This window comes from Vanellus vanellus (genome assembly GCF_965231255.1).
Source record: "Vanellus vanellus genome assembly, chromosome: 5".
Taxonomy (NCBI): Eukaryota; Metazoa; Chordata; class Aves; order Charadriiformes; family Charadriidae; genus Vanellus; species Vanellus vanellus.
In genome coordinates this window covers 60,840,758-60,912,846 of record NC_138910.1, presented here as the reverse complement: position 1 = coordinate 60,912,846, position 72,089 = coordinate 60,840,758, and the positions used below count along the sequence as shown (strand labels likewise).

General features: G+C 38.8%; 2 protein-coding genes across 2 annotated transcripts in view; one reads left to right on the top strand and one right to left on the bottom strand.

Annotated features, from left to right (window-relative positions):
* The first annotated feature begins 27,280 nt into the window (after positions 1-27,280).
* On the top strand, positions 27,281-56,986 carry PALMD (palmdelphin). The gene is made up of 8 exons (XM_082484214.1): positions 27,281-27,555; positions 32,875-32,955; positions 38,348-38,478; positions 47,870-47,984; positions 48,872-48,905; positions 49,006-49,116; positions 49,859-50,953; positions 55,165-56,986. The coding sequence occupies exons 1-8, from the start codon at positions 27,511-27,513 to the stop codon at positions 55,206-55,208; spliced, it is 1,656 nt and encodes a 551-aa protein (XP_082340340.1). The 5' UTR covers positions 27,281-27,510; the 3' UTR covers positions 55,209-56,986.
* A 2,566-nt stretch (positions 56,987-59,552) lies between these two features.
* Positions 59,553-72,089, bottom strand: part of FRRS1 (ferric chelate reductase 1) — a gene marked incomplete at its 5' end in the record, with an annotated part of 14,770 nt that continues 2,233 nt past the window's right edge. Inside the window, 13 exons of the mRNA XM_082484049.1 lie at positions 59,553-62,325; positions 62,431-62,492; positions 63,657-63,800; positions 64,474-64,532; positions 64,697-64,794; positions 65,764-65,850; positions 66,140-66,255; positions 67,108-67,224; positions 67,766-67,913; positions 68,471-68,569; positions 69,497-69,676; positions 70,497-70,647; positions 71,345-71,439. Of these exons, the coding sequence (XP_082340175.1) occupies positions 62,233-62,325; positions 62,431-62,492; positions 63,657-63,800; positions 64,474-64,532; positions 64,697-64,794; positions 65,764-65,850; positions 66,140-66,255; positions 67,108-67,224; positions 67,766-67,913; positions 68,471-68,569; positions 69,497-69,676; positions 70,497-70,647; positions 71,345-71,439 (1,449 nt within the window). The 3' untranslated portion in view covers positions 59,553-62,232. The remainder of the gene's footprint in view (positions 62,326-62,430; positions 62,493-63,656; positions 63,801-64,473; positions 64,533-64,696; positions 64,795-65,763; positions 65,851-66,139; positions 66,256-67,107; positions 67,225-67,765; positions 67,914-68,470; positions 68,570-69,496; positions 69,677-70,496; positions 70,648-71,344; positions 71,440-72,089) is intronic.

Here is a 72,089-nt window from a genome sequence, read left to right as displayed (position 1 = left end):
TGCTAGATGACAACCCTGGACATCCAGAGTTTTGTATTTGTTTTGGTAGAGATATTTGTCTGTTTTAGAGAAATAAGCAGATGAATTAGGAACTGGTTTAGAAATTACCAAATTTCTCCCATACTTTTTTCTTTCTCACTCACTTAACGATAGCTGTTAGTGCTCATTATTTCATTTACGAAATACACTGTTTTAAATAACACATGTTATAATGACAAATATAGGGGTTTTTTTCCTTAATATGCTTAGTTACAAATTAAATTAAAGTTTTCCCATGCAGATTACCATGGGTTATTATTTCTACCTAGGAATACAGAATCTCAGTTCCACTAGCAATCAACACAGCATGCACATCAAAATAAAAATTGAAATTATTACACAAAGAGCTCCAAGCATACTGGGTGAATGGACACAAAGATAAGAAAGGAAAATCAAAGCTGATAAATGTGGTGTGAATTACTAGGACACTTTGCTGAACTCTGAATTAGCTGTAGGTATGTTCACATGGCAATATTTGGTCAAGAAATAGACATCAGCATTGTCATAGGCAACTGAAGATGTAACTGTGTACACAGCCGTAGCCAAAAATGCAGAGAAGATATATAAAGGTTGAAACTGTGATTAACAGAATGTTAGAATGTGTTTATATAAATCATTAGCACAAATTTGTCTAGAATATTATATGCACTCTGATCTCTGCATTATGGAAAGGATTTTGGAGAATTAGAACAGACTTGGGGAAGGGTAAAAAAAAAAGACCTTACCCCTTGAGAGACAGAGAATATTATTTTAGAAACAATGCAGAAAAGAGCAGACAAAGTAAGGAAGATGAAAAACTCCTAATCTGTGTATTTCTCTCTTCAAAAACAAGGTGGCATTTCATAAAAGTAAAAGGTAAAAATTAAAATAATACTTTTACACTCACTATCTAATCAAACGGTGGAACCTGTTGACACAGAAGGCTGTTGAAACCTATGATTCAATATTAAGAAAGGGATTAAGGCGTTATTTCCAGAGTTTTAATGTACAATTAGGAAATCAGCTTTGCAGAAATATTACTTAATGTTTCCAAATTCAAGCCAATCTTTAGTTGCTACAGATCAGGTAAGACCCATGAGAGAAGAGCAGGTTATTCCTTATCTGCCTCCTGTGAGGACGGCAGGCCTTTCTCAGAAGTGTCAGTGCTGGGCTGTGCAGCGTTGGCAAAGGGGATGATAGACATAGATACAGCTTGGTTCCCTTGCTGCGATGCCATTTTGGTTTTCCTACATTTGACAGTGGTCAACAGTCCAATAGAGTTAACACTGCTGAATGCTTATATTAGGGAGGATACAGGACATGCATTAATGTGAAAATGCAATGTAAATGCTTCTGTTCATGTTAAACTGTTGATTTAATATATTTTCAAAGTCTGTGGGCGTTCATTTGCCCACACATTAGATTTGTTCTAGCCTGCATTGTTTGTTTTTTTTTTATATATAAAGAATTAAGAATATTGTTTTGTCAACAAGAAAACTAGCACAGCAGAAAGAGGCTCTGTAGTCAGCAGAGGGAGTCAGTCACTTCCAGAAAGCAACTCATCTATTTTAGTATTTTAGGAATGGCCAAAGTGCTCTCTAGAGATGCCCATCTCCACTGACTGCAAGAGGGAATCTAAAGTCTATCCTACATTTATAGTGAAACTTGTACGTGGAATTGGTGGAATGACACTCTCCCACAAACTTCAAAACAATATTGGTGTGTAATTAGTTTAATCTCAGGATGTCTATCTCAACAAAGAACTGCCCCGCTAACTTCCTGTGAGAGGTATTAAGCAGATGCAGGTTAATACATAGTAAAGATTTTCACTGACTTTGCTTTCAAAAACATCACTCATTTTAAAAATGAAAATAAATCCAATCTCAGGCATAGAGAAGGCTGAAATCAAATTCTGGCCGCTTCAGTCCAAAAAAACAGCCATTGATTTCTATAGCCTTTTTTCTGAAGAAAGGACATATAAAATTGTCCCAGTATTTGCATGCTCTCGTTGGCTGAAGTGTCATGGTAAATTCCTCTCAGAAATCCAGGAACTAGATGAACATGAAGGTTTTCCAATTTTTCAGCAGTACTCTTGTGCCATCCCTCTTACAATTTGCAACAGAAAAAAAAGTTTTTTTAAAAAATTCCTGGTGGGACTGTGTCAGAATTGCACAGAACGTGACTATACAGAGCAAAAGGCAGACAGCAAACAGCAGCGCTGTGATTGCCTGGCACTATCCATATCACCTTCAGGCTGGGACTTGTATAAATCAGTCGCAACCAGCTATGCAACTGATAGCAAAGTTTATCTGCACACAGAGCAATGGGAGCCTGTATTATTTCACTAATTTAAGTACTTGGAAGCAGCAAAGAAAAGGCATAATAGGTCATGTCATGAAAGTCTGAAAGTAGAAGGGTTCAGGGGAGGGTAGGAAGGCTGGGTGTTGAGGGGAAGTCTGGACTGACTCAGAGTGACAGCAGTAATAGCCTGTTTGACTACAGTCTATCAGTGTGCACAATTTCCAGCAGTGCTACATAGCAAAACTCAGTGGTAGTAATCATAACTCAACACCTACCCAGCTGTTTACAGGTGGTACTTTCTGTAACAAAACAAGGTAACTTTACGGAGGCATTTGAATCAGAGTAAACTGGTATACATAGAATGTGCCAATGACTTTAAGACTCAAGAGAGTTGCTTGTATTTGTTTAAAGACACTTCAAGTTTTAGAATTCCAGGGGGAATTCACTATCCACTATGGAAATACAGTGTCAAATTCTCCACTACTCTATATTTCCATACATGCCAGTGGACAATGTGATTCCTAGCAAACACTATGAAGGTGTAGTTACAGGGTTTTTTTCTACCTACAGCAAACCTTCACTTTACTATGATTTTGGAAAGGTTCCCTTTGCTTATGCTAGAGCCAGCACAGTTCTCTTATTGTATTTAATTCCCACACACCTTGAAGTACCTTTGTCCATACTGATTACTAAAGAGATTAGAAGAATCAAGTTTCCCAAAGGCTAGATGGCAAGCAGTTAGTATGAAAGGGAAACCTCATACGAGCAGCACTTAGCTATTAGCCATTAGCATGGGAGATTCCCACTCCTGTTGACTGAGAGATATTTCAACAGGAAGGTTACCCAGATCTGATTAGGAATATTCCCAGCATAGGAAGGTCTCATGGTTAATAGATGGTGATAATAAAGTGTGTTGAGCAGTTCAAACAGGTTCAAAAATACTTGATTATGGATTCATTGCAGTGCAACTGAACTAAAACTCAGTGGTCCTATGCTGATAGCTTAATTCTCAAATTCATATATCATTTTCTACTTTGGACAAGCCATGCATTAAATGAAAAAAGTCAAAATAGACCTCTGGACAAATTAAATCATGGGAGAAGAGGTGAATTTTTTCCTGGTTTACTTTATAACACTGTTCTTACCTTTGGCCTGTAATAAAATCCCTGAAATGAGCATGCCATAGCCATTTTCAGGCAATTATCAAATATAAGAAAGACTTTGGAGAGATCACTGACGCAGCAAGCACTTGACAGGCCTGCTATTGAATTTTCTTATGAAAACAAACACATAGAAGCTGCTGCACAGTTCCTTGACTTCTCAAAATGTCTGCTGGGGGACCAGATACCAAGTGATCGATGACTTGACACATTTTATTCCTGCAAAGCAACCGTTTCTAGCAATTACATAGTCTATATCAATATGCAAATAAAGTTCTATAAACCAGTACTTTTTGCTGGTTTCTTTACTTGTTCTTTTCTGGCAATTACCACATGGAAGTTACAGAAAAGCATGGCTCCCTCTGCGATATATATCCATAAACAGAATGACAAATGATTAATTCAGTTAATAATCCATTTTCAGTTCCTAATCTGGTTTTAAGACAGAGAGATTACAATATCTTAATTTTTAACTACAAAATCTAGTCTGTTTAAAGCTTGTTACAGAAAGTTGGAATATTTTTACAAGTCCATTTACTTGTAGCTTCATTTCTGCAGTTCTGTCTATTTTCTAATTCAGGTGTTTCTGAATGTGCAAAACTGCCTTAACTATAAAGTTATTCCATACACTATATAAATCTGAGGAATGACTCAAGACATCAGCACTTAAAGCCTGAACAAAATACCATGCAACTTTCTGGCTGCAGACTGCAGAAAAAGAATGAAAACAGGAGACGTGCTCTTTTGGGAGCCTGAAAATGCTCACTAGAGAACAAAAACGGCCAGATTTGTAGGATCATGATTAAAATTGCAGAAGACCTCTCTTAGATAGGTTACAGACATCTTTGTCACTGTGGTTGCACCCATAATACCTGACCACTCCCATTTATAGAACAGGATCAGCCAACTAAAAGTACATCAGGACACAGGCTCGGAGATCCTTGCACTTTAACAGCTGCACATGGAGGTGGACACGTGGCCCCTGAGCCCAGTTCTAAAGTTTCTGCTGATGACTGCAGTGGAATTTGGGTGTGAATCCATTCATCTTTCATTCCTCTATCTAAAATGTGATAAGGCCAAGCCAACAATTCAGGCTACAGTTGTGTTTCTTCCTTAAATGCTTTATTTTCCTGTTAGCCACATTTCCATTTTCAAAAGGCCATCTCCTGTGGGAGTAAAGAGCTCAAGGAGGAAAATAAAATAATAACTTTTTGCATTTCATGATGAGATGGTTTAGAGCACTCATTTTCCTTCACATTCCCAAACGTTTTTCCAGCTCACGGCTATTTCAAAAATGTATTTGAGATCTGGGCACAAACAGTGCTTTGCTTCTATATTTATGGTAAGATCCTATTTCTTTGTATGTAAAGATTACAAATGTTTTCCATCTTCAAATAGATAGCAGTACAACTTTATTCATTCAGAAGAAAGTTTCCATTAGTCTAGAAACAGCTAACGTTGTCCATGCTAGCTGAGGAAACGGCAAGCTGGAAAATCCAGCAGCTGTTATGTGAAAGAGAATAAAGTGGGAAAACTAACGAACCTGTGTCTCCAAGCCTGGGTTTGTCCATCAGTTAGAGTTTCGTTGTGATGGCCTACCAAAAGCAAGTACTTGAAGGTTAAGTATTTGTCTGCTACATAGACTGGATGCCAAGTATTTGCAACTTGCTCTAAGTTGCAAGTGATGTGAGTCAGTCCTGTTGAAATCATAGTGTGATGCTAAAGTCAGAGCATTGGGGAATATCTACCACGAGGATTACCAAGTGCAGAAAAACCAATTTAATTCTTCAAGGAAAAAGCTACCACAAGGAATATGAAGCAGCCAGTGGAAAAAAACCTGAATATGGGTTATACTCACGGGATCATGCAAACATTTGTGCAAAGAACTTCTACTACTTTTTGTATCAGCTTAAAAGACAGATAAAATCAGTCCCTACATTAAGAGTGCAGGGAAAGTAGAACAGACATTTTTCCCTGCTAGTGACCCTGGCTGTAACCTAGGTCAAAGACCGCAAAGACACCAGGCCTGTCATGACTTTTTACACACAGCAGAGAGGATGAGGCAAAGAGACTGCACTGTAATAGCAAAAGGAACTCTATGAAGTCTTTTGGGCATCAAGAGTCCTTTAAATGCAGTAATGGAAACAAAAAATTGTCACTGAAATGACCTTTACCCTAGCTGACCTATCTCCTCATTAACCCACACCATACTGATGGGCCTAAGCACGATTCTGAATTGCTTTCACGAGATTTTTTTTTCATCTTTACTGAAAACTGAGAAAAGGCAAAAATACTTCTTTGCAAATGCAGCTTTTGGACAGGTAGCAGAGTGACTCATGATGAATAATGAAAAGCCACGCTAAACACTGCATTCCGTTGGAGAAAACTCCCAAAAGGGGATAGCCCTGCAAGATTCAGCACAGCCTTTATATTAAGAAGCTTGGGACTTAGTACAACTATAACTCCTCTGACTTCAAAGATACCCAAAGAATGAATTTGGCCCTGTTTATTTTGGTAATGGCTGACTAACCAAAAATGAAAGCTAAAAGAGCCTGGAAATGCCAGGATAATTTTATTTCCTTTTCCCCTAATGCAGCGAGTGCAGAGCTCCCAGCTGACTGCAGACTATCCAGAATGATGTGTATCTTGACTGTCATTTGTCCACATGCTGCTGCTAGAAATCAAAGATTTATCTTCATCAAAAAACTTCTTGGCAGATACTCCTCATTGCACTGCACAGTAATTCAATGTACTGAAGCACATTAATGCAGCTTGTCTTGTATTTGTGCAAAGGGCAAATATATTCTTCTATAGACTTAATCCTTAGCTGCCATTTTCCCTAAAGATTCTCTGTCTCGAGGCAACAAGCTTGACCTTGAATCTACCCAGACAGAGCTTGTAATTATATGTTTTGAACTACAAATACTTAATTTCTAGGTGCTCTTTTCCTCCTCAGCCCTGCACAGTAGAGATCATCATGCCCTGAGATTGCTCAGTGGAGTCCAAAAAGAGTCAGCAAATTCCATCAAAGAAATTCCTTACAATGAGATGAGAAATTTTTCTAACCAATCCTTATATTTCAACACCCTCTTTTACATAGTGAAAAACTGAGCATAAAGATGGATACAATCTGTCCCCTAAGTGGGATTTTTGGTTGAAGTTCAAGAATTTTTGTTTCAAAATAAACATGTTCCTTCCAAGAGGTTCACAGGGTACATAGAAATGACCTTTTTCTGAGGTGAGAATTGAACTGCAGTAAGAAGTGGTATTTCCCATCTACATGGAGCTTTTCAAGGGCTCCCAGGTAGACAATAGATCCAGGTTGTTTATTATTCCTAGTATATCTCTTCAATGTCTATCAAAATAACAGACAATGATACTCAATCTTCCTTACAAAGTCGATGCTAGGGGGATAAAGATTGTATGTGTGTCTTTAGAAAGATACCCACAAGAAATATATAAAATTTATGAATTTATAAGACTACCCCCAGGACTGAGTGAGCCAAATCCTAACTTATACACGCCACTGGAAAATTACTTCTAGCTTTCCAGTCAATTTTGAGCATTACAAGAGTAATGTTCTTTTGGCTGTCTCCCTCAGTGCAGATGAGATACTAAGCTGTTTGGCCGGCCTCTCCTTTAGCCCAAACTTGCAATATCCCAGCAGACGCTATAAAGAAATTACATTGCACAGGCAGAACCTTCTTTAACAAATTTGGTCTCTACAAATAATTAAAGCTAGTTCCCCCCTACCTCATGCCCCAGAGCAAACTTTGTGCTGTAACTCAGGGGACTAAAGCTCTTTGGAACCTCATGTTAGTCAACAGTGCCCAGAGCTGATCTCGAATAGCAAGCCTGATTCTGTGCGTTGTTGACAGAAACCTAAAGTAACTCTGTCAAGGTTACACATCAGATTTGGGGGACTTAGGCTAGATCTGAACTGGTGAACAGACATAGAAGATCAGGCTCTATAATCGAGGATCAGGTTCCACATAGTTAAGTCCTAGCCCCATTGAATTGTTAGTACTAATTAATCTATGCTGCAGGCTGGATGGATCACAATTGATAACTATGAAGTGTGTGCTAGTACTTATGGCTCTCGGAGCCATGGTATACAAGCACCTACGGACACTTCTTCGGCAACATTAGTTTCATTCACTACAAAACATGCAGAGGGAATTGCTGATACCCTCAGAAAGAACCATTATCATGTCAGGACTTCAGAAGAGGGAGAACTCTCTCTTGCATTAAAATCCCAGCTCAAGCAGTGTCTTTCTGCTCTCGCTGAGTTTCACGCAGTCTGAGACTGTGTCATTGTGTTGTTTCCACACTTAAACTACTGTGTCATCCCATATTTACCTGCCAGAACACAACCCAGCCCTCTTCATAGGCAATGCAGACCCTGCCAGGATCTGGCAAAACATGTATAGAATCTACCCACCCACTACAGACAGCTGACATCTACAAGCCCTAGCAGGTTCATCCCTGGAGTAAGGCCAGTTTCTGTACTTCCTTTTTTGAAAGTGCTTCCTTTACTCCAGCTGAACAAGTAATACTATATGTGCTGTGGGTTAACCTTTCAATGCTCTGACTTCTACAAACAGCGGTAGGTAGAGGTTTACTCTATTACTCTATTACAGATGCCACAGCAACTCCTGCTGTATATCCATCCTGTAGCTCAAATTATTTGTCAGAATGAGGTATCAGCTGAGCAAGCCCTGCCTCACTCCTAGCGTGGGAGCTGAACTGCTGACCAAAGAGCTTTCAAGCTTTGTTATTATATACCTGCTGATGGCCAGACAAAAGACCAAACTACAGATCATGAATACTGCCTCCTCAGCAACTTACTTTCTCATGTATCAGTTCACATTTTCCTAGTATTTGTCATGATCTCTGATCCTCATGATCTCTTCCCTGGTTTATGTGTTCTTGAGGTTACCTTTACAATGAAATCTCTTCCTGAAGTTCAAGCAATATCTATCTGAATGTTTCCAGAGGTGCTAAGCCACATCTAAAAGTTAGTCATTGATACGAAATAGTACCAAAACTGAAATGAAATCAGTCTAATCAGAAGAAAGTAGTGGGTTTCCTGTATGTTTTTTCTAATTTTTTTCCTGGTCTTATATACCCCTTCTAGGGTTAGTTTTCCTCTCATCTCACTCATTGTCAGTACCAAAGCCCAGAGAAATCTCCCACTATCAGATGAGGTTTTTCTGCCAATCCCCTATGACTGCTCAAGAGAAACATCAGTTTATTCACATATTGTGAGTGTTCAGGACCATGACCCACTATGCCCTACCTTTCCCATTGAGTTTTGTAACCTTTCAGGCAGTGAAATGTTCTGTGTCTTTCCCAAACTGGAAGGCATTGTTAGAAAAAACAGCACTATAAATACCATAAAACAGGCTATTGTCTAGAATAAATACAGGGAGCTGAGTTAAAAAATGAGTTCTCTAATTACAGCCAAAGTTAAGGGAGCAGAAGGCTATGTAAGCCCAGCTAACTTTAGATGATCTTTGGTCACAATAAGTATTGAATCATGTTATGTTATTTAAAGTACATTAAAATACATGTTTTCTAGCAGCACACTTTGCCCAGTATAGATAAGGTCTCTAACGTTATCAGAAAAGGTAGCACATACAAAGCATCACAGATTCAAAGCCAAGCCTTTTATGAAAGCCCCTTTTATTTTCTTAGTTTATAAGCTCACTGGTGGCACCATTGCTTGCCCAAACGTTTGTAAAACATCTAGTATCACTGAAGCACAACATGCACAGATTGTGTTCTGTCAGTGGTCAGTTCTCTGAATGAAACAGGGGTTATTTAGAGAGATACCTGCATAAGAGGAATATTTGGATTTGTGGATTTTGCATTCAGATACACACTTTGCTGATATGTGCAGGCAGCTAGAGAGAGGTGTTATTATCTCTTCTGCCCAATATTGTGGTTTGTGCTGTATATACACCACACACTAAACTATCGCCAACAACTACCACTTATCAAGGCAGAAGGAATGCAATACTGACTAGAAGCTCAGTTATTGACAGGTCACATTTTTCTTTTCAAAAGCCAATAAACAGCCCCTCTGAAAACAAGAAAACTTGTAGTCCCTCCTTGCATGAATGGATGTTTGCTGCACGCAGAAACAGGCTTCCTGCACTTCTGAGAGATGCAGAGTTTCTACAGTTCTTCTCTGTTCAGAGGTCACTGTCCTGGGTCTTCAGAAAACTGCCTGTAAGCGTCACGAGCCAACTGAGTCCTCTTGAAAACCTGCCCCAGTGTGCTGAGCCTGTCACACAAGCAATGCATTTGTAAAGAGCAGTGGTGCCTGCTGCAGCAAACATCCTTGTCACAAAGATTAAACTGAGGCAGTGACACCACTGCAATATAAAGGAGATGGTGCTTCTGCCAAGTGGGAGTAGTACTATTCCTCGCAGGTAGTTCATCTTCATGCCATCAGGCTGACCCCTGAGGAAACTCTGAATGCAAGGAGACGCAGGATTTACCAGAAGCCCTGCTTACTGGTTGCATTTTCTGATGAGCATCAAAACAGCCAGGGACTCCTGCACAAGCTGTGAGCGAGGAGAAATTCAATGGCAGCCCCTGGCTCAGCCTCAAGTCTCCCAGGGTGAAAAATGCCACTCCTCACCACCAAACCAAGCGCTGTCATCTGCTAACGCATAACATCAGTCTGGTTGCTGATTTAGAAAGGGCACTAAGATGAGATCTGAACCATAGCCCTCTGTGAAGATAGTCAACCTGCTATATTCAAACAGTGTCAGCATGCAAAGAATTGAGAAGTCAGCCAAGCCACACAGAGACGTTTTTTGAGAGGTACCAAATCACATGACAGGACCTTCCCTTGGCAAATCGACAGGGGCAGGTTGCTTTTAGCAAATACAGCTACTCCTGAAAAAGAATGGTGATAGCATAAAATGATTAGCAGAAGAGACTGTTCAAGGGCAAATCACATTTGCTAATAATGACTATAGTATATTAGCCTGCTGCTGGGTCTGCTCCATCCAAAATAATTCATTAAAAGATAAAGTTATGGAGATTAGTAAGGCACAGCAGCCTATTGCAACAGAAATAAAACAGAACAGAAACACTCTTTGAAACACAGGCAGCTCATACTTCATGGTGAGCACTTGCTTATGACTTCCAGGGTTTTCAACAGGAATCATGCAGCTGTTTCAGTTCTCTTCTGGGCTGGGCTGCCCTGCATTTTGGTAGCACAATTTCGGCAATATTCCATTATTGCTATGGCTGGTTGCAATCATTATTTTGCATGGACATCTGTAGGTCAAAATGGCTGTTTAAAGTGACTTTTCTCCAATGCTTATTTTACCAAATGGACAATCATCATTTTAGCTAAAAGATTCTGAATTCAGATCTCATCTAAACAGCTGTGCAAGGAGTAGTCCATGCTCAATAAAGGCACTCCTCCCCCGTGAGCTAGGAAAGTACTGTTCTAGCCATCTGTCAGATGGGAAGCGGGAAATACACAGTGGACCAGGGCTGATTTTGCTGATTTACACAAACTCATTCACACTTCATCTAGGCTTGTGATAAGACAGTGAGGAGACACAGTCCTTATACTTACGTTTCATGACTTAGACCACCAAACAACTGGCAAATTCAATCCCCATTTGAAAATCACTGGTTCTGGATCATAAAAGACAGATTAAAGTGTATAAAGTTCCAAAAGAAAGGTTGCAAGCAAGCGGATTCAGCAACTGTCACAACAAACATGTTCTGTAAATATGTTCTGTAACCAGTACAGTAGGACCATAGATATTATTATAATACTGACAGCTAACTGCCAAAACCACCACCTACCTGTGACAAATAGCAAATTCTGATGCGTTAGATTTTTAAAAAACTTCTTCCAGTAATGTGAAAAGTCAGAAGAAATTTTAAAAACTACCAATAAGAAATCTTTTTAAACTGTCCTGTAAGCAGTGTTTTCAACTATTCAGTAAGACATTTGTTTCTAAATAACTTGAGTAACTTTACTTGTCTTCATTCAGCTAATACTAATTACAAAAAAGTGGTAGACAAGGAGTTGAATATAAGTATATTGGTTCGGTATAAATCTTAAATAAAAATAGTTTAAGGGAAGAGTCTTACTACCGCCTGCACTCTTATTTGTGTCTGTCAACCACGAGGAAACTTTATCTTCAGAGAAAAACACGGAAAAGTTTCATTAAAACTAGAAAGCTTTGTCCGAGATTGTAGGGAAAGCTCAGGTGTTCTCACAACCTGAAAACAGCTCCAGAGAAACTGTGGAAGAGCAAAGAGTGTTTCCAATGGCTGGGGTGGCAGAACGGCTGGGGGAAATGGAATACCAGCCCTATGTCAGGGATTTTTATTACTCTCATTTCAGTAAATGCCCCAAAACTGTACTAACAACTTGGCTGACCCTTGATTAAGCCATTTTGTACCATCTAATTTGTCACTTTCCTGAGCGTGATAAGAAATTTGTCAGGTTTTGTCATAGGTTTCATCATTTTGCTTTTGCCGCTCCCCCAGCATTACTGTTCATTGATTATAAGGCTAAAGGAATCTGCTTTTTTTAAGTCTGCAGCAATGGACACTACACTCAGACATTTTTGCATTAACAGCTTAATATCCCTGTTAAAAATGTCTTCTAGCATGCAAAAATTTCAACTTTCAACATCCAGTCACTGAATTTCGTTACCATTTTGCTAAAGTAAGAGGCTCTTTATTGTCAAATTTCTGTTTCTTACAGAGTGTCCCTGAAGAACCACTTAGCTTTCTATTTAAATAAGTTGAGCTCCTTTTGCAGAATATAGTTTCTATTAAATCCTTCTATTGTTCTTCTCATAACATTCCAGTCAGATTTTAGCATCCCTCTTGAAACACTGCCAGCAAAATTGGACAAATTATTCCCCACAACAGTTGCACTCATTCCCAAATACAGAGGAACTTTAAATCTCCTTAGAACATTAGACATTTTAGCTACTGGTTTGCTATCAGAGTTAACATTCATCTGATTATCCAGTGTGACTCCCAAGATCTCCTCAGAATCATGAGTTTTCAGGGCAATACCTTGATCTGAGGCATTTCATCCTTCCTGAACACATGACCCTGCTTTTGACAGTATTGAAATGAATGTCAGTTATGAGCACACAGTCTGCTAGTGTTCCAGATCAGCTTGTGCCAGTGAACTGTTACCTTTACTTTTTAGCTCCCACAATCTCTATGTTCTTGAATTGACTTTACGTAAATTTCATTCCTAATGAAGGTATCAATGAAAATAATTTATCTACTCTATTACCTTTCCCATAAGTAACATCAAATTAGAGAGAATTTATTTCCCATGTGTTGGTACTCACTGTATCACTTCCCTTTAATGCAGTATTAGATCTCGTATCAGCCTACCCAACACTTTGCCTGGAACTGATGATGCTAGACTGACAAGCCAAAAATTATCCGGTCATACTATCTACCTCTTTGAACAGCAATGCACATTTTTCTCACGATTTTTAAACTGCTTCAGATTATATAAATAACTTTGAAAACTACACTATTACTTATTGTACTAAAGAATGGTTAAGGAAAAAAAATATTCCTCTCCATTCAAGAGAAAATGGTGTCTGCAAAGGAGAGAAACCACAGCCAAGCTTTTCTGAAAACAGCTATTGCTGTCTTCAAATATCACAGAAGTTTGGTTGGCAAGTGACATAGTTTGTTAGAAGTCACTAGAAACTCCGTCAAGCTTTAATATGATGTGGTAGATGGATAAACAGTTTCTTGACTGTGTAGCATTACTCATTTCTCATTTAATGCAGGCCTTTGAACACTAATTCTGATCCCTCATAGTGTTGAGGGTGCAGAGACACCACCAAAAAATAATTTTGCTGTTCACTCAACTTTTCTTCAAAATGCTGACAATTTATTCTCTCTTCTATATCACAAGTTTCTCTTGCAAAGAGTCTTTATATGGCAATAAGTTGTAAGTTGCTAGCATTTTTTTATTCTTGTTTAAAGGAACAAAGAAGAATTTTTAACGATTACATTATTTTCCCAACCAATATATTAATCCTCAAGCAAGAATTGTCTGATCAAGTTACCTAACAGTAAGCCATTAACAGTGCAGTCAGATGGGTTTAGATTCGGTTGCTTTCAATCAGTTTCTGTTTCTTGAAAAAGTGCCACAAATTAAAACAGTGAAGAGTACAAAAGGCCACTTACAGTTTGATTTCACAAGCATAGTCTTCCTACCGCACAATGGTACATCAAAATTTCAACCACTGTGAATACTATAGTGGTGTTTTAGCTCTAAGCAGTACTGGGTTTGAACTATAATAGTTGTAAACTAGTACTGTCATTTACAGTATGACTCTCATACATGTGAGCCTTAAGAAAAAAAATAAGATTCACTTTCTTAGAACTACAAAACACATATGGAGCAGATTGTCATTTCTGAATTGCAGAGGGTCACTGCAAAGGTCTATTTGCCACCTGTAGGCACTATTGTCAGAGAAAAAATATGGAACACGGCTAATGAAGAATTCTGATGATATGCAGAAGTCCAAAGGGAAATAATATTGTTTTTTTATTGATATGAGCCTTGCAGACTAGAGTTTGAAAGCAAAAAAACCAAAAGCCTGATTAGGCAAATCTAACTGGTTTGTAATTAAGCAGATTGGAGGCAGATGCCATCAGAGATTCTGTAAACTCCTAAAGTGCTGAGATTAACCCAGGCAGACTACTAATTTAGCCTACAGATAAGTGAGAATGCATGACAGATCTCAAACTGTTTATTAATCATCCCACCTCTACATGGAATGAGATGGCACATTGTTCATGAATTGTTGTAAACCTTTTCATTACTCAGGAGTATCCAATTATTTAGAATGATTAAGTGACAAAATAATTGAATAACCAAAGATATACAAACCAAAGAATTAAAATAATTCTTATCCCACTTTCATGTCTGAAACCGAGGGTACCTAGATACTAGATGTAACTGTAAATTAGATAGATTAGTCATTGTCTCACCAGCTAGGAGTGTTCTTGTAAATCAGACCAAAGTTTGTTCGCTAATCACTCAAAAGGTCAAATAAGTAAATGAAAGGCAAAACTAGGTTAAAAAAATACAACTAAGAGGTTAATCTAGGATAATAGATTGTAGGGCCTAATAATTGTAGGATTTATTCACAGCACACAAATAGAAGTATGGGGGGGGGGAACAGAATGGAAAGTGAATCTGAAAGCATTGATTTAGCACTGGAGGATTTGAGGCAATCTCTAGGATATTTGCCTTTCATACCAAATGTTTTTGACAAGCTGTACTACAGATAGCTTTTACCTACAGGAATTAGAAAATCACAAGCAAATCAATACTTCCAAGGAAAGGTTAATTAAAGAGTTTAAAGTAATTTTCTAAAGAGAAACAAGAAGAATCAAGTCAAGGTGTTTTGTTGATTCACATTTCTCTTTGAAAGCTCTGTGTAATCAGAATAAAATCCTGATTACTTCAGTCATGCCCATGATCTTTCAAAGTCTACCCTATCTATCTATTCTTGTATTATTCATATTGTTCTCAAAACTGGCATTTAATTTCACTCAAAGACAGTACTACACCACAAGCATTATACACAACAAAATCTAAGGGACCAGTATGTAAGGAATATTTTCAGAATGTCCTATGAGCACTTAAAGCCTTTCTGAGGGTTTCATAACTGCTTAGGTTAGGGACAGTTAGACCCAGCGATTCAAACGGTGGTCAGTTTTGACTGCCGCCTGTCAGTGCAGACTGTGCACGCTGAGAGCTGTCACCCTGGAAAACAGGACCTTCCTCACCAAACACTGACAGAGGTAGACAGATTTGCTCAGGGTTTATAGGATTAATATAGGATAGGAGAAAGACTGCGGATTAGGATAATGTCTAGCAGAAGTGGGAGGACAAGATGGAAGAGGCTGCAGCTCACACAAGGTTTTTTTGGAAACCAGATGTTATCAGTTTGGAGAAAATATCAGCCAGCAGCTCAGGTGCTGCTGTCAGTTTTGCTGAAGCAGTCGTAGTGACAAGGCAATTAAGACAAAAGGCTGCAGTCAAAGGAACGAGGGCTTAGAAGAAGAGTTCTCTTTAACCTCCCAGCAGGAGCCACTGAACAAACCCATTCCAGTACCTGCATCTTCAGTTCTAACTGCTAATACACATACGATTGCACACAACTGGCAGTGTTAGCTCAGCTCTGGACAACCCAGTTAGTGCAAGTATGGGACATTCACACAGCTCTGAAAATCCCCTACACACACTCTCACCCACTTTTCAGGACAGGTCCCAACATTCCTATCTGAACATAGACAAACTAAGCTAAAAATAACCAAGATTTGTGGTTGTAATGTGTAGAAACTGCTCCTTTTCTGATCTATATTGCACTTCTTGAGAATTCGTGCACATACCTTAAAAAATTGTTTTAACCTAGCTTCAGAAAGCCGGTGGCCAGCTCTCCCCATAAGGGGAACTTGTTTCTGAAGTTCTCTGAAGCCAAATGATTACTACAAAAGCCATTTTTCTGCCTCTGTTAAGAACAGGTTAACCCTCAAGACATATCTTAATTGCAGAAGTTGTTAAATTCATGGTGGTGGTGGCAGACTACTCTTAAAAAATGCAAATTCATTTTTATTTAATTTAATTTACTATGCTACAACCAGTATTCAAATTAGGAACCTGAAATACCACCTATTAGTATTTTTAACTGATAAATTTACAGAATTAGGAAATTAATGAGGAGCTAGGAGATGATATGATAAATATGCCTACATGATTAAAAGGCTTGAAGTTGTCTAGATATGAGCAACACACACGAAATTAAACTGTGTCAACCACGAGATAAATTCCATACTGGTAAAAAGAATCAGTTCAGAATAGTACAACCTTGCTGTAGGACAATTCTTAAGACTAAAGAGAGCTAAGGTCCCTCAGCTGTGTTTAAGCCAATGTTTCCTTCAGATAGATCATTAGGTCACCAAAAGCACCTTCTTCTGCTAGCTGGAGGTCCAAATTGATGTTATTGAAGTTGTTTGACCTTTCTAACTTCAGCTCTTCAGTTTCTGAGCTATATAACATTAAAAAACTCAACAATAAATCAGTGCAACAGTTACTGAGATTTATGGTATAAATTCCAAGCAATACTTATATAGGTGGCTGTCCCCTAAGAGAATCAAGCGTTAATGTGAACCTACATGAACATATCACAGTATCACAGTATGCTAGGGATTGGAAGAGACCTCAAAAGATCATCTAGTCCAATCCCCCTGTCGGAGCAGGAACACCTAGATGAGGTTGCACAGGAAGGCGTCCAGGCGAGTTTTGAATGTCTCCAGAGAAGGAGACTCCACAACCTCCCTGGGCAGCCTGTTCCAGTGCTCTGTCACCCTCACTGAGAAGAGGTTTCTTCTCAAATTTAAGTGGAACCTCTTATGTTCCAGCTTGAATCCATTACCCCTTGTCCTATCATTGGTTGCTACTGAGAAGAGCCTGGCTCCATCCTCATGACATTCCCCCTTTATATATTTATAAACGCTAATAAGATCACCCCTCAGTCTCCTCTTCTCCAAACTAAAGAGACCCAGCTCCCTCAGTCTTTCCTCATAAGGGAGATGCTCCACTCCCTTAATCATCTTAGTTGCCCTACGCTGGACTCTCTCCAGCAGCTCTCTGTCCTTCTTGAACTGAGGGGCCCAGAACTGGACACAATATTCCAGATGCGGTCTCACCAGGGCAGAGTAGAGGGGAAGGAGGACCTCTCTCGATCTGCTAACCACCCCCCTTCTAATACAGCCCAGGATGCCATTGGCCTTTGTGGCCACAAGGGCACAGTGCTGGCTCATGGTCATCCTGCTGTCCACCAGGACCCCCAGGTCCCTTTCCTCTACACTGCTCTCTAACAGGTAGCTCCCCATCCTATACTGGAACCTGGAGTTGTTTCTGCCCAGATGTAGGACCCTACACTTTCCCTTGTTGTATTTCATTAAGTTATTCCCTGCCCAAATCTCCAGCCTGTCCAAGTCTCTCTGGATGGCAGCACAGCCCTCTGGCGTGTCAGCCACTCCTCCCAGCTTAGTGTCATCAGCAAACTTGCTGATAGTACACTCAATTCCCTCATCTAAATCATTAATGAATATATTGAATAATATGGGCCCCAGTACCGACCCTTGAGGCACTCCACTGGTTACCGGCCTCCAACTGGACTCTGCCCCATTGACTACGACTCTCTGGCTTCTCTCATTCAGCCAGTTCGCAGTCCACCTAATTATCCGATCATCCAGTCCACACTTCCTCAGTTTAGCCATGAGGATGCTGTGGGAAATATATATACTTCATACAAATGGATAAAGGGTATTTACATACCCTTGAATCTCAGCAGAAAAAAAAAAAAATACATAAATTGAAAATTAACTTTTTACTGGTGTTTGAAGTGTAGGTTATGTGAAAAGATTTTGACACTGACGTGGTATTCCTTCAGGGAAAGGACAAATAACTGTGTGTGCTACTCATTCCTTGGTTCTTCTCCCATTGCTGACGATCCACTGGAAACTGAGAATATAAAACTTGCCATACAAGCAGTGAGCAGCCATGAGACAATGACAATTTTTTATTAATATCTTGAGCTGCATTAGCCAAAATAAGTAAGAGAACAGAGCAACTAAATTAAAGGATCATAGCAGTTAACTACAACTGCTCGAGTGTTCTTGATATTTCCTTCAAACACCAAAATTAATTGTGTCCAATCCAGTGATGATTACAAGCAAGAAATGTGGATTAAGTTTCTAATCCAAACCCTAAGAACTGGCTTTTTGAAATCTCCTAACTCCATTGGCTAGAAGTCTGACAATATAGCTACATTGCCGTTACAGGAAGCTATTATAATACTTTCTGAAATAAGAAATCACCTGACAAGTCCCTTTTCCAGATTAACACTATGCATCAAAACCGTTTTTGAAAAGTCATTTCACCTAGAGGCTAAATGCAACACTGATATTTTCAAATGTAAAAGTGTTTTGCTAAAATAGATGATTAAAATAGTATCTGACTCCAGCCTTTGCAGGCCATCACTCTTCAGGTGTATTTGGACAGTGAGAAATCTGTACAAAGTCTAAAATGGATCTTCCAACCCACCAAAGATCCTGCTGGCTAGGCTGAAGAGAAATTTGCAAAGACACTTTTCAGAAATTACATCTAATTAAGCAGTACCATGAGCTGCAGATTAGCTTGGCTTTCCTGATTTCACTGGGTAAAGAACTTGTTCACAGCTGAGAAAGTTATATTCCCCCAAAAAATCTTTCATATAACTTGTAGCTAGATTATTTTTTGGATTATTCATGGATGATAATAAAATATTAACCTTTGACCTGCCAACAGTGTTTAAAAGGTCTATCCAGCCTTCAGGGAGAAGGAAAAAAAATAAACAAATAAAAAGGTTTCCCCACGTTGTGTCTGTAAAGGTAAATTTGCATATAACAGCTTAGTTTATCTAACAGTTTACCACCACTCCCCTTTCTTCCTGCTCCTGCCCTCCTCCTCTTCCCCTGCTCTTTCCCCCTCCTTTGCATTTTACAGTAGCCACAGTTCTGCCCTCTGCCCTCTTCCTTTACCGTGTTTTGGCATTCATCAGACTTCTCTGGGCATGATTTGACTCACTAGCTCAGCAACAGCCACCTTTTTGCTTGGTTAGTTCCCTGCCAGTTTAGCAAGCAGATTCAGTGAGCAGCCAGGCAAGTAAGCTGTGGGAATACATATCCAGGACCATGAGAGAGAGAAGCAGGATGCCTCTTCTCAGCACCACACAGCCATTATATCAGTTCAAACTTCTCAAGTAATTTCACCCTAAGTGAATTCCAAGCGGACAGTATAATATCGCTCAGAGGATCTACTTCAGACTCAGGTGAAAAGAAGGAAGATAATATTACCTTTTCAGTAAGAAAATACAGCTATGAAACAGGTCTGAAATCTTGACGATCAAAACAAATCTTACAAGAAAAATAAAGGAAACCATATTAGACCAAGTTTTCTTTGCTCCTAGTTAATAATCACCACTCCAAGGTAAGGGGTTAAGTAAATACACAGTGCTATGAGAAGCAGAAGTGAAATTATTGAATCTGTTGAAAAACGTAAGTTGGTGACATACTCTCACAGGCATGCAGATGACTATCCAGCTTCAGCTGCTTGCGCTGCATGGCTCGGAGCTCCACGCAGCAGGCGTCAGCCGTTCAGAGTCCCTGTGTTATTCAAATGACCTACCCAGCACTGCAAACGAACAGGGGGCAGCTGAAGTTAACAGTTTGAATGACTGATAGGGTGAGAGTTTTTCCTCAGCCACTGCTTCCAAATAACAAACTCCTCCTCAGAGAGAAAAAAAAAAAAAAAAAAAAAAAAAAGTCTTCTTCACTGAAGAAAATAGGCCTGTATTTGCAAAAAGTGTTGTCGGCCATAAATATTCTTATCATCTCTGCTAACAATAAAGTTTTGCATTATCTTATCACGTATTTTTTTCCATTAATACTTGGAAAGACTTACGCAAAACAAATTGTATGTGGGATATTTTTTGCCCACCCACGGTGCAGGATACTGAATATCTGGAAGCACAGGAAGGGTTGCCAGAGACTGAAGTCATCATGTTTTCACAACAGTTTCAAGTTTCAGGTGAACAGCTAAGCATGCATGCTTATTATACGCATCAGTATAAGGTCTCTCGTGGTCCCTGGACCACTGTGGTAAGGTAAGCCCGAGGCCTGCAAGGTGGCTGTGTTCATCTAGCAACTCACTGCTGCCAGAGAGCTTTGTTTCCTTCATCTTCTCTCACCGCTTGTATCTCAGCCAGAATCCCATTTCTTCTTACTCCGTAATGCTGCTGCTCCTCTCATCTCCCACTGAGCCTGTTCAGCTCACTGGCATAGCAGATACTCATGGATTTGGGGGTTTAGGTTTGTTTTGGGTTTGTTATGCTTTTACTTCCTTTCCTGAGAGATTAGCAAATTCAATTGGTTCACAGAGTAGTCAGAGGAAGGAAAGTGGCTGGAAAACGTGGCTGGAAGCGTGGGTGGAGAAAGCAGTAATTCCTCTTTGCTCTGCTGAGAGTTATCAGATAAGGCTCATCCCATCTTGCAGAACACCTGAGCTCCAGTGCTCAGGGTAGACAGTGCTACAGGCACATGCTAGTTAAGCAGCTTCCCAGAGGAGCAGGGAGAGTGCTCTGCCCATGCCTCAGGAGATGGGAATCAACTGATGTAACCGACACATTTTCCATTCCTGCAAACAAGGTTGGTCATTAGAGGAACTTGCTGTATGGTTTCACCACCTCCAGTCTTGTCCCTGCCCCGAGCTCCAGAAGAAAAAGATTTTCTCCTAAGGAATTCCTACCTCAGCTCTGGCTTCCAGACCAAATTATCTATACTTTCAAGGCTTCCACCAACACTTGTGCTCAGGGGAATGACACCTGCCACTAAGTGTTCACAAAAATACGTCTCCAAGGCCCTAATGTTGCTCTGTGGTCTATACTGAGAACTAAACACCACTATTGTTCTCTTCGTGTTCTCTGAGAGCATCAAAAAAGAAGAATCAGAAGAATATGTCATGCAGTTTATCTTACTATGGACAGCACAGTACCCATGTGGGTTTTGTTACTTTCCCCAGGATTTGGCCCTGGTTATGGGGTATTTGGTTTCGCTTAATGAAACATAACCAAACTACACAACAACTAAAGCTGGTTCTAAGAGCCCTGCTAAAAATTCCCCACACAGTTGGCTGGGTAGGATTTAAAACTCTGCACTATTCTTAGAAGTGTCTGCAGCAGTTGGAAAATGCTGGGTTGCAAGTAATGCATTCCACAACATGTTTAAGGCTCTGATCCTGAGTATTTCAGACTCTCTGTGGTTTATTTATTTCAGTTTACATTTAAATAAAAACAAACACACACACACACAATCCTATCACTTATCTAGGCACCTGAACATATTCTGTTAAGAATCTCACATTTAATATCATCACAGTAATTACACTTAAACTATTCACTGAAGTGTGATTTTTAAATGAGAGACGGAGTTTGTTAAAGCTGCTTTGGAAAAATTCCGATGTTCAGAGTTTCATAAAATATTTCCGAAATACACGAGGCCAAGAATCGACAAGTGTCTGGGAACATAAAAAAGGCTACAAAAAACATCTTTAACTGATTACAAAATAATCAATAGAAATTGATAAAGTTCACTGTGCTATTTTAGAAAACAGGGGCAAGATGATCTGTATTTAGCACAATGGCATTTATAGCGAGGCTCCACCACGGGTATAATATACACACCTACCATTGAAGAGACAGTGGAGCTTGTGCTGTACTCTAAAACTTTTCCATAATATGGAAAGATATCTGACAAGCAAATTTATTCTAAAGTATGATTAAAATAATCAGTTTTAAACCAATTGAAGGCAACGACTAACAGCTGTTTCTTTAGTTTGATTTTAAAGGCTTAATATACACATAGTTATGAATAGCAACAGGAAGGGAGTTGTACCAACAGAAACATAATAGTTCAAGGCTTTTCCTCGCAGAGATTCAGGGCGTGTGTCTACTCAAACAAGTAAAGAAGGTAGAATTTAGTTTCATAAAGCTGTTTAAAACTGAGATACTCAGATATTGTTTTGCTTCAGTGAGAGGACCCAAGAAATTCATTATGTTAAAAGAACTGCCTCGTAGGGAATTAATTCTCAAAAATTGACCTTCAGGGCAAAATTTTAATGCCTCCTGAGAGCTGGCAGAGGTTTTGTTACGAACTTCCACCAAGATCCTAAAAATGTACACATTTTTTAATAATTTTTAATATTCTATAATTTGATGGGGAGACATGAGGCTTTTTTCCTCCTCCCCCCCACCCCAATTTATCACATATTTTTACACATACCGGCTAATATAATCTGGACTCTGGCTAAAGTATAAAAGAAAGTAGTGGAGAGCAGATGTTGCCTACCTCAAATTTGGCAAGGCTTTTAACACTGTCTCCCATAACATCCTCACAGGTAAGCTTAGGAAGCACGGGTTAGATGAGTGGACAGTGAGGCAGACTGAGAACTGGCTGAATGGCAGAGTTCAGAGACTCCTTTCAGTGGTGCCCAGCGACGGGACAAGGGGCAACAGGCACAAACTGGAACACAGGAAATTCCATCTCAACATGAAGAAAAACTTCTTTACTTTGAGGGTGGCAGAGCACTGGAACAGGCTGCCCAGAGAGGCTGTGGAGTCTCCTCTGGAGATACTCAAAACCCGCCTGGACACGATCCTGTCCAACCTGGGTGACCCAGGTGAACCTGTTTGGTGGGGGGGGGGTTGGACTAGATGGTCTTGGAAGGTCCCTTCCAACCCGGACCATTCTGTGATCTTAAATTTCATTCACCTGATAAGGGTCAGGCAATCCCACATGCTAAACAAATCATTAGATTAAAGATTGAGTGACCAACAGAAACTGAGAGGCTAGAAAGCTGTAGACATGAGAGCCACGGAAGGAAAACAAGCAGTGAGAGTGTCTCCCATAGAAGTGCTACACACAACTAGTCTGATAGTTATACATACCCCTAGATGCAATATTTAAACATGTACAAGTACTCATAAAGATACCTACTATATTTACTAATGACTAATAATTATTTTACATTAAAAAATATATACACATATTTATGTATATTAAATTATATTCTGGGGATAGTTTTTAACTTCATCTCTCCAGGTTGTCCTCACTTTAAAGCTTTTTCCCCCCCCCATTACTAACACACACATTTTTCATGAAACACCTTACAGTTTAGCTTGGAATTTATGACTTGATGCGTACATGAAAATATGTTATTTATACTATGAAAGAAATTAGGCTAAAGTAAAACAAATTTAATGTGATAGGTGCTGCTTCTGGCTAGTACTCTTTCCCTGGAGTTTAAGCCTTTTATCTACTGAGGGCTAAGTTTTCCATCACTGAGAAGTGTAACTGTCTTAAGCTTTTTAGCCAAAAAAAAAAAAAAAAAAAAAAAAAAAATATAGCACCATGATGAAACCCAGAAGAGTTCTTTAGCTGGATGTATCCTAGACAAAAGCTGTTTGCTGCTTATTGTGCAACATTAATGCACAGTTGACTGAAACAGCTGGAAGTACTTGGCAGACTAATGGTGGAAATGGCCTTCAAAACCAACTTTTGAGCGTGATAAACAAACCTTGTTTCTTTTGGGAAATAACATACAACTAAAGAGAGAGTCTGTTAAAAAAAAAGTTTTGGGAACAACTGCCCAAAGGCTTTGGTTGTCTATTTGTATGTATTTCATCTGGAATAAGTGAAAGTTTTTAGGGCTTCAAATTTCTGTTTCTTGTTGGCTTATCTTTTACCTTTAAAATGCAAAATCTTGGTTCTAGCTGGAGAAGAGACCATTTCTCAAACAGCTGAGGCATCCTAGACACCAGACCTTTGGGTCAATTGACAGGACACTGCAGTAAACATTTTCAATGAGGGACCTTCAATAAAATTTATCTCCTCTCCATTTCTCTGCTGTCAGAGATTCAAGGCTACACGCAGACAGATGCATAGTGGCAGTACTTTTGCTCACTGTAAGAATATAAAATTCAGTTTTGATACCAAGCTCAAAATGCCCTTTTCCTGTTTCACAGCTACAGAAGGCAGCTCATCACGAAGCAAAATAATCAGACTAGTTAAAATGCACAAAATGGGGATTCATGAACTCTAATCACTCTTTCCAGAAAGTATAGGCTATGTTTTCAACTGATAACAATCTGATCAACTCCATTCACTTCAAACTCACTGTTTCAAAAAGTGAAACCTTCTTGCTCCTTACCTTTAATGAGATGTTTCTTCTCAGAAGCAATTGTTTGCCATTACAATAATCTATAACGCACTGTACATGTATTACCTTAGGTTAATGATTTGTTTCAAAAGATATCCCAGTGCAATGAGTAAGAGTAGAACTGAGGACGGTTTTGTTGCTAGAGTATGGCCAGGGACAGCCGCTACAGTTCTGCAGTGACAGGATTTCTCTATTCCAGTACTCAGCCTTTGCTCCAGAAATGGACAACAAAACTTGCATTTCCAGTTGCAAAAGTGCTTCTGTGGTCCCACATCTAGATTCTGGTTCAGGATATTGCATTCTTCTACATTCCCACCCATTTTTCTTTAAGGCTTCATAATGCAACTGTTTCACCTTGTGCTTTAGATTATTATTATTGCTCCTACATTAGGCATCCAGTGCAAAATGGAAATGAACAAAGGAAGAAGTGAAGCAAAAAAAAATCCAACCTGTATGACTCATCATGTGATGCAACAAACATTTTCTGCATAACTCAGAATCTGTTCTACCAAAAGAAAAATACACAGTTGCCAGTTATAGAAACAATAGAAACACAGGCAAACAAATTATTCTTGCAAGTTACTTTTTTTTTTTTTTTTTTTTTTTTTTTTTTTTTTTTTTGCTTAAACTTGCAGAATACGTAGTTTGCTCTGGATATATTTTTGGCGGACAAGTTCTGAAAAACCTTATTCCAAGAATCCCACAGACTGAAAACACAGCTGTTCAGATTCACTGATCTAACCTATAACACTGTGGATACTCCTATTGGCAAAGCAGGCTTAAGGGGCAGACAAAATGACAGCTGGTCCATTTCTTCTCTTGCACATAAATCCCATTTAGAATAGGATTAAGATAAATGGAAAACAACCTATTGACTGAACAACAAATCCTGCCTAGCAAGGGGATATATGTGATTTAAACAATTTAAAATGTTTAACGTGGACTTTAAGTACTTTCTTAATAATGGTCACTTAAAAAGGGAAGCAACATTTTAGAAACTATCTTCAGGTTACTTCAAAACCTGCGGGTTTAGATTAGAGAAAGACATGTTATACTTTTCTGATCTGTAAATACATATCATCCATAAGTAACTTTTTAAAAAATATTTAAATAACTTTTGAGCATTAGGAAAATATAGATCATAAAAATTCAAAGCAATGCAATTCCACTGATTCTAATTTGAACTTGAAATATTGATCTCATTTCTCCACCCACTGAGAACGGAGTCCCATTTATATCAGGGTACAGATTCTGGCCCAAAACAGGCTTCCTTATTTTTGATGTAATCATTTGCTGCTTTAAATATTTTTTAAACATTTTGAAGTTCGCATATGCACTTAAATTTTAAGATGAACTTTGCAGAAGACAAAGATTAAATAAGTTTGGGGTTTTTTTCAAAATATAATAAGGCAAGCTATCCTAACTTATGAAATATTAAACAGAAAGACTGTCTCTCTATTGGTTTCTCCAGCAAGAATATATTTAATTCAGTGAGGTGGTTGAATTTATTCTCAAATCCATAAACTGAACGCATTTAAATTCCCATGTAATCTGTGTCTTGATATACCTCGGCACACTTGCCTTTGAACTTCACCTTTGCTTTTATGTGGTAATTTTTTTAATTTCGGGTGCTGACCAAATGAGGCATACATTAATATTTAAAAAAAATAAATCTTCACTGGAGAATAAAACACAGGGTCTTTGCAAGTTTGAACAAAACCTCAGGGTGGATCACAGTGTAAACAAAACATTAATGCATCCTTAATCCCAGTATGGAGGGGGATAGTCTGCTTCTGTATATGGATGAGTGATGATGTACTAGAAAGGTGGAAACTGAAATTAAATATTGATTCATATTGAATTATGAGGGTGTAAATTCACCATCAGGTGTTCAATTCTGTAAACATATTAGAATATGCTAGCCATGAGCCTGGTATACCACCAAGATTCAGGTCACTGTACTGACACGTAAAGTAAAACCCCTCACCAAATCATGCTGAGTTTAGTCATCTCAATGAATTAGCAGGAAAAAAACCCAAACATGCTGACTGCCTCTCCTGTTGGTGTCCTTACAAAGACTTCAGTTACATGATACTGAGGGTAACAAAGGGATTCTAAATTCATATTACAACTTTATGCGGTTTGAATTCCACTTTATCTCACTTAGAATTTTTTTCACAACTGGATTTTACAAGAGGCAGTTCCACTTGTTTTGCAAGTTTCCTAGACTGATTTTGGAAGACCGACTCCCACTCATGTAATTGGAAAGGTCAAAACGTACACCATCTCTTAAGGAGCATAATGCTGTTTTCAGCAGAAGTCCACAGCAAAAAAGCCCTTCGAGTCAGCTGAATGGAAATGCAGTGTGAGAGCCACTGGCATTTTAGACTCATCTTGGTAACACTGAAATGATGATCCTGAAATCCTTACTTAGACAAAGCTTCCCTTGAGTCCTAGATAGCTGACCAGTAATTGCACAGATTAACCCTTGCATTCAATGACAGACCTGATTATTAAAGTCTATTTTACCTTAGGTTAGTAGTTCTAAAACATTATTCCAGCTATGAATACAGCTTCTCTAAAAATTTCATCTAGGAAATGAAATTAAAACTGCCATCTCAAAAAACCCCATACCATCCACAGTACTAGCATTACAACAGGTTAAAACACACAGGTGAAATAAGTTTCATAAGAAATAAGAATACTTAATAAGTTTAAAATATCTGTTTATCACCAGAAGCATACACAAAGGGAAGAAAGAGAAATAGGAATATAATAAAATTTACTTCTACCCTGGTCCTGGAAGATTCTGTTTTGGGCATTTAACAGTTAAAGAAGCAGTGGCACGCTAACTGAGCACATTAAAACAAAGAGTTGGCAGCTTCTGAAGGAAAAGGGCTTGTGCTCCACTGTTCCAACTTGTCAGTCAACTCATGCCAGCACTCTCCACGTCTGCCTCTTCTACACACCCTCATTACATGTGTCTGTCTGGACTGATCTGCTCATCTGTTCAGGGACTCTCCTGACAAGTCAAAAATTTTGCCTTCTCTCTGCTCTGGAATTGGATCAAATCACCTCAGCTTTTTTTGTAGCCCCACCAGGCGGCTTTTTGCTTATGGTCTCATTCTGTTTTCCTTCACTACTTGTCTGTTTTTGATTTCTAGAATGGAGGAAGCCGAGTTGCTGAAAGAAAGATTCCAGGCCATAACAGTAAGTGCTTATAGTTATAACTTGCTATTAAAAAAAAAAAAGCTTAAAAGCAGTATTGTGTTAATGAGCTACTGTGTGTTTTCTGAAAAATGATTTGTCCCAGGACAGAAAAAGAGAAAAAGACTTATGTCTGCCTGAAATTGTTACTTTTTAATTCTGGTTTATAAGCTATTGCTTTAAGACAGCAAAGTTGCCTGTACTGACTTTATTATGGGTGGTATTTCACTTTCAAATTAAATTCAAAGCAGTGAAAGTATATGTGCAAATCACTCCTGGACAGTCTAAAATACATATTGCTATCATCACAACTGAATGTTTGCCTGAAGGACAGCAGGTCAAAAGGCAGCTAGAGAATTCCAGAACAGATCAATTCTTCCATTTCACAACAAAACCGAGAGATGAAAGATTTGGGGGTTTGCATTGTGGAATGAAATACAATTTCTGAATTATTGATGATCTATCATAAGTATTGCTGTCTGAAAAGTGAAAACGGACAAGATTGGATTAAGCAAGTTCCTACCTGTCGGTTTTGAGGGGGGGACGGGCGGGGGGGAAGAGGACTCAGTGAAGTTTATGCTGAAGACGTTAGAAAACATTTTTGGTTTCTCTTCTAAAGGAAATCTGATTCAAAAGATTTATGTTTTAAAGGAACTACTGAGTTATTTTTTAAAGGAACATGATCTGATGTAACAAAAATGGTTGAATCCAAATTCTCCTCTGATTTGATCTCCACTGAAACCTATTCAGTTACAAAATAATTAAACTTTGGGATGAAAGGAAAACTGCAGAAGAATCACCCACTCTCACAGGCAATCTTTAAAAGCAAATAACAGGAACAAATCTATTTTTCACACTTAGCATGATAGATTAGTTGTGTAACACTACTGGCTGAATAAGTGGTAAGCAGAGTTAAAGAGTACCTTATTGGAACCAAAATAAATGTGAGAAGGCATAACTGGAAATATACAGGATTTGAATTGGTTGGGGTTTAATTTGGTTGGGTTTTAATTATGACACTTGATAAAAGCCAACAGGCTCATTTACCATATTTGCTTGAGAGCTGATCAAGCCCACAATAAGGTAATTTGAAAAGTTTTAGAGGGTTTAGAAGTACGTTTAACTGTGATGGTGTTTGAACCAGACTCATAACCTGGACTTTGTCTCTAGCATATGGGGTCAAAAGATAAGAAATGTTTTGGTGCTCCAGAGAAGTTCGGGCCTTGTGATGTTTTATACTTCCTGGTATCTGGCAGGAGGAAAGGGGCAGCACGCTTGCCTGATGAGGACTCCTATCAGCGTACTAAGGTTAGCGTCCCCTGGCTGCACTTCACCTCCAGACAAATACTGGAGAGGTATTTTTTTAAGAAACTGTGACAGCTTGCAGTGTCATACATTACAGGAAATAGGAAATCATATTTGGGTTCTGGCCATGACTTCATTTACTACACTTGCTGCATAAAGTAACTATTTGCTCTCTTCTTCCATCAGTGGAGAGCGTTTAATTGAAACGGTTTATTTGTTGTAATGCACTGCAGAAACAAAGGAGTCCAAATAAGATGAAGTTATCATCAGGTTTAAGAGTCTGCAACACGAGTTGTCTAAGAAAACCACATGTTACAATTACAATTGTGAGTTACTCAGTGGCTCTGGGAAGGTTTGTCACATGCAACATACCTGGGAATATTAAGTGCTACCTACAAGATGTACGTTGCAAAGGCTCTAACAGAGGATAGCAAGGGGCAGTCAGAGCAGTGAACAACTACACTTGCACTAAAACCTGATTGGTTTCTGTTGTTAAATGCCTGGCTCCTTTACAGCATCTGGCTCTCACAGAGCCACTCTGGGTTATCAAATTCTTTTTCATATCTTCTCTATGTAGCAAAGCAAAAAGGAAAACCCTATTATTTTAATATTTCAATGCTCCCACAGCTCTGAAAAGGAACTCTTTTTCTCTGTTATGTAGTGTCCACCTGCTGCTGGTGTACGTAGAATATAACTGGTAAAAAATAAAATGTATCCATTTTGTTAGACTGTCATATCTTAAAATACAAAAGCTTTAGTGTTTGTTGTGGCAAAGATATTGAGACAAAGCAGTCAAAGAGGAACCTTAGACTTAAACCTTCTCACCAAATCCTCCATTCTATGGGAAATCTAAAATGATAGAAGATTAGAATTATGATTAAAGACTTGAATTATGACACTTCTACGGTTTCATGCCATCAGATTAAAGTGTCCGTACCTCCAGATAAGACCCCCCAATAACCAAGCATTAAGTCTGGAAAATGATATGAAAACAAAAATACATTAGCTAAAGCATTAGCTACTCCATTGGCCTTGACACTACATGGCATCTGCTGTGGGACCAAGCAGACCAACACTGGCACCACTGTGGAACAATGACATAAACTAATGGACCTGGCCCACAAGATACCTAGCAAGACACCGATCCATAGTTGCGTTTCCCTTCCTTTCAGATAGATCAAGTTTAGAACACAATTCTTTTTTTATGCTCAAGAATCCGAAAACATTCCTACATGTTTCAGTCGGAGTGAAAATTAGGACCAAGCCTCAAGTCTCCCCTTGCATTGATGCACAACACAGAGGGAGGGGTGAAGGTGCTCTTTCATAAAAAGCAAGTCTTGTCTGCATTAACAAGATCATAGTAAGACAGGATTAGAGGACTCCTGCCAGCAACCTGCTTACCTACAGGGGCAGAGTGTGAAGTTTAGAAGCATGGATCTCTTAGCTATCTAGGAATAAACATTTATTCCATTACATGTATAGTCAAAGCTTTGTACAGCGAGAGATGATTTGCAGACAAAGCATAGCAGAATACACTGTAGGAAGAGTCCTAACAGGTTTTACAAATTATTCAGGTTCAAAAAAGTTCCTCATTCTCTTTCCTTGAATTTAGCTTCTGGCATTAGACCTTCAGCTTTCTTTGACTAGATATATAAAAGAAAATCTATTTCAACCTATTTAATCTGGATAATTGTATAATGGATGTTTATTACCAGCCAGTGAAATTAAAACATGCTGGAACACTAAAGGATACAAGTAGAAAACTTTAAGAGAAAAAAATACTGGTTGCAAAAGAAACAGACCTCTAACAAAAGAAGCAGGCAAAAGTTTCATTACTGAATAGGTTCCTTATTACACAGTTAAAATGCAGTTACTTGTGCCTTTACAGTCTGATTTCTTTCTGCACAGTAATTTTGATTACCACTTCTCATTTCAGCCTGCCCAGACTCTTAGTGCACATCTCCACTGGTATAAAAACAATATTAAAATTGACTTAGAATATTTTTAATATTATAAACCAAGTAAAAGTTCATTCTCTGACAAAGAGCTTAACCAGAACTTTAGTAACCAGAAAAAGCAGTTTCCTTAAGAATTGTAACAATCTGTAAACACAAGCTCTTGTCACACCTTGCTCATCTAATGCTGGGTTATGCAAAGGCTATTTATATAATGAAATCAGGAATATTTCCTAATTAAGGAAAGGTGTGAAGGTCAAAGACCAGATGCTATGTCTCCAAAATCAGGACTGGATGAGTAAAATCTAACATAGCAGCTCTTGGATAGTGTCTAAAAAGGGACATTGCAGAAAAATTACATATTGTAGCGATCCTAAATCAGTAGCTTTAACTGTATTAAAGAGCATTGGCAAAATCAGAACCACTGCAGAGATGAAGGTAGCACATATCTTGAGGCAAGATCTCTACCTGCTCTGTTTGGTGTACTAAAGGGACAGACTAACACCATCAAGGGAAAATTGTAAAGTACAGATGGTGTTTATAGATGGCTACTGCACTTTACAGACTGCAAGAGAGAAAAGATCACTGACGCTCATTCACCTACTAAACTCCAGCGTGCCATCAGTCATGCTTGGCCAGCCTGTAGTCCTGCCCTTGATCTCCACGAGGCTGGGTGGTTTCTTCTACCTCCTATCCTTCAACAAAGTGTCCCTATAGCCCGTAGCCCCACTGCTAATTTCTAATTTTCAGTAACAGTGAAGTGATTCAGCCAAGTACATTACAGCTCTTCCTGTTTCCAAATCCCAGATCCTAGGGAAACAGTGGAGAGCAACTCCCAGCCTTACACCCAGCACTTCCTTACTGACTTTATACACTCCTTATGCACAGCTGGTTCCTCAGGTGAGCTGAAAGGGTCTCTTGGTATGTTTGTGAAGAACTTAACTCCTTCCTAAACCATACTTGTCTAAAAACAGACTCCGTTAAAAAAGCCTATCAGTAATCTGTTCTAACTGAAAGGAAAGGAGGATTGGCCACCGGTCAGCAAATGTTTCAGCACAGGACAAGTGATTTAATTTACTTCCCTAAAACATACCAAGAAACAAGTACAAAAGTTGCCATGTCTAATAACACGATTTTATAGCATTAAGGCTGACCAAGAGAATAGCCTATTAATACCGCTTGTAAGAGTAAAGGTTAATTTCCTTTGGCATGATTGCTTTGCCACTGGCTGCTGAGGACACAAAGTACTAAATCGGTGTTTGGCCTCACATAGAGGAGCCACAAGGATACTTTGCATGACAGCAGCTATCCAAATACACAAGAGACTCAAGTGTTGCCAGCATTCAGAGACTGATCACCCATTTCCTTTTTTCTATAATCTGGAGCAAAAATGATGAAAGTGGCACTATGATAGATCAGTACTACTTGTGGTTTTTCCTTCTACAGTTCAGCCACCATGAAAACTGCCTTTGCACAGACAATTTTTTTTTTTTTTTGAGAGGTAACAACAACATACTACCTTTCTCCATGTTCATCTTTACCACTATTCAAGTAATGAAATAAATTTCTAAGTCTTCTAAGTCTTCTAAATTTCTAAGTTCATTCCCATTTATTTCAGCTACTAGCCACAAGGCACATAAGCTGGATTTACCCAACAGCCCATTTAGTGATGCACAGACTCTTTCCTCTCCTAAATGATGTGTGGGCTGCCTTAGGAATTTCAGTCAGGGCCCATTTCTAACCTCATTTTGCATGTACGATTGTGCTCAAATGTTATTTCTTCCTGTTTTCTTCCCCTACCCTTCCCAACAGTAAATTACTTTTAATGTCGATTATCCCTGCCTTGTGGTCATCAACATGTTTAAATGTACTTCAGAGAAAGAGTAATGGAAATCATACCTGCACAGGACCCACGAGCCATTTCATGCTGAGCATCATATAAGCTTTAAAATAAGGCTTTATTTGCAGGGATGGATTTCACCCTACTGAACAACACTTAAACAATTTGCTTTAGCAAGAAGTAAATGCTCTAAAAAAGTTTTATTGTTCTCTTAATTTGTAGGACAAAAGAAAACTGCAAGAAGAAATTACACAGAAACGTCTAAAAGTGGAAGAGGAAAAAATGAAACACCAACATTTAAAGGTAAGTGTTGGATTTATGTAACTAAAGATAGCCTGAAGTCATTCAGCATTAATAAAGGTTTTGGATTTTGGAATGCAAATCTTCATGCATTTAAGTTGTGCTTTTACTGTCAAATTTTCACAGCTCTTTGGAATCTTGCCAGGACTCCATTTAACTTTAATAAGCATCACCCTTTGAAAAAAATTACACTCAGGAGCTAATGTTATTTGATCACTTTCATGGCATAAAATGAGATCATAACCAGGAATAACTCACAGCTGAAAATTAAGCCTCACATTTCAGACTGGGTGTGTTCACTCCTTAATTCCACTACTGCAACTTCACTTGGTACAGGGTGCAGCACAATCATGAGGTCTAATTGCGCTTTTTTCTGGAAAAAAGCAGCCTATATTCATCTGGCTATAGCCTTTTTTCAGCTTGTTTAATGACTCTTCGATAGAATAATGCTGTTTCTTTGGATATTAAAAAACCAAAACATAAATGCTGCAAATATTGTCCTGAAACGTGGCCTGGTAAACTCAAGATTACAAAGCCCAAATTACTAAGAAACCAAAATATCTACTGCTGTAGACACTTAAATCGCAGTGATTTCTAACCAACACCAGCATTCTGTACATGTCTATCGCGATTTGGCAGTACACATCATTTGGGGAGATGAGACAAAATCTATGCCTCTAGAAATATGCAAGACTTGGTATTTTACATACCCTTTTACTTATGTGAGTGCATAAACAGTTTCAAGAAAGGTATGCTGAATACAATACCAGGAGCATGGTGCGTCTCCTTGAGCAAATGTGGGAGAAGCACATTTAAAACCGACTCCTCTTCAAAACAGACACCTGATCCTGTGTTTCCTCCACCCTCTTCTTTTGTGTCAAGCCAAAAAAATGAAGTTATGATAAACTAGTTCACTGGGCCAGACAAGCCAATGCAAAAGTCACCTGTGCTTAGGTTTTATTGGAAGGCAGTAACCATAAGGACAGACTTGACCAATTGTATAACATCTTGCCTAAAAGAAAGGAGAATATCTTTTCCACGTCCTGTAATTAATGAGCAGCAAACCTGTGACTGTCTTCCTCTATCTTAGTACACTGTTACATGGAGTACTGCAATTTATGTTTCAAGTTTCCATGTCTATAAATTCAGAATGACTCTTTTGCCCTTCTTTTAATAAGGATAAACTGATCTGTTCTAGACAACCAGCTAATCCTCACTACTGCTGTGTGCAGAGTCCTAGGGCAATTTCCTTACAGATTTAGTACATGCCTTCAGCTAACATTAATAGATACAAGTTAAAAAGTTAAAAAAAAAAAAAACCACAAACAAAAAACAACACAAAAAGCCACCTTGCGCTTATTATGAAGAGGTTTTGTAGAATTTTACAGAAGCTAAAACACTCCTGGAAAAATATTACTGAAGTGCTCGTCCCGACAAAGAGGACAGAGGATGTTATTTGTTTGCTTATTCTGTGAAAAAAAAAAATCACACAGATATACAGAAAAGTTTTTCAATTAAAATCAGTCATATTGCATATGAGGCGAATCAAGGATCTGTGGAGGAAATTATTCACTTGGCAAAAAGAGGTCAAGCATACATTTAATTATATATATATATGTATGGTGTATAAATATGTACATATCACTAGTTATTTGTAGCATGCAAAGTGGAGACTACTTTTCCAGCCGAGTACTAAGATAGGCACCTAATATCAAATACGAACATCCTCTGCTTGATGCCCTAGAAGCCTTGTACTTCAACAAACATTTATGCTTCAGACTAATTCAGCTATTTCAATGGAATCAAACACAAGAATCTAGTGCAGAAATAGCTTGAAAACAGATTTAGACTTCTAAAATGTTTAGGTACTAAGTTTTATTGCGGGCTCTTTTCCCTAGCAAGTCAGGTTGAATTCATTCATTTATACTCCTATCAGTTGTGCATAGTGTAATCTAGAGCTCCATGACCTATTCAACATAACTTGCACCTGTCCCTTGGGAAACTATTGCAGGTTAGTAAATCTCACTGTCATATAGATGTTCCTGTTAGCGGGATATCACTATCCTGTTCCTCATTTTGTCCTTCATTCCTATTTATAACCCTTAGCAACTGGTTTATTAAAAGGTTTTGTTTTGTTTTATAGGGGATTGTTTGGTTTTAAATTTCCTTTTTGTAAACAGGAATTTCTGCTCCAACTTCCCAATGACTTTGTTTGTTGTCCCCAAGCTAACTTCTTACTAGAAAGAGACAGATGAGGTATCATAACAGGTCGTAGTTATCTGGTAGAACTATACTGGAGAAGGATCTTTTAACTCCCTACACATGCACCCCTACCACATGAAGTAGAGGACATGCAAGCAAACACAGACACCTGTGTGGATAGGGCTTCACGGAACTGCAAGGGGGAATGGGGGCTGCTAGTGTGGGTACGCAGGAAATTTCATCCTCAAATAATTCTATATGCACCAGCAACCAATTCTTCCTCCTACCTGGAATCCTTCTGACTGAGGTAACAAGGGAAAGGACCAGACAGAGTTGCTTGAAAAGCATAGTCAGCACTGATGTACATGTACTTTCCAAGAGCTTTTCTGGTTTAGCTTATTAAGTGTTTGGCTTCTGACATGCCTAAACTCCATTAGCACTACCTTGCAGGTGCTGGTCACACACCTTCTTATTCCAGGAGTTAACAGTGTGGAACTATATCTTCTGGGAAAAGTGCAAAAATGATTTATGCCTCCCCCAACATGCCATAAGGTGAACTGCCATACCACTGGGAGAGCAAGACTCACAAACTCAAAATGCCTGTGCCTTCCAGCAAAGGATGACTTTCAGTGTTAGTGCAGCCTTGTTAAGGATTACAGTGGAGTTATACCTGGAGCACACGTAGGACGTTATTCACAGAATTTGCAGAATACTGTCACAGTACTCTAGATGTGATGATGAAGTACAAAAGAAAGTGATTGCTTCCCAGCACTCTAGCCATTCCCACAGTCACATCACAACATATAAGTATCCTTTTCCCTTAACATACTGAGCCTAATGCAAAAATTAAAGTGCTATAACACACGCACAACCTAGTACTGAGCTAGAGACACTTTACAGTGGAAGAAAACGCCAGACAGCAGAAAGAACCCTACAGGCCCAAAGTAGTTGCCCCTGCACTGCCTTGTGCCAATGCCTCAGTGGAACAGCCTTGAACTGTCTGCTGTTCTAAAGCTGCTTCCAAACTACGCAATGTGTCATTCTTTCAAAAGTGGCCAATTAAATTAAAAAGGCTACCTGGCATTTAGTTGGTAGCAGCAGCAAACTATTCTAGGAAAATGCAAAAATAACACTATTGTGTTATGCCTATGTTTAGGGAGTTTGTTTTCTTGAGCCTAACCCTATACATACATGAAGCTTTTGTTGATTTCAATGTGTGATATCAGTTTCTGAGGTCTACAGTGCCAGCCCCACTATAATTCTCACAAGGAGTTATAGATTTATTTTTGGAGGCAGCAATGCTAGACTAATTCAGTTCCAGCCAGGATTAAAAACTCACTTTTCTAGGAGCCCTACTTATCATTAAAATCTAAACAGATTGACTGAAAGGGAATCAATAACTGTGTTCCCTCCAACTTGAGAAAACAGTATTTTGTGGTCAATAAGAGTTGTGCCAACACCAGGGTACACGCATCTATCAGATCACACAAAACCATTCTATTAAAATCTGCATTTATTTCATTTGAGCCTAAGACACAACTGCCAGGAAGTGCTGCCAAGAAATCCCACGGCCAGAGTCAAGGCTCGGGACCATCAGTCTTGAGCAGCCCTTGTTTCCCACAGATTTCCTAGGATCCAGTGTTTCGAGAGAGAGTAGTCCTGCAGGGCTCAGGCAACTGTAAACATTGCTCTTACATTCCGGGAGGGCGTGGATGGTGGGGGAAGTACCGTGGCATGACACAGAACAAGCCTGTTTTAATCACAGTTTCTATCACATCATGCATGTCACACATCAAAGCAAGTTGAAAATTGCATTTAACTGCAATCAGGTCCCTACATGCATCTTCCTTCACTAGCTGGGCCTCAGTAACAACCTCATGTAAAGTATACAGTAAACAGAAAAGTGTAGGAAGCAACAGTTTAAGTAACTGAAGACAGAGGATGCAGGCAGGGATTCCAACAGCCGCTGCAAGCAGCACTGAGGTTAATACAGTTAATGAAACTATATGGGGGGGGGGGGGGGAACAACAAGCAAAACAGAAAAGGTAACATGTAAAACAGACAGCTCAAGAAATCTAAACTACAAATGGAAAGTTCATGGTTAAAAACATTATATGCCTGCTTTTTTTCCCCCCGCTGAAAGAGTTTTCTAAGGAGCCCTGACTCCCACTTCTTCCCCAAGGCAGCAACTGGATTTATATTCCGAAGTTAGACTGAAGGGAGTAAAAAGAGCACAAGAAAGTTTGCATGGTTTTCAACCTCTAGCCTGCAAACATGAACTTATCTCCACTAATAATTTTTCTTGATTTATTTTTTTCATGTTGTAAAGCAGCTGTAGAAAGCAATTTGTGCGTACAGCCATATTTTGCAAAATTTGAAAACACAGCTGAGATCCACTCACCTGTGCACATGCAATACACCCATTCATAAGCTACTGCTGCACAGAAAGAACTCCACAGGCACTAAACAGCTCAGGACTTAAATACGTAAGCCCTGGATTGCGCCTAAAACAGCAGTTCTAAATACATAGCAGGTCTGCCGAAACACTGACCAGACATCAGCACCCCATGGCTCCACCTTTCCAGTCCCACTCTTACCCCACACACCATCACCAGATGAAATGCGAGTTCACCACCGTAGTTACCCAAGTTCCTTGTAAACTCCAGAGATAGCATTGCATCACTAACTCCCTAGAGATCTCTTCCCCCTATAACAACCTTATTTACAGAAACTCTTCACCTCTTATACCGCCTCCCAGAATTCATGCAATGCCATGACCCCAGAAATCAGGGCTATTGAAATAAAACTATAGTGCTTCTGACTGGGGCCTTTTGCACAAGTCTGTAATACGTACACTTTGATACAACTGTTTTGCTTTGGTGAGGACAAACACACCACTGGATCCACTTATAAGTACAAATCTGTTACCAGTAGCAACTGACATCCTCTATGTATTTGTTGGGTGGAGTAATAAAATGGGACATTGCTCTTAATGAGCTTGGTTTTAAGTCAATCTCAAAACACACATGTTTTAGTATTTCTCTTTCAGTGGCACTCACAGCTGTCAGGTTGCGTTATGCTAAATACAGCACAAGAACGTGGATCACACCTATGGCATCAAGACAAACACAGTAAATGATTAAATAGTCTAACTTTTAAAGTACACTTACTTGTCTGTATTTTTCCCCATCAGAAAAAGGCCTTGCGAGAAAAATGGCTCTTGGATGGCTTTAGTTCTCTCACTCCAAAAGAGCAAGAAGAAATGCAAAAGCAGAATTGGGAGGACCAACAACGGACTCATGAGCTGGAACACAATATTTTCAGGTAGGGTAGTACCCCTGCCCTTCTGTCTGGGTTAAAATAGTCCCTTCTTAAAAGTCCTACCTTATTTTGTAAAAGATTAAAGTGTCAGCAAGGGCTAAACATATGCAGTTTGACACACAAAGTAAAGCAATCTTTGTTATATTTTTTCCTAGTCAGCTAGAATTAGAGAATACACAATCCAAGCTTCCATACTGTGAATTTTATCAAACTGCACCACAAATATCTTGCTGAGTATTTGTTTCTTTAATTTCAGATACCCCTTTTATGCTATACTCAATAGATGTAAGCCACAGTATATGGGTTTTGCTCTGATAGCAATTGTTGAATCAGAATTTCAAAACAATAGTAAATAGTTTTAAAATTTCTTCAGTTTCACTAGGTCCTGCAGCCTTTAACACCTGATTTCTACCATAACACAGCACTTCAGAACGGTACAAGCAGCCTAGCCCTATTACTATCACTTCCCTTATTTTCACTTACCTTCCATGCTGTTTTGTCCTCCATTTATATCCAGAAGCCTCTTATAGCAAAGGCCTTTTTCTCCCTTTTATTAGAGATGTTCCTACAAGTCTTATTGCCTAGTACCTCCCTGCCACATAGGGCTAACATCAAACTGCATGGACAGTCTCATATACAACTCCTTTACTATGGACATGATTCTATGTGCTTATTAGCTGCAGTTAGCCTTTCCCAAATACCATGGGGCTCTGTACAAAATCAGCTCCTTACCTGGGTCCAGGCATACTGACTGGTACTACACATTAGCAGCATAGAAAAGATGAAGCGTTCCTGTTTCTTTAGATACTAGAAAATTCCATCATCCTTTTTTGAGGCTTATTCCTCTATTTCAGTTCAATAGCATCTTCCTCCATACTCTCATCTTCCTCCACTGTCCTCCTACACACACTTTTTCGGTAAAGTTGTCACCAAGATTACCTCCTCCGGTTACCTCCCACCCACTTCCTTCCTTACTCCATCTCTCTGACACAAACGATAATTCTCTTGGCTGACAGGCAGCAGCCTAGTGCTAGTTTGTCCTATAATTATGCTGACTTCTTGCCTGAAAGCACTTTTCTCAACAGAACAGCTTTTCATTCACCTCTGTGGAATTCTTTGTTGCAGTGGTAGGAGGTAGACAGTGTGCTCGTAATCACAACCTGCTGGGTTGTTTTTTAGAAGGCAATGCAAGAGGGGTCCCTATGACAGCGTGATCACCAGGAAAAAGAGAGCCATGTGGGGAAGGACTGGCTCAGGAGCAACAGGGAAGTTGCACTGAGCAAGTAGCTCCCCACCAGCCCACTGGAGGTTCAGCCCTTCTCCGCACTCTGGGAGAATAGACCAGATTTTCAAAGTCCTGTTGGCTTTGAGTAAGAGCTGGAGCTTTAGTCTAGATCTCCTTTATGCCCCAAGAAATTTGGTGATGAGACATCTTTAAAACTCCTTTCTTTTCATCTACAGTTGCCAATTCATGTGATAACACTCAAATAAAGAACAAGCAATACTATTATAGAATCACAGAATGGTTTAGGTCGGAAAGGACCTTGAAGATCATCTAGTTCCAACCCCCCTGCCATAGCAGGGACACCTCCCACTAGACCAGGTTGCTCAAAGCCCCATCCAGCCTGGCCTAAAACACCTCCAGGGATGGAGCTCCCACAGCTTCTCTGGGCAACCTGTTCCAGGGCCTTACCGCCCTCAGAGTGAAAAATTTCTTCCTAATATCTAATCTAAATCTACCTTCTTTCAGTTTAAGCCATTCCCCAGTTTGAAGCCAAGGAAAGCTACTGAACTCCCAACATACTGGCTGCCTTAAAAACAGTGAAATATTTTAGCAGGAAGCATACTGTATCTCCAGCATCTAAACCTAGTCTGTCACCTCCTAGCATACCTTCAGGGTTCTCTGCACCCAAGTCATTGTAATCAAGATATCTCACAGCAACACTGACAGTGGGTCACTCCTGTCCTATCCCTGGGGAGACTTGGAATACAGGATTAGGACTTAAAAACCTTCCTAAAGTACCAGAGATTTCAGCAAATAAGGCTGTTTATTCACATACATAACATCATATCCACGTCTCACAGAAATATAGGTTTGTAGCTACAGTTATAGTCTTTTGATACTGTTTTTGTAATTATTGTCCCGAATTTGTCATCAGTTCAGTGGCCTTAATTTTTATTTCCTCAGATGCCAGAGCTGAATGCACATAGTAAGCTTTACTTCTCTGGCTATAGCCATATAAACTTTTTTTTTTTTTAGCATGACTAGAATTAATCGCTGTTACAAATAGTAAAACAGTAATCCAACTGGAGCTTCAAACCTGAAAAACACCTTTAATTTATGTAGGTAAATTAGCATCACAAAGGAATATTCCTTCTACTTTAATTCTAGATTGGATCTAACAGTTGACAAGGGGATATAAATTTTAAAGTTTATCTAAATTAGAAGCTTCCAGGTCTTTTAAAAGAAGCCCATAGACATTTAAAGGAAGATTTCTAAACGTATCTGTGCTTTAAGGAAGGAGAAATGAAACTGCCAAACCCATCATTTGTCCCCCGTTGCTTTCTTAAATCACAACGTGGATCCTGGAGTACCATCTCAGCTCATGTCTATTTTTTGATAATAACAAGGATCAGATGCAGATACACTGTGAATGGGAAGACTGCACATTTAGTACTGCATCCCATGACCAAGAGCACACATATTATACCAAACAAGGTGGTGGTTCCTCAGCTCATACACTTGATCTATGCCTGAGCCTGTAACAGCCTAACTATAGGAATGTTCCTGTTAACCTTCCCAAAGGAGTTTTTGCCAGAGACTTTGTTAACTTTCAGCATGTACAAAAAAATCCATTTTAGAATTCCTTTCCCATGGAGGTGGGATGCAGGGATTACAGGTTTGTTTTGTTGCATTGGTTTGGGGTTTGATTTGGCTTTTTTTTGTTAGTTTCATTTTGTTTTTTTAATAGTTTCTATTTATATGCCTGCATTTAGGAGAAATGTAGTAGGTATGAATGCTTTTCCTACATAGTTCCAGATCCAGTTAATTACAAGCACAAGTCATGTTTGTATATCTCAATGGCTGATATTCTGACCATAAATCAGCAATTTAAATCCTGATGAAGATGAAATGAAGTAAGTTTACTTGCAACTGTAAGCACTACACTGGAAAAAAATGCAATAAGTGTTTGATTGTAGCTGCTGGTCTTTTTCCGCTTCTTAAAAATATTATTCTTTTTCCAAGAATATACAGCTATTTGGTTTACTACACTTGCTTAACGGAACCTGTGAATGGTTCCTCTTATTTTTGTATATGCTGCTTTTTCATGGCAATTTATTTCTTTCATGGCAAGCTACATATTTCCACAGCCATTTGTTGTTACTACCAGTGTTACCAACAAACTTTTCCTGCATGTGACCTTCTGCTGGGAAGCTCCACCAAATTGCTTCCTCCTTAAAACGATTCCTACTTCTGGACATACATCTGAAATACTTCAGATTTATTTGTAGTGAAATGAATCAGATTAATTACATCAGTTTAAAATGAAAAGATTAACGGAAAAAAAAAGTATAACACAAAATGACATGCTGTCTTCACTCTTATGATAACAACTTCACAAGTATAATGCATCCTAGAAATGAAAGTCAGTATAGAAATGCTCCTAATTACATTCCTGAGCCACCCTAAATTAAGAGGACTTAATTCACCATTGCTGAAGTTTTAAAGACAGTTTACAGCTTTGTAAGGCCTTGATATCAAAAGAAATATTTTCATTACTGATACACTTTCATAACCAAACAATCTACACACCTTCGTCTTTGGCAGCTTTTATCTTCACAATACACAAAGGACTCAGATGAGTACATTTGACTTTACAGATGGAGAATGGAGGCAGAAGAACATACCTGGAGTCATGTGGGAACTTCCCTCTGAACTAGGAATTTAAACAGGTCTAGTCACATCAAGCATCTTTTGCTATAAATTATACTTCCCACCACTCCTCAATAGCTGTCTAGCAAAGGCCTCTAAAGAAACATCCATGCTGCCTTCCAAATATCATTAGGTTTTGTTTAGACATACCCAGCCCGGTTTCAAACCAGCCAGCAGCAACACAGAAACCTTGTTCATACTGAACTCTGTATTACAAAGTCCACTAAAAAGCACAAAATATGCACCATGCAGTGCTTGCACAGTGCTTTTTCTATGCCATAGATAGCACCCAAGCTAACAAAAGCTTGCGTGACTACTTATATGTGAAGTCATACCTTTGACCTGCCCTGTAAATCAAAGATTGCTAAACTTATCATGTAGACACATGTCATACAGTAAACAGTAGGTTACATTATTGAGAAGCTCAGTAGAATTATTTCTTCTGGGTGTCTGATTATTAAACTTCACTTGATTCAGATCGATTCTGTCCACTCAGGTGATTATTCTGCATGGGTCTTATCTTCAGTTAAAAAATCTGAATCACTTTAAAGACTTGTTGAATGCCCTTAAACCAGTCTTTGTTTCTGCTGAGAGGACAATCGCAATTGTAGGCCATAGTAGTGGCATGGGCCTTTCCATCACCCTCCTCAACAGGACTTCTGTTTTGAAACATTCTTTACTCGGGTGTTGAATAGAGCTAGCATATGTCTGCTAATTATTTCAGATTTGAGCATTTTTTGATAAAAGGGAGAGTTTAATCCTTTGCATCAACAACAAAACAGCGAATAGTGAGTGGCCCGAACCACCTTGCAACAAATAGCTCTAGTTACAGACAAAACCAGCATTTACATTACCTGTCCTATTCACCTTCTTTACATGTTAGGAGTTAACACGAGCTAAGAGAGGATGTTCTTGGTCAGGGCACAAACTGAATGAAGAATTTTGAGTCCCATTTTCTCATTTTATTTTCAGTAAATAGCACTCATTCTTGATAGAATTAGTTGCTAAACAACATACTTAAAAATGGCACAAACACCACAGTTAGCTAAGATCTATTCAATGGTTTGTAACGTGATACATGAAGGCAGGCTAAGGCTAGATGGACTCCAGAGCTGCTAAAGCATTTGACTCACCTCAAAACATGTGAGGACTTGCTAAACTGCCTCTTCCTCTCAGTCCAGTATTCTCCAGGGTGGTAGCCTCCTATCTGCTTTTCATTCTTAAGCCGTTTATTTTTCTTCTGGGGTGGCAGTGGTGCCAACCCCAGCAGATTAGCTGGTGGCCAGCAGCAGTCAGGTATTCTCTGTAGAATGTCTTAATTCAGCTACTACTTTGGCAGAGAAAGCTCCAATTTAATATCTTGGCTTCTAAGGTTCCTTCTTTCATCCACGCCTTCATACTACTTGTTTTCCTCTCTCAAATAACAAGTACTACTTGAGGACAGAAGGACAAATATCCAAAAGGTTGATTTAATACAGTAGCTATGTCATATTTCCATTTCTCTACAAAACACAGCAGCACTGTCAAAAATGTTTCTTATAATTGCTAGTGTAGCTGCTAGACCTGTTCAAGACAAATACAAATATGATGTAACTTCATAAAAATGTCATTGATTTAGAAGTTTCTAAAGATTTAAACACACCAGAAAGATTCTGGCCCAACTTTTCCACTGCACAAAGTCAAAAGGACTTTGATTTCTTTGAACCATACAGACTGCATCTTTTAAAAGTTTTCATTCAACAAACTCCAGTGTACACACTCACAACATCCTCTGAAAACGAACCATAAAAAAACCCTCATCTATATGCAAGTATGAGTGCAAAAGAGATAGCTAAGGTCTAGATGCAATTCCCATTACATGGGTATGAGAAATTTTCCCTAACCCCACTGAGCACTGAATCAGTCCTCTTAATTACCATGTGAAGTGGGTGTTGGTATGGGTGTGAGAGCATATATAAATTTAAATACTACTTTTCTTGATCTCACAGATAACTATATGGGGTTTACCATCTTTGATTTATTTAGGATTGTGTTTTCTCTTTCTCTCTCTCCCCACTCACCCCTCTTTTTTTTTTTTTTTAATACCTTCCCAGGATTTTTCCTTGTCTTCTTCCACCTGTGTGTCTAGGAGTGTTCACACTCCAAACTGAAATAAACCCATAGTAAAGGTTAATGATTCTTTGGTTCGTTATGCTTCTGATTCATTTTTGCATTATGATAATATTGTAATCAAGTCTCATGTAAAAATACAACATTTCAATCTATTAAACTAATAATATTCTGTAAGAACTGCAGAAATATGACACATGGTCATTGCATTAGTGCCTTTTGTAGCCCTCCAAGAATGTTCATCCCCCTCATTATAAAATTTTTAAATTTTAGCACTATAATCAGTACCTTTGAGCAAGGTCCTAAGGGCATCTTGCAGAGCTCAGGTCCAAAGCGTTAACTGCTTTTAAATATATATATATATTTTTAGCTTTTACTTTAATCCTGAACGCATTTTTCTTCACAACTCAGTTCCGAGTTCTGTGACACCTTTGTATTTCAAAAAAGAGGATATTCTCGCTAACAGATAAAAGTCCACATAGCATCCTATTATTGTAGCTCTACAAATCTGAGTTTAAATAGGACAAGAGCCACGGTGTTATTCAGACACCTTAAGCAGTCACACAAGGAGATAAATAATGCTTCTCTGCCGGCCTGCATTCAACTTTTCTGGTCTGCTTACTTTAAAGGGAGGACAGGTTTCTATTATTAATGTTGACTTTGGTGTATTATTGTGGATCCCAGCACATACTGAAGAATAAGTCAAAACATAAAACAATTTTTTTCTATCAGGGTTATAGGCCATCATCACTCTGTTTGTAACTCTGGCTCAGATCACCTAGTTGTAACTCTATTCTGACTGATCTCAGCAACTAGTTATATCAGTTGCAGTTGCCTTATGCCTTCCATTGGTTTTGAATCCATGTCAGAAATGGATGACTAGACTTATTTCACTCAAACAGGGAAGGTTTTGAAATTTGCTTTTGTTTTTTCCTTTAAGTTAAAAGAAATTCTTCCAAAAACGACCCCAAAAAGAAAAGGTAGATGAAGCAGGAGATTGAAGCTATATGGCACTCCCCTACAGCATAAGCAATCCAGTTCAAGTCCCAGTTCAGAGTTAAATCTGGACTTGATTGGCGATTTTCAGGGGAAAGTGACTTCCCAGCTATGAGGCCAAGACAAATTTCTATCTAAAACCCAACAAATAGGCACTTACGCAGTAAGGAACGCTCTTGACCAGAAAGAGGGGGAGAAAAATGGGATATGGGAGACCTGCTTGAGTTGCTACCTTAGTCACCAGAGAAAATAATTTGACTGAGATACTTAATGCATTGCTTTCTCCTTCTCTCACATACACAGAGATTAGATAGTTTATCCTGGACCCTTCTGTCTAGAAGTGTTTTGTCAAACATCTTAGTGCTCAGAAAACAAAAAAACCTCTAATTTGGAAAAAGATGCCTTAAACTTCATACTCAGCTTTAGCGTGCAAAAAAAACATAACATAGCTTTAACATGCAAAAAAAAACCCCATATAACATAGCTTTAACATATAACAAAAAGGGGAGGGAAAGGCAGCCATGACCCCTTTTAAATAACATACAAATTCACAGCAGAAGTCAATAGGTCAAAAAAAATTTGACTGCTAAGCTTCAATCTCCTTTTTACATAACGATAAAGGTTTTTTAAGAAAAGTTAGCTTATCAGCCAAGTCTTAGCTGGCAAGATACTTCTGCTTTGCACTGCTAAAATCTGACAGAGATAAGTCAATTGCTGAATATCCTGCCGTATTAGAGAATATCCAAAATTAGTATCTTTGGTATTCATAAGAGGTAAGCTTGTAGTCTTTGTAAAACAAAGCTCTCACTTACTAGACCTGGGTACAATCAAGGCTCCTCCTCTAATAAATAGACCCTTAAAAATTGTTCCTTTGTGTTGGAAATCTCACCTAATTGCAATCTTAGAAAGTGATTGCTGTTAGCACCTGATGCGACATGTATCACACCTATGTGAACTACTCTGTTTTCTCTTGCAAATTCATTGGTAATATTTGGGAGAATATTACTTGAGCAAACACCGCAAACATTAACCTTCCCAGCTGCTTGTCCTAGGTGCATTGAACCAGTGTCTTAAATGACTGCTCTTCTGCTGAAAATGAATGCTTTCCAGAAACAAGATTTCAGCACTTTTCCCAGTTAATTAAGTACACAAAGTGCCAATGAATGACTAAGAAGGACATGTGTATGTCCGTAAAAGCCTCAGCCCACACCCTCAAATAGGAGCCCTTAAAACTTACTAGTATTTTTAAGTCTGTAGCTACACAAGTACTGGTCTAGTTACAATAACACCCACCCCACATCAGCAATAACTTTAATTTTAATCAAGACTTTTTTTTATCCCTGAAGAATCAAGCTTCAGGCTGTCAGTCAAGCACCATTACACCTGTTTTACCAAAGCAAAGAATTTTGAAATCCCAGAACCCACTTTCACACACACAAAACCACAGAGAACTGTCTTGGCATCTTGGCGCTGAACACACACACACCACCCTCAGAAAACCCCTTCATCATCTTGCGTGTTCATAAATTCTTCATTCTCAATCCCAATCAGACTGGAAAACAACAAAGGTTGAGGCTTTAGTCTCTTGAGAATCCTCCTACTATGCAGGTTGCTTAGTTTTCAAAATCCACACAATTATGGAGTCATCACTTCATAAAAGTAGCCTGCAAAGCACATCAGTTTTATGATTTCTAGTTGTATTAATTTTTATATTAGAAAATTAGTTAAGAGCTGTTTTATCTACAAAAAGTACTTGCAAATGTCATTATTGTTTTATCAAAAAAATTATACTTGTTTTACCCCTCAGAAATACAAATGCAATTTGATTTGCATTGATAGAGGTGGTGCTTCTGGAATTGTAGCTTCTAGTTATAGATTGACTAGAGCTTTCCTCCACAGGGGATCCTCCTGAATACAGTTTGGCTACATATATTAAAATATAGCTTATGAGGTCATGTTATCTAGCCCTACATCATAATTACAAGGGAGTAATCACATTTCTTGAGACAATGTAGGAGAGAAAATTTGCTTAGAGACAAGGAAATGCTGTGGGGGTCTATATTTCTTAACTGTTCCCTCCTGTAAAATAGATTTATTTCAGCCATTGTTTTCAAAGTAGGCTCAGAAGGAACCTAGAGCAGGTACATTTAAAAAAAAAAAAAAAAAAAAAAAAAAAAAGAGAATACTATTTCACCGGATTTTCTGATGTATGTGAAATTATAAGCTGATCTCATATTAGAGAAAAATTTGTCAGGGTAAGTAGAACCAGCACCACTAATGTCTATATTCACAATGTATTGAATCTGCAACGTTGCTCTCTGCCTGGTATTAAATCAAAGTGAATTGTGATTGCAGACTGGAGAAGGAAATTGAGGCTCTGGAAAGAGAGGAAATGGAAGTCTCAGCTAAGGAACAAGCAATTTTAAAGAAACTTAAGTCTGTTGAAAAAACAACAGAAGACATAATAAAGGTTAGTGCCAAATTACTCCAGAAGTAAAATTAATTACTCGTTCATCGTGATAACCAGGGAAAGTGGAACAACCTGGATCCTGTAAGTGGTCATGAGCTTTTGTCTACAGTGACAGTAGTTCAAAGGGGTCAAGATATTATACTGTTTAAGTGCCCAAATGTTTCCATTTGCTTGTTTAGGGGGGTGGAGTAATGGTAAGAATTGGTCCCCATCTACACCACATCTCAAAAAAAATAGCACTGCCACTGGCAGCAACCAGCAACTCCGCATCTCAGCCAGCAACAGACATAACAGGTACAGAGTGGGTATAGAGGCTGACGTATTCATGCTCCTTCAGGTGCCCAACTAAACTGCATCATGCTTTTCCCCAAGTCCCTAAGAGAGCTTATAGTGAAACATGACTCAATATTATCTGTCATTAGTCTTTGTCTAAAGGTCTTTTTGATATTTGAAAATAATCTCAAACCACCTCAAAAACATAATGATGAAACTAAACTTCAGTTCTCCAATTGGTCTTACGCACACTCTCCCTCTCTAAAGAGTCGCAGGGAGATAAGCACAACTGGAATCCCAAAGCAGAACCTTTGTAAATCTTTGAGGCAAGCCAACATGGGCCACAGTATGAGGCTTTGTCACCGATTAACACTTTGTAATGTCCTGTCCTTCCCTGTGTGACTTGGAATCATATTGGCAAAAAAAAAACAACCACAGAAAATATTCACTTTCTCCCTTTCCATGCTCCAGCTGAGCAGGTTCCACTTTTAGCCCCTTCTGAGCATGAAGCCATGCACACAAAAATTTAAGACTATCAGGTAAAGCAAAGCACTGTTTAGTTAACAACTTAAAACTGACTAATCACATGTATTGTTAATGGTTCTCTTTCCTAGTCTGTGAAGACTGAAAAAGCAGAAGTTGAAAAAGGTATGTCCAGTCAAAAAAAAAAAAAAAAAAAAAAAAAAAAAAGGTTTTTGTAGAAGTCAGTGAAAACATACTAAATACTTTGTGGATCTTCTTTATTCAGAGGCAGCAGACTACATATACACCAGCATACCTGACCTTCCCAAGTATTTCAGGCCTTCTGCACTGAAAAGTACAGCACATGCTGCCACTGATGATGAAGAAAAGAGAAAAGGTACTATTTACCAGTAACTCCAAAGGATGTCCATATATGCAAAAACTTCCTATAAATTGAATCTAATACACTTTAAGGGAAGGATAAACATTACAGATATGGGATAATATTGTTCTCATTTAAGCTGTGTTATGTTATCAGTAAGGTCATCAAAACTGAGAGGTGGGACCCTGGTGTAAGGTATTTACCATCGAGAATAAGGATCAAGTGCTTTCAACATTAACACTTCTTTCCAGCACTTCATTCCTCTACCTGGTGTAACTTTAAGTAGTTCCTCCCTTCTACATTTTACACTTTTTATCCACACTTACACCTCCTGGCTAGCCAGCAGTAGTCTGGTTATGTCCCAACTACTACAAAGCCTCCTAACCCTTCTGAGTGACCAAGACTCTCTAGTCTTGCAGCACATTGAACTCTTTCAACTGCTCCTGCCCAGCATGACACCAGGGGCCAAAGTTAAATCTGCCTTTCTCAGTAAATCACATAATGAAGACTAGCTTCTCAATACCTTATTTTTCCTCACAGAATTAGATACAAACAAAAATATTTTTTTCCACTTCAAGTTTTGACAAGATGGAAGGGGGCATTCAAAATGAGAATCAAATATATTGGTTATGTATAGGATAATTTCACGTATATGATAACTCATTCTGACAGTCATTCTCTATCACTGTCAGAACTCTTCTACAATATTTCTTGCAGCTGCTGCATTATCAGTTTAAGCACTTGTTTCTTTCAACAGCATTGTTTGCCATGGAAATTAAAGTTGAAAAAGACATGAAGACAGGAGAAAACACAGTGTTATCAACAATACCTCTTCCCTCAAAGGAGTTCAAAGAGACAGGAATTAAAGTCTATGATGATGGCAGGAAGTCAGTCTATGCAGTGTCCTCAAATGGCAGCACTACACAAAATGGGATGGATGAACTTGCTCCTGTTGAGGTGGAGGACCTGCTACGACAGGCAACTGAAAAAAATTCTCAGTCTCCCACAGAGTATCATGAGCCTGTGTTTGCAAATAAATTTTGCAGGCCAGTTACTCCTCAGAAAGACAAATTAGTCCCTGGAACAAAACTGGAAGATGCTCACAGAAGAGAGATGAATGGATTTAGCAATCATCAGACAGAATTCTCCAAAACACAGCCCTTTTTGCAGCAACATAAAGAAAATGGGCTTGATCTTCCAAAGGTAATACAGCCAAAGTCTCCCTCTCCAGTACTTTCCCATTCAGAGAAGAAAGTGCAGACTGGTCCTGAGAACAAGATGATACATAATGAAGAAAGAAAATCTGCACATGAAGAATTAAAACCTTACCAGAATACTAGAGAAAGACATAATGAAACAGGATTTTTAAGTCCCTGCCATCTTAATGAAACATCCCCTGCACCTCAAGATGAGGAAGATGTTCAGTACAGCATTGTCCAAGCCGTACCATGTTACGTGGATGATTCTGAACCAGTAACAATGATTTTCATGGGTTATCAGCGCATTGATGATGATGATGAAGAAGCAGACCAAAAGTTGTCACGATACGATGGGGTTATCCGTGCAGAACTAGTTATCATTGATGATGATGATGAAGATGACAGCAAATCTGAGAAACCAGCATATCATCCCATAGGCCACTACAGTCAGGTTTATCAGCCACCAAGCAGGAAAATCACAGAAGTCCCGCAAATGAACCCTGTGAGCAGTCTGGGTGCAAGCCTGAACAAGGTACCGCACAAAAATTCCATCTCCCTGCAAGAACAAGAGGAATGCTTAAGCTCCCTGACACACCGTGCTCATCTTCACAACCAGATATCTGGTGATGGTACCGAAGATCCTTCGCTAACAGGTAACAGAAAAGGAAAATCATGTCACTGCTGTTTGCTTATGTAGCAAACTGATACTCTTATCTGCTAGCAACTGTTTCACTTTACCCTTTGGATTGTTTCATGGACTAATATGCAATTACTAACAAACAAGAGCAGAGAAATGATTAACAAATGCCAATCTGCATTTTGGTACTGTTGAATTATTTCATCTTTAGCAATGCACTAGTTACCATATCAAAATTTGGAAAATAAACTATCTCAGAAATGCCATTTCTGTAACCTTCAGAGATTAAAAGTGATTCTCTTTCAAGTGACAATTAAAAGTTCCATTAATGCTACTTCAATTAGCAGAATTAGTTTTCATTTCTACCAGGTAACTAACAGCATTGCTTCTTAACACTGTCTCCTCACTGGAATGTTTTTGTGCCTATCTGCATTCTAACTACTTCCTAGATAATCCAAATTGCTCCTTAAATCAGAAAGACTGTTTAATAACCAGATTCACTTTGCATTTTTCTGGAATCCGCATTGCCAACCTTGCCTTGACAACATTTATGCAAGTTTTATCGGGTTTTTGTTAACCCGAGTTAGATATTTTTATAGCCTCTGAAAGACAATGAAACAGTTTTCATCACTATATGTGGTTAACACATATAGTCCATAGTGTTATTTTTTAACACTTTTTATATTCTATTAATACTCAAGGTGTCTATTTCTTACTATAAATTTTCATAATAAAAGGTTGAAAGAATAACAGCAAGATCTTCCAGAAACATGGAGAGCTCTTGTTTATGATTGTGTTGCACTTTAATGCATACTATTAAACTGCATTTAAGTATATTTACAGAGCAGCAGATTTCAGACAGTACTCACATTCCACTTCAAGGAAAGAACACTGTGCTTGAATTATAGGAAGATTGGGGTCCTGATCCCATATTCTCTCCCTGTTCTTCTTCCAGACTATTTTCTGAATAATTTTGCAGTTTGGCAACAAAAGTGTAAGTTTGGGCCCTGCCTAAAGATGCGTTGGCAGCCCAGCATTTCTTTACAATACAGGTAAAGCCAGGAGAGAGGGTGGTCACTGGCTCACATAAGGATTTTCAAGTATTTTTGCATCAGTATGCACTGACTGGGAAGAGCTGTTCAGTAAGTAATGCACTCAGTTCACAGGAGTATCAACCTCATACAGTCATGCACACAACAGCCTGAAATATTCCAGTAGTGCTGGACAGCCTTTCTGATCAAGGAGGCCACTGTACTTTTTTAGCCCTTGAGAGGACCTTTGCTTCTCTCAAGCACTAATCCTGCCAGCTGTACCCTTCCCTGTGTCCTCTGGGACCCAAGGCTGCTGCCAGCAACTCTGACAGCAAATGAAGCTGAATTAGCTGGTACAGGCAAGATAAACCACTCCAGCAACTACTCCAGCCCATTATATTTTGGGGATAGTCCCTTAATTCCCCCATCACATATGTATAGGCATATAATGGAGAAGCGACGCTCACCCACCCACCAGCTGGCTGCTACTGAAACAATTCATTCATCCGACAGCCCGCTGCGTGGGTGCTTCTGAACAGATTCTGAGAAAGAGGGTTCCAAGAAGTAACTACGAGCTAGCAGTACCATTCGGATGGGGCATACATAGGCCATGAGATGTTAACTGAGCACCTCAATCTGTAACAATTTTTGCTTATTTCTGTCTCCTGAAAGAAGCATCTGAAACTTCTTTATTTTTCCCTGCCACTCAGACACTCTCCAAACAATCTGGGTTCTCTCTCTTTTGAGGTTAGTGGAAAATAAACACTGACTTTCAGGGAAGGGGGATAAGTGTAAGTCTAGCAAAGACATTTGAGAATCTATTCTGTTAACCTGTATTTGGTCTTACCCATTTACTTACAAGCATTCTACCAAAAAGAAAATAGCCAATTAGGGAAAAACTGGTCCCAATTCAATTAAAGGCAGTTTGGCAACTGCTTCAAAAATACACCCCAACAGTCAGCACTGCCTCCAAGTGAGTCTCTTAAGTGCCCAGTAGAATTTGGAACTAAGCCATATTCCTCTGCACCCCTCCACCTATTTATTGGCACTCCCTGGGACATTTTGAGCAGTGGAAAAAGCCAGGAAGTGACTCAATTTTTCCCAAGCAGTCCTGTAATCCTACTGCAACTTCTAAAAAGGAAACAAAACCAGGAAAGCCTCTTAAATCTAGAACAATGTATTACACAGAGCTGTTTCTTCGGGAAATAAACTGTTTTAAAAGCAGCCACTGATGCCCAGCCCAGCAGGTTCACCCTAAACACCACCAGTGAAAAGAGGGGAGTCAAAAATATTTTTGGTACATCATCATCCATTACTAAAACAAAACACACAACAGAAAAAATAATCCTCTCTGAAATTAAAGCTTTGGGAGGCATTTGCAGCATTTGAACATCAAACAGGCACTGAGGAAAAAGAATGGAAAGCAAGGAAGCACAGGACAGACCAGGGAGACAGTCCCTTATGTAACAATCTTGCTTTGGGAAAGAAATGAATCTTCACAGCAAGTTACTGAAAAAGTTAGTGATGGCCAAGGACAGCTAGGAGGCAGAGGAACTGTTCCACGTGCCAATCTATATAGAGGAATACCAGATTAAGTTAGGAGCTTTCATCATGCCTCTGAACTAACAGAAATGTAGGACATACCTCTTTCCCCATGAGTTTGGTGGGGGACCAATATCTCAAAGTATGTGCCCTCAGAAAAACCATACAGAGAAAAGGACAGCAATGCTATAATTAGGACACCAGTGTTTTGCATTATTAGAGCTTATTCTTTAAATTTCAGTCAAATGAATTAGCGTGCAAATGCTTTGGAGATTCAATACTCATTAGGGAAATTAAAAGTCCTTGGGGGGGGAACAAAGGCTAGACATAGTGAAATGAACAAGGAAAGGAAAAACTGAAGCTGAACAGGCAATAAAACCTACTGACAATGTGGAACAAGCTGTCATGGGACATAAAGGTCCAAGGCTTTTGGCAGATAGCTAGTCTAGATGAGTTAATTTTTTTCCTTAGCACTGGAAGCTGCACAACCTTCAAAAACACAATGGAGACTTAGCTCCATTTGCGTTGAAGAAAGTTAACATACAACAAAACTTTTTAATAGAGAAAGATTCATGTATACCATCTCTTTTTGTAATGCATAAAGCAGGATAAAACCAGACTATTGCCTATAAGTGAAGCATCAGGCCAATTGTTCTCTCAAACCACAACCAGGACGCAAATCCTTCAGAATTCCTTGGTCTGCAAACAGTACACAGGATCTTTGTAAGAGCTAAGCTTAACGTCAGTGGCCCTAAGATATAAAGTTACATTCAGATGCCTCTGATTTGCAACAACTTCAGCATTCAAAACGTAACTCAAGTTGGACATTTGCTGACATGCATAAATCAAGTAAACAGCTGCTTTTGCCCCTTGTCGCTCAGTACAGACATATGCAGGATGAAGGAAAGAGACATGCTATTTTGGGTGGCTCTTCAAACTAACAGGTCAGAGAGCTGGAAATTATTCCCACTGCATTCTCAGATCAACTGCATGGTGGGGGGAGGCTCTTACACATCAAACAACAGCATTATACTGCTGTTCTAAAAATAACCTTAACATTTAATCATCTGCCCTGCACAGTCACTTTTAAACTAACCCACATTATACCCAGTTGCAGACAATAGCCATACTGATGCTTATAGAGATACTAAGTTACTCCATCAGACTTAAATCAGGAATATGACTAACTCTCGCTCTGACTCACTGCACCAGGATGACAGGAAAGTTTTCTGTGAACATCAACACAAAAGAAAAAGGCTTCAAAACAGTTACAGCTCCCACTGAGGACTTTAGTTTAAACAAAGAGTTTGTTTAATTATTCATGCATCCTTTTAATCTGTCAGCATCTAGTCAAGGACAATACCATCTGTCTTCAAAGCCTTAGTGAAGGTAACAGAAACAAAACAGAAGAGAGCTGTGTGAATTTTCAAATAGTGATAATGGAGTAATTTCTTAATGAACTCACTTTATTGCAAAATTAACAGAACTAATGCCTTCTACTGATTTCTTTCTATAACACTAAAACAATGCTTATTCTGCTGGATTAACCACTGGAGGTACGTGTATTCTTCATTTTTCTAAATAAGGAGATTTAGCATCAGAAATAGAAAGTTAGTCTTAAAATGCAATGGCTTTGTTTGTTTTCTTTTTTCAGCTCTGAGGATGAGAATGGCCAAGCTGGGGAAAAAGGTGATATAACACTTGTAATGACATGGAAGTAAAATTTACTACTCAAAGCAGAATAAAGCTGAGAAGAGTTTCTTCAACACATTTTTTTTTGGATCATAATGCTTGTTTTGCTCCTGTTTTATGCATCTGGGTTATTTTGCCCTCTGCATAATCCAATGGACTTTAACAGACTTTTAGATTTGACCAACTGCCACATACACACAAATCACATCCCGGATTTTGCTCAAAGTAGTGGAAAGTTACCTAAAAACGTAAATGCAGTGTATATCCAAGTAAGAAGACATGTGCGTACCTGTTCCCACAATCAGGAATACGATGTTGCTATATACACAGAGCAGATAAACACCCATCTCCATGGAACTTCACAGGACATTGTTTCACTTCAATGTGCCAATCTGATTTTGATTGAAAATGCTGTCCCAGCATTTTTCTGGTAAAAGCATTGGTTAATAAAAAACTAACCATGAGAGATAGGAGCAGGAAGAAATGTAAATATAAAAGCTGGCTTCCAAGCATACCACCTTGGCCAAAATTTAAAGCATTCCTTTATAAGTGACAGCAAAACAAACCAAATAGTAAAGTCAATGTTTAAACATTTAGCCACCTTCTAGAGCTCTGCAGTCCACCCGCACTTCTATTTTATGTATGACAGTATAGCCATCCTCAGACCCTGCTCCCTTCCCCAGGCCACATCCATGCTGCCCACCCATAACCTCACAGATCGGTCCTGTGCCTAACACTATGAACAGCCTGACCTCCCAAGCATGGTTTCACCTCCTCGCTTGCTACAGAAAGCCCTACTTTTCCAGGAAACTGGTTGCCAGACAGGCAGTGCCTGTCCATCAAAAAAAACAACCAAACAAAAACACACCACAAAAAACTGCTTAGTATACAAGTTTTAGCTGGCCAGGGAAGCTAAAATTAGTATTTTTGATGGGAGGCTTGCACTCAGTTGCCAATTGCTTGTCCTGCAGCTACAACAGAAGGTCTGTTGTAGGTGCAGCCACTGCTGGACACAGCTGTCCAGCAAGGTCCAACACTCCAACCAAGGAGCAGGCTATTTCTTTCCATATTAGGGAGGAGCTAAAGGCCCTTAAAGCCATAAGGAACAATTACACCTAGAAAAATCACATGCAAGTCAGATTTTCCCTGCAAGAACTATGTACTGAAAAAAAGTGCCTACTTGTAGTAGCACTACATTCTTATATTCAAATCAATACGATAGCTTTATTTTACTAGGTCTTAGTCTGGTTTGAATCACTAAACAGATAAAGCTCAGGTTGTGTTATTCTAGTATAACTGACTCAAACTATGCACCAGCAAAATACAACCATAATTTTTTTGCTGGTTTTTCCTTCAAGGCAGGAAACTGAAGCTACTACCTCATACTGAGGCACGATGGTAGTAATAGCTGACTTGAAGCCTCTAAACTCTTGGTGGCTCCCAGTCTGAAGTGGGTAATAATCTCAAATTCTTGGACTTGTCAGAGATGGTTACCTGGAGTGTGGAATAGTAGATAAGAACAAATAAATTTAACTATATTACACTTCCTCTATGTCTATCCTGTTCTTTTTGTTTGGGTTTGTTTGTTGTTTTTTGTTTTGGGTTTTTTTTTTTAAAATAATGTGGGGTTCTTTCCCCCCTTTCGTTTCTTCTGTTATTTGTTTGCTTCTCAAAGCAGCAGCAGGAGTTACCTTCAACTCTTTTGAGAATTTGTAAAAATAATTTAAAAAAGGTTCTTACCAGGATACACCAAAATAATGAGAGAGTAGGAGAGTGATATGAAGTAGTCATGAGCAGTTTTTCTAACAGCAGCACATTGCTATAGACACTCATTCCCTGCCTTCCTTTACTCTGCACTACTAAACTTAAACAATCTGGAAAAGGGGGCAAAAATGCTGCCGCCACCATAGTATTATTCAAAGTAATTTAAAAGAAAGGAGACTGAAAAGAGACTTCACAATAGTAAATGCATAGTAAATCTACAGGTGAAATTGACTACTGATACATGAAAAGTAATGTAAAAAAAAAACCCCACAACTCTAACCACACACAGCACAAGATGTAGCTATTAAGTTGGTGTTATGAGCCTCTTGGCTAGTAAGCAGAACATGTTGGTATTGTTTCAGACAGTCCTTTGAAAATATCAACTTCATGCTCAGAAGCCATGAAAATGAAGAGAGCTCTAGGACTCAGGGAAAGCATGGAAAACAAATCAACACACAGCTGTGGCATAGCACTTCATATTTACAACCTAAGTAGAGATTGGTCACCCCATCTCTGAAGAGACAAATGGAGAAGGTTAATGAAGATTATCAGAAGTGCAAAATGGTTAAATACAGCAGCAGTCATACAGGGAAAAAGACACAAGAGGCCTAGAGAACTGTGATAAAGTCAGGAAGACAAAAACAAAATACAGATCATTAAACAATGATATCAAGAAGCAGGCTTAAAACTTAAACTAAGAAGCACTTTCTCACAATGACTAAGTAAATGGGAGAGCAAAAGCACTAACAGATTATTTTTTTTCCAACAATTCATTGCACACTTCATAGATAAAATCCAATCACTGCAAAAATTCATGGTCCAGCTGCAGTTTCTAGCTCAGGACACTCTTGCACAGATCCTGGCAAGGATCAAGGAGATCTTGCTGGGAAGAGAAAAACATCACTGCAGTCTTTTCACACATCTCTTGCTCTAAGCGCTCATTACAACCACTTCTGGAGACAATACTAGGCTCAGTATATCTCTGCTTTGCCATGTGGCAATTCTGATGTAGCATATATTAAAACTATTCAGTTTATGCCAGATGAATCTGAACTGTCCCTCACTAATACACTAGCAATATAGCAGCAGGGATATCTGATCATTAGTTTGGAGGAAGAGACACAAAATGAAGCATTCAAGAGTCATCTGCTGCTGGGAAGCAAGGATGTTCATCATCCAAGTGCTGCAGCCCCAGAGCTTTCCCATATCCCATATCAACAAGAACAGAATTACAAGAAGGCAAATCATCTTTTTCACATGTCAGTACAGACGCCATGCAAAATTCCAATTCATCATTAAAGCCAAATGAATTCTAAGGTCCAGCAAAACAAAAGTCTCTCTGAAACAAAGCCAAAGATGGTGTCCTCCTTAGTGCAGTACCATTTGTCCAGGATGACTATCATAGATAGCTGGTTCAGTGTGACACACATGCTCAGCTTTTGTGGTTTGCAATATGTAAAGTCACTTTTGCACAGCACAAGGAACACCAGCAGAAGCTATACAGTGGCTGAATTAGCTCATGTACAAGCTAAAATAGATTGTACCAAGCATGTTCTGAAGCACTTGTCCTGTGCCAATTCTGCTGTGCCACTCCCTCAGGTAAGTGAATGCAACATCATCTCCTTCACACATACTCCTTAGAGAAGGGGATCAGACTGATCTGAGCAAAGAATTTCTCAGCATTACTAGCAGACCATCCGTCTTAACCATCCTTCTGCTCACTTGGAGTCTTTCTTACTTCATTGTGCACTGAAGGTCTAAAGTCACCGAGATTGCAGTTTTTCCTCGATGATTACTATTCATCTTAAGTTGTTTCAAAAGGGATGTATCTACATAGAGCGCAGTTCACACACATGACCAAAGAAAATAGGCCGTAACTGCTCAAACAAAAGCTTAAGCATAGACATCAAGTAAACACCCATTTCATAATGTCTAAATTCAAGCCAATCCATACAAATAAAGATCAAGTTTCTTAATAAAGCTTGAGAAGTTTTCTGATTAGTTCATCTAGAACCACCTCCTGTTTTGGACATCCTTTACTTGTCTCAATCTCTCACTCACAGAGTAAAGAAAGAAAGCAAAATAAAAATGCCGTTATTTGAACAAGAGCGCCACATAGCGTTACAAACCATGATGGAAAACAAAAGCCAGGCAATCTCTCTCTAGCCTTCCCAAACCTGGGCGAAGGAAAGAGATGGGCATTATTACATTGAATATGAAGTCTCCCCATTTCTGTGCTTGACAAAACAGAAAACAGTGTAGCCATTCAGTGTAAGGGAGAAAAACAAAGCACACCTTTTCTTAGTTCATTCTGCAGCCTGCACGTCAGCTAGCAAAACAAAAAAAATTGTTTTAGGTAAAGCAAAGTAGAAGTGAATTCCATCGCATTTGAGCTATTTGCACCGGTTAGTTTTCATTCAAAACATACGCGAGAAACATGATTTGTAGTTAAATCAAGAGCAGATGACCAGTATTTGGAGGCTGCACCTAACAATCAAAACAGTAAACTACTCATGACTGGGAATGTTTACCTGTCTAGAAGCACCCAAAGAGAAATATAGGGATGTTGATTTGTCATCACAAGTTTAATCTGAAAGTAAAACAGAACACTGAAACCTTCTTGATCTCTTCTTGTGAAGAAGTTTCCTTTACTTCAGCGGGACTCCTTTATGAAGCAAAACAATGGGAATTTTATTCTATACAACATTTTATCATTCAGAAAAACAAAAAAATATATATATACACGGCAGTCATCATTGTCTCTAGAACCAAACTGCCTGTCACTTATTTTCTTTCTGGTATCAAACAATTCCATAGAATTTTTTTTCTTCTTCAAAGGAGTACACCAGAAATTTTGACACATTGCTTCCTCTTACTAGTCATGCAGGAAGAGGGCAGGGGTGGTGGTGTGAACAAACATTGCACAAAATTAACAAGTCTTTCCATCAAATAAGTTACAATACTGCACATAAGGCCTCACATAAGAAACTATGCAATATTGCTAGCACTAGGAAGAAACAAGTTATCCAAAGACAAACTGACAATTTTGCCAACTTTAAAGATGTATTAGATGTGGAACAAGGATTTATTTTTTTTCTTCTTGAGGAAAACAAACTCTGCATTACAGGAAGAAACTATTTTAACATTGTTTCAATAAGAGGTTCTCCAGGAAGCACTTACATAGCTCTAATTTATAAAACAACATTTACAAAGAAGAGACAATCCATTTTGCTGCTAGGCAAGACTATTCTTTTCTAGTTTCTATTTGATAGTGTTTTCACCTTACTAAAAGAAAAAAACTTGTATTAAGGTATTCACATTCATGTTTTAAAAACCCTGTATTCCTTGTCACATGCAAATGAAGCAATACACAGCATAGCTATGGTATTACAGAAAGAATCTGGCATTAACTTTAATTTAAAAAGACATCAGTTCTGCCTAGTTTGAGAGATTTTCTTCTATAAACTCACAGTATATGAAACAGTCCCTCAAAACTTTAGCACTAGATGGGCCTGTGATTCCCAGGCTTTTGAGATCAGAGATCTCCAAAAAACCCACAAACCCACACAATTAGCCATATACGTCTTGCCCTTCAGCTTGGGTTTTGCCATATTTCTTCATAGTCCCCTTTTCTCAATCTGCCCATGACTTTTCCAGGTTCCAGGAGGAAGCAGGGGTGATTCAACTTACATTCACTTGCATTCTGCTGCTGACGAATGCTCTTATGGCTAAATCAGTTACCTGAACAGCCAAAAAGAAGATTACTGACTGCAAACTTATAGCTTTCTGAATACGACTTGTCCCTGCAACAGGTTGCATTGTGATTTAGGGAGGTGGAGGAAGAGACAGAAACAGACAGACAGCTTTAGTAAATGGAAGGCACTACTACCTGACCCACACGTACAAGTATGTTAGAGCTGGCCATCAGGTAGTAGAGAGATGTTGCTATAAAAGTCTATACCAAGCCAGGCCTCACTATTTATTATTCTATCCAATACTCCAACACCTTTATTCCCAGCTAGCTTAATAGCCCTAGGCTGAAGACTTATTTTTAAGCATTACAACTAAAAATCGATACTTTCCAGTTTCAAAAATTAAGAAGTGTGGAAGCAAACTGTTTACAGCTGCAAAAAACAAGTGCAAAGCACTGTACTGCATGGCATATTAAGGGTTCATATATTTAGAGAATTCTTTTGTTGACTAAAAAAAATGCCTTCCCATATTCTTATAAAGACAGTTCTGGCTCCTAGATATGCCAGCTCAAAGGACTCTCACTTAACAGAAGCTGCTTTTCCTGAAGCCAAACCAACTCCTAATCTAATTTTTGCTCAATATCGCAAATACAATTGCAACATTCCTGAGCAAATATTTTCACTTCCATTTAAGCATCAAGTGGCATAAATGCATGTTATCCACACAGAAAAGTAATTCAGAAGACAAGCAACCAAAGACAGCAAAACACAGAAATCCGTACACACAGATGGGTTCTTCCTGTTTGAGTTTTGGATAAGTACAACTAGTTTTAACGCACTTATATTGCGAACACATTTTCTCTTTATGGTTTAGAAGCACTGAGGGGGACAGGACAGAACAGTATTTGGAGCAAGGCAAATGATGGTTTCACTAGTGGACTGAAGTTCCCAAACCCATATGCTTGTGTAAATGTACTGCTCTTAGAGCAGAGAGAATATTTTTTGCATGTAACTGCAAAGATAGATAACAGCATTTAGCTCATGCATCACCCTGCATTTTTTACAGTTTTTCACTAAGGTTTGGGTTTGGTTGTTTCTTTTTTTTGAATACACAAAACTGTCATAAGCAGGAAGTTGTCACATCACAGGCCATTAGAACACAGTAAAGTGAACAGATATGATAAGATTCTGGATCACTCTTTCCAGTTTTCCCAATAATATTCACAAAAGGTTTAGGGAACTGACTATCAAAACAGCATTTTCAGCACATCTCAGTCTTCACCTATAAGCTTCAATCAAGTTAATTACTGCACTTAAAAGATAGAGACTTCATTCCTTACTCAGGCAAAGGCTCCCATTAAAAGTCCCATCAGAAGACAGCTTTTGCAGAACTGCAGCATCCTTCTATAGATTTGAATTCAAGTTCTCTGTAACACCGATCATGATGCACATGTGCTATTATTCTTCAATTACGTCTCTGGGGAGATGTTGAGGGAAAATTTGTAATAGAAAGCATTCCTTGCAAGTTCTTCAACTGCACAATATTTCATCACAAAAATTCTCAATGACTTATTTCATATTTGGTTGATTGCTGCCAGGAAGGCAATGAGGAATACTATATTTCCACAGACATAGATGGTTAACACAATCTGTTTAAACAGACGACCCTGCGAGAGAAGGGGGAGAAAAGCCACAGAATTGTCAGTCTTTTTATTGATTTAAATAAAGAATCATCCCATCTCATAGTAGTTACTTACAAAATTCTGACTTACCTCTGCTTCTGCAGATGTGAGTGACTGCAATATCTGTACTCTATCATCCTCTATCAGTTCAACTGTTAGTAGGAATGGGGAAAAAAAGTTAAGTCTGCTCTTAAGAGGAAGGGTGTTGGGTGTTTTTGTTTTTTTTTTTCATTTTTATACTGCAGAAGTCTTGATCCTGTGACTAAATAACCAAGTCTTACACAGTATCAAATTTGAAAAGCACTTGGAAGTCTCATTTGACATTTCGTGACCTGTACTATCATGCTCACAGCACAAATGGAAAACTATTCTGGAGCTGACCTACAAAAAGTAACTTCTGGACAATGAACATTGTGTCTCTTGCTAGAGTGAATCACCAAAACACTGAGTTTTGAGCTGAACAAAACATTCATTTGATCTAAAACCTTTTCATCTTAAGATAACTAGATTTCATTAAGAACTATTTTCCATTAGCCAACACAAGAACATTCGTTGTTCAAACATTTCAGGTTCATTTCTCTATTTCTAGGAAGTAATTACTGCAGTTAAATTTAAATTCACATCTTTTATAATCATCCCTTCTCCATGTGCCACCTTACACAGCCTCTTAACTAATCATGCTTCTTCAATTCTGCAGATGTCTCATCTCTGCCTTAGATACGAGTCATTTACATGTGCACAGTCACTTCCTCTCAGTGACACCAGCCATTGAAGCTAACAATTTCCAATGAAGTTACTACCAGTCTCTTCACTAGACATATTGGAGTCAGAATTTCACCTTCATTCCCCTGTTCAATCAAAATTGCAGGCATTTGTGCTCAAGTTTCTGACCATTTTGCTCATGCAAAAACAGCCATTCATATCAGCAATTCGTCACAATAAAATGCAGACTAAATCTGCATGAATTAACCTGGACTTTACCTACTCACCTGGGATCAAAATCATGGCAAATAGTGATAGATTCTTGGAAAATACGTGTTTCAGTCTGCCCCTATGAATTGTGGTTGGAAAAATAAGAGGCTACTATTTAAAATGGCACAAAAACAATTTTTCTAGAACACTTTAGTGTTGAAAACTGGTTTACTCCCATATTAGTTTGTACAAAAGATATGACACCATTATTCCAGAGTTATTACCTTTCAGCTTCCAAGTTAGAGGCCAAAAAACACCTGAAATTCATTCTGCTCTATTACTTTTTTTTCCCCTCACAGTCTTCAGCAAGCAAGGTAACAACAGGAGTTTTGTTGAGTTTGTACCTTTACGTACGAGACAGTAGCTGTGTATTTCCAGAAGAACATCAATACTGACATGCCAAGCTACAAAACCAATCATCGTATAGGTGTCCCATGGGTCTGGTAGGTCAAGTGCTGGTAGATCCATTCCCAAGAACATAGTCACCACTAGTCAGTAAAAACAAGATAAAAAGACACTGAGAGTGCTGTGTCAGGGTAATCAAAAAAATGCTTTCAACACCTTCAGCAATAGATTTCCCATGAACTGCCTATAACTGCTTGGGGAATGAGGTTAAATGCAGCTAAAAGCTTTTAATTTTTTGGCAGTGTGAGGGGGAAGGCAGGGAGGAAAGTAGAAGGCCAAGAAAGTGTTCATCTCGCTCAATATCCTATCACATCCCAGTCAGGCAAACACTAGCATTTGCAACTCTACCAACAAGAACGCAGTCACCACAACATTTGTGCTTAAGTTGCTTGTGGAAACTTATCACCATTAACAGAATTAAGCCCAGCTTCTGGTTCTGTAAGCGAGTTTCCCCTCCTCTATTAAATAACAATGAACTATGTTACTGTAAGAACACTATCCTCAAGTCTTCCTCATTATAGAGACCTTTCAAATTTGTCTGCAACTTCTTTAGTTTTACATAGTTACTTTTTCCTCCCTAAAGCTATACCTGATGGCTGCTTAAAACCTACACAGAAGATGGCCAGCAAGAAAAAAAATCTTCGGAGATGCCTGGACTGGATGTCCATACATATTTTAGATGAGCAGTAGCCCAGACAACAAACATAGGTCCTTTAAAGTGCTTAAAAGGGAGTTACAACTGTTACTCCTACTCACCAGCTAGTATTCTAGCTGTTGTACCAGTACTCCAGTGAAACCAGTTAAACAATTGCCTCCTACAAAACAATGAAAAGCATTTTATTGATCACTTAGTTTGGGGAAATAAAAAAAGAACATTCTTACCTACTTTAACAATATCTTTTCAATGTAAAAATATTTTTTAAAGAAACAGGCATACTTAATTACTGTGGCTGTAACTTAATGAGTTAGTTGTGAGTACCTTGGTGCATGACGAGATGGTCTGAAACCTGCCATAAGTGGTTGAAAGATTGTCAGAGCCATCACGGTACAGCCGAGATAAGGATGAAAACCTGCTTGCTAAACACAGGACACTTTTCTTTAATATCATATCTACTTAAAGATACAGAAAAAATAGCAAAAAGTTGAAAATTTTTATTCATGCTTGTATTAGTAAGTTACAATGGTGAAGCAGCACTGTGTTTAGACTGGCAGAAGCAACAGGCCACAGTAAGCTGCCCTGCGACTAGATGGAAATTGTTCTCCTTGGCAGCATGAGACACTGGTAAGTCTGCCCAAGGTTTGTCACACCTTTTTGCTGTATTTAGAAATTCTACCAGCTGAACAGCAGAGCTCAATATGCCTGTAGAAGCTATGCTCCAAGTTCTTCATCCTCAACCCTGTATCTTCACAAGAGGCCTATTTTGTAACTTCTCCCAGCACTGGTACTCTCACCTTATCTGTTCTAATCTTAACCCTAAAACATTTTATTAAATTTCCCTAGCTCATTCTTCTCCCACCTTTATTTCAGATACTCTCTAGACTTTCCAGTTTCTGATATCACCTTGCACCAAATATTATACAGGTGACAGCAACAGGTATACAATCTCTATCTAGCGTCCCAGATTAATCTTAGTCACTGCATACCATTACTTAAATCCAAGTTCATAACAACACTTATTCCCAGCAGGTTTACCATGTTAATAAGTCATAAGTCAGCTGTCCCATCCTCTCTTCCCTCCCAAATTCAAGTCCTCCAAGGAAATGGGAAGAAGATTGATTTAGTACAGAAAGAAACTGTGAGGAATGACTTTATTTGGGAGAAAGAGGAAGGAAGGAGAGTACTGGAGTTCTTCCAATTGTAGTTAAAGGAGGACACGTTCCTCCTCAGCATTGCTAGGATTTGAAGTCAGCCTATTTAAGGACAGCTTTCACAGCAATTTCCTCGGCTATAGTTGTAACATGTTAGTCACCACTGGACCTCCTTCTCATTTCTTTGGTCCAACATTTACATCTGAGTTAACAAACAAAACAAAAGCACACACTTACTTGGCTCCAACCTCCACGGTATATAAAAGGCAACACAAAAGAAATGCTTGTAATCGTGACCGTGGTCAACATAAGCAATCGATGCACCTAGAAAAAGTTAAGTTTGCCTTTAGAACCTCTACAGCTTTCTTAATACACCATTAAAATACATTTAACAGATCTATAGTTAAAGATGTTCTTAGTGTCCTCTTTAGGCTTTGTTTTTACTACTAAAGTAGGTGTACTTCTGATTTGTAATTGTTCCATATTATAAGATTACAGAAAGATAAAAATCCCACCAAGTTTAATCTCCTATTCCTTGGATCTAGTAGGTTAATAGTTCTGCTTACAATAAAGCTAGAAAACACAGCTAGAGATATGGGGAGATTTTACCCACCTGAAACCACATCTCCTTTCCAAACAGGAATGAATGAGACCAGACAGGTTTGAAGAATCGTGCAACAATAACACCAATACTAACTGTGGTAATCCAAGCAATAAACATTAACACTCCTGAAAATTGAAAAAATACTAACTGTGGTAATCCAAGCAATAAACATTAACACTCCTGAAAATTGAAAAAAACGCAAGTTAAACATAAGTAATTAAGTTGCATAGGAATACAGCTTCAAAGACCGTGTAGTAGTTTAGTCCACACACATACGGTCAGAATTTACCGGTGACGAGTTTTTTATTACCTGGTTCAGACTACAGCTTTACAGCATTTATCTTCCTAGAGGGCAGAAACAGCCATATAAAAGATAATCACACTATGCCCACACAGCACAACAGAGCAGCTCTGGCTACTATGCATTTCATATGTGCCAGTACAGTCAGTACACACTGGTGAGAGATGCAGTTCTGTCACCAACTTAGACGTCAGAGGATGAAAGGTGACATTTCTTACAATTTGTTTGACAAAGAATGAGTGATAGTTCTGTCATAGGCCTGCTTTGAAATCCAGTGTCATAAGAGAAAAAATTCTCATTAATTTTAATGGCTCTGGGCTGTCAGTTGAGGGGGTTCTCATTTCAAATACAATTAAACCAATAATGCAACTAGAATAAATTAAATCAGAGAGAAAGATGTAAACAGAAACAAGTCCTAATTATAAATTTAAGGGAGAAGGCAAATGTGGGTTCATTTTCTGGAGCAAAAAGAATCTTGTAACATTGTTCTTGAAATGAAAAATTAGTAATAACTTTACTCTTGTCTTCACAGTTTCAAATCTTGCTAGCCAACAGTATATATAATGAGTGCCAGAAAGATAAGAGGAAATACCTACTCTGCAATAATGAAGAAAACTTAACTCTCCGGTCTCAGCAAGCCTAGAACCAGAAGACAAAACTAGAAGTTGCAGCTTACCATGAGCCTTGATAAGTCGTGGGGAGCGGGAACCTCCAATATCTTGAGGAAGGCCTGTGACATTGTATATTCCATTGGTGATCAGCGGCTGACGACGATGTTTGTGTATTCGTCCACCTATGCAGTGACATAAAGTGGTTTATTTATGGCTGATGAAAGCCACTGCACTTGTAAGTGTGCCCACCCCTTATTTATGAATGCAAGCCCTGTTGTGATCACTGAGCATAATCATACAAACTGAATTTCTGACACACAATATGGTAAGAACCCAGGATGTCATCTATGCTGTCTTGCATACTTAATGTACAAGAACCAACTCACCCTTCTACAGAAATTAGCTTTCTCCATTACACACACAAGACATGAAGAATAATTCCCTTTGACACTAGTCTCCATTTCAAAAAGATGGAGCCAGCTCTGAAGAAGCTAACAGTTCCTAGCATCAAGTGGGCATACAACACACATATGAGCAAGTTTACTATAACTTCCAAAAATCAAACCCAGGATCCAGAGAGACAGTAAGAATAACTGGACTAAGTGCCTCAAACTTGGAAACCTTAGTTCAGATACTAGTTCTTAGCTAAGCCATATCTTACATAAGGATTACTAACTCATTTAGAGCTCTTCAAAGAAAAGCAACCATATGCAAGTCACTTACCTTCACTAGCTTCCCCATCTGCCAGGAAGATGTAGTAACTGGCATCCAGATTAAATCTCCCTTTATAAGTAGGAAGACGAATACTCCTTCTAAAAGAACACTGAAGAGCACCGTCCACAAGCCTCCATGACACATCTTCAAGGGCATTCTGTGAAACAGGAGATATTTAATACCCAGTCTTTCTCAACTGGCAGAATAATTGGCTTAAAAGTAACCCTGCAAAAGGCAAGAGTGTCACTGATGCACAAAGAATGGCAACAATTGGGGGTGGGGCAGTGTGGGGAATAAAGATCTCTTGCTTACGAACTTAGAAGGTATGTCAGTAAGTCAACACACCAACATAAGGGCTAGATCTATTACCACCAATTTTTCCAGCTTATAACAACAATCTCCCCTTTCCTTTCAACCTTTAACCCAAGATATATCAACTACAACTGCAGCGCTAGCAAAGGGACAGAATAATAATGGGCACAAAATTCCTCAATAGAGTAAGCTCCCACAACATGACTTATTAGAAATTAAATTTAGACTTCTAAAGGTAACATTTACTATGAAGTAAGAGCCCAACCAATCTCACCTTAAAGAAGTAGGAAACCACCTTACTATTTACAACTGCTGTGCAAAATAAAAGCACAAAGCAGCAGCATACCATTCATTACTTCAAACCCACGTTTGTGGAAGTGTTTTAGCTGTTTTCAAATGTACCTCTGAATCCAAAACAGGAGGACTTCGCCCCTTCAGATAGGCAGTGCTTACGTGAACGTGGTGGTCCTCATTAATGCACAGATATGCATCATCACCACCCTGAAGAATTTAAGAGATAAAGGTATTTATAGCCCAATAAAAACCACTACTGGCAGTATCCAAAAGCTCTTTGATTTAATATATGCAACAAGACCTGAGACAGATAGTTGTCAAGCTATTATTTCCCAGCTTTCAAACACTTCATTATTACAGAGGAACCACATTAAGTCAAACAGATGACACATAGTAAGGCACATGATGATTTATGCTTCCCCCCGCCCCCTTCCCCTGCGGTAACAACCATATTATCAGAAGTTTCTTTAACTATTTAGAATTTACTAAATTAACCAGAGAAGACAAAGATGGATGCTGATGTTATTTAAAAAAACCTCTTTAGTTAAAAGTTGGTTTTCCTCGTAGCCGTAAAGACAAAGTAGTGTTAAGAAGCAAGTGTTCTTGCACTAGGGACATGAATGTAAACAGTGTCTCCTTTGTGCAACAGTCAGTTTACAGATTATGTGTTTGTCAACAGCATCATTCCTTCACTTCAACACCAATTAGAAAAAAAGATCTCTAAGCACTTTTTAGGATTGAATGGAGTCACTCCTATACAATGATAAAATGCAAATGGTTTTCAGAAAGCATAGCAACTCAGCTTCTGACTGGTCAGGATTTTTGGCTAGATAAAAAAGACAGATTGATCTAACGAGGAATTCCAGTCAGCTACGGCGCAGACAGGTTGGACTCTGCTAAGACAGATATCCACAGGGAAATTCTACTGCAAATAGTCAGTAAGCTAGAAGTCAATGAGCTAAAACTGAATATCCACCTATAAAAAGCAACGTGTGCTTCAGCGCTACAGAGGAGAAGTTACTTTGTGTGACGTCTAACAGCATTTCAGTTTTCCATATGCATGTATTCCTAGAGTACCATTCAAACTTTACTAAGATCACAAAAGCAACGAAAGAACTAGAACAGGACACTCACCATCCACTGGTCATGGGACAATGCAAATGCTAAATATCCTTCACTTGGACCACTCATTTCAATAAATACTGAACTCTTCTCTGGTTGGAAGGACAGAAAAAAACAGGAAGCACTCTCAGGATCACAGTTTGAAGGGTTCCTAATGCAGAACTTCGTACTTCCACAACCTGATGCATTAAACTAGACAATTAAGCAAACAAACAAGTCATAAGCAATGAGTTTCCCTCTTCTTCCTCCCTTTCTACCCCTTTCTAGAAGAAAGGACACAAAGAACAGGAAAGAAACATCATCTGTGTCTACATACCCACCTCTTAACCGATCCCTACAATTACCCCAGGACTAGTAGGTACAATGGTGGCAAGTTCCAAGCTGTACTTTTACACAAGTTGAATTTTCACTTTAAAGACATTATAATAGAAAAACTTTGAAAAGAAAGTAAAAACTTTAGAGAAACTTCCTGTGGTTTTATTTTTAGACAGGTAATATCAGCTGTAGGATGAGGGAGAAAAGAAAGGAAGACCAGCTTTTTGTTTCCTTTTTAAAGCAGCAACTCCACTGATACACTATGAGAAAACACATGGATTAGAAGTCACACTTATTCTGGATCAAATAATGATGCTTGCTCAATCCATTCAAGAATCAGTAATGGAAGCCAGTAACACATATGAACTCATAGAATGAAGTTTCTGAGCTTGCAGTTACTAAACGGGAAGTCAAGACCAGAACAAGTCTTTTCCCCTCTCTCTTCCCAGGTACGTGTAATATTTTCTGACCATGAAGTTCTAAACGTTCTATCGTCTTTTTGACCTGTGTGCACTGCATTTAACCCACACAAGTTCAGGCAACTCAACCAACACGACAGGGTAGCTGTCTGTGTTCTTGGTCTCCAATATACAAGTTACTCACCCTTTCTGTCAATAGGCTGTATCAATGTGATTTCATTAAATTTTATTGATCACAAGTATTAAAGATAGCATGATTTAGGCTTATAATTACTCACTGGTTTTGATAAGTAGGAAACCGGGTGTGAAGTTGATACAACCTCTGATGTTGCATGCAAGGGTGATGTTGGGGATGGTACATTAGGCTGAGAAACAATGGGACCAGGAATCTTCACCCAGAAAGTCTTGTATTTCTTCACAACTGTAGCTCTTAAAAAAACATCACACACAGAGAGTCATTACTGATACATCAACAGCTAAATCGATACTTAAAAAAAAAAAAAAGAAAGAAAGAAAAAGGAAAACCTTCTATAGTTTGTTCAAGTTATTTGAAAAACACCCATCTTTACACAGAGCTCTACCGCTTTAGGGATTAAAGTGGGAAAATATCTGGAATTTTAGTGGAAATTTGATTTTAAAACATACTACTGCATGATCTACTGGATATAAGAAACTTTCATGACTGTGGCACAGATGACAGCCTCAGAGAAGAGTTGCATAGATTTCATCCATTAGTTCCCAAAAAGCTAACAGTATAACAAGAGGGTATACACACCATTTTGTTACATACAAGCATAGAAAAAGATTCTTAACACTGTATATTACAGGCATGAGAAGTGAGCAGTTAACCAGAAATACTAAAGAAATCAATCTCAAAATCCCCTTCTACTCTCTCCCCCCAACCCCCCCCCCCAAAAAAAAAAAAACACCACCACATCTCCAAGCTTTCCCTAAAGAACAAGTGCCTGCGTTAACATAGGCTCTACAGCTAGCAAGAGGTGTCAACTTTTCTCGCCATTAGTCCAAGGATACTTTTCAGTTGCTGGCCAATATTTGACACACAGAATGGTATAGGTTTACCTTACTTGCACTTTAATAAACTAGAACTAATATTAGGTTTACTTACAGAAACTGTACACGTTTTGGTGCATCTCCAGGAGCAATCCAATAAACTTTTATGTATTTCTTTTTTGCTTTACTTGTGTGACTGACAGCTGAATTCTGAAAACACACACGTATCAAGAGTTACACAGTGGATACACATCAAGGAGATTTCAGCTAACAATCACATGCTGCAGCTAAATCCTAAACAGACACCGCACTGTTACACTGTGCAGACCTAGTCCAACTGGCTTTTCCCCAATCAGTCACATTCAACAGATGAAGTCTATCACTGAAACTTACACATACAAACAAACTTTAAGGCTAAAAGGAACAACTAGAGGTCTTTCAATCCAGAAGACTCCAGTGATGAGACAGAGGTTCCTGCAGCGTTAATGCAGAAATGGTGTGATAATGCTCCATTTTTTGGATAGTAAGAGCATGAAGGGACAGTGCAATGACTGTACAGAGAGAACAGAACTAGTATTCCAGAGGACAAAACCCAAAAGCAGTCTTGGGGTCAGAGAGTTATTTACACAAGATAAACAGATCAGACAGAGCACTGAACTAAGTCCTCAGAGCACAGAGAGCACAGCCCAGACATCCCCATGGCTTTGCAGCACTGATGAATGCATTAATTGGACATCACTGGGAGGCAGGTGGTAGAAGTGGAGAGAAGAAAAAAAAAAAAAAAAACAACTTTGTCCACACCAGCTCAGAATGTTCAAGCAGGTTACTGCAGCACTAGTCAGAGTTCACTTCTCTTGCAC

What these genes read in the sequence shown, in the direction of transcription:
- PALMD (XM_082484214.1), top strand. Translation starts at nt 27,511, where the DNA reads ATGGAGGAAGCCGAGTTGCTGAAAGAAAGATTCCAGGCCATAACA. An exon ending in AAAGATTCCAGGCCATAACA is followed by an intron (nt 27,556 to 32,874) that starts GTAAGTGCTTAT and finishes CTTAATTTGTAG; the next exon opens with GACAAAAGAAAACTGCAAGA. An exon ending in CTGGAACACAATATTTTCAG is followed by an intron (nt 38,479 to 47,869) that starts GTAGGGTAGTAC and finishes TTGTGATTGCAG; the next exon opens with ACTGGAGAAGGAAATTGAGG.